Below are 72,089 nucleotides of genomic sequence, written 5' to 3'. Positions count from 1 at the left end.
TAAATAAATTGTGTTTCCACATATCAGTGATAAATCAACTGAAAGATAAATTAGGAAACTATTTCATTCATAATAGCCTCAAAAATATCTGAGAATCAATCTAACAAAAGAGATGAAAGACCTCTACAATGAAAACTACAGAACTCTAAAGAAAAAAATTGAAGAAGATCTTAGAAGATGGAAAGACCTCCCACACTCTTGGATAGGAAGAATTAATATTGTCAAAATGGCCATACTACCAAAAAAGGTCTACAGATATAATACAATTCCTATTAAAATCCCAATGACATTCCTCATAGAAATAGAAAAAGCAGGTATAAAATTAATTTGGAAAAATGAGAGACCCAGAATAGCCAAAGCAATCCTCAATAAGAAAAGTTAAACAGTAGGTATCACGATACCTTAAATTATGCTACAGAGCTATAGTAACAAAAACAGCATGGTATTGGCAAGAAACCAGACATGTAAACCAATGGAACAGAACAGAAGACACAGAGACAAACCCACATAAATACAATTATCTCATATTAGATGAAGGTGCCAAAACATACATTGGAGAAAAGATAGCCTCATCAATAAATAGTACTGGGAAAAATGGAAATCCATATGTAATGAAATGAAATTAGACCCCTATCCCTCACCCTGCACAAAACTCAACTCAAAGTAGATCAAGGACATAGGCATTAGACCAGAGACTTTGTGGCTACTAGAAGAAAAATAGGCCCAACTCTCCATCATGTCAGCTTAAGAACTGAATTCCTCCACAAAACTCCTAAAGAAGTCTTGAAGTAAGAAGTAAAATTAAGAAACAATAAATTTGGATGGTATCAAACTAAAAAGCTTCTTCCCAGCAAAGGAAACAATCAAGAACGTGAAGAGAGAACCTACAAAACAGGAGAAAATCTTTGTCACCTACACCTCAGATAGAGCATTAATATCAGGATATATAAAGAATTCAAACAATTTAGCACTAAGAAAACAAATAATCCAATCAATAAATGGGCAAAGAAACTGAGCAGACACTTTACATAAGAAGAAATATGATTGGCCAACAAATATATGAAAAAATGTTCAACACCTCTAGCAATTACAGAAATGCAAATTAAAACTACACTGAGATTTCATCTCATTCCAGTCAGAATGGCCATTATTAAGAATAAAAGCAACAATAAATGTTGGCAAGGATGTGGTGAATGAGGTACACTCAGACATTGCTGGTGGGAATGCAAATTGGCACAAACACTATGGAAAGCAGTATGGAGATTCCTCAAAAAATTTGAAATGGAAACACCATTTGACCCAGTTATCCCACTCCTCAGCATGTACCCGAAGGACTTAAAATGAGCATATAATAGTGACACAGCCACAACAGTGTTTATAACACCTCAATTTACAATAGCTAAGCTATGGAACCAACCTAGGTGCCCTTCCAGAGATGAATGGACAAAGAAAATGTGGTACATATACACAATGGAATATTACTCATCCATAAAGAAAATGAAATGATGGCATTTGCTGGCAAAAGGATGGAAGTGGAGACTATCGTGCTAAGTAAAATAAGCCAATCCCCCAAAACTAAAGACTGCACGTTCTCTTTGATATGTGGATGCTGACTCACAATGGTGGGGGGAAGGAGATGTTCACTGACTTGGACCAGGGGTGGTAGGTAACAGTGGTTGGGGGAAAAGGAGGGAGAATGGGAATGGGAAATACATTAGAATGAATCAGACATAACTTTTCTCTGTTCATATATTAATACGTGACCAGTGTAAGTCCACACCATGTACAACCACAAAAATGGGAGGTTATACTCTATGTATATATGATATGTTAAAATAGATTCTACTGTTATGTATGACTAACAAGAATAAATTAAAAAATTTTTTAAAAATAGTATGTGGGAAATAATTACAGAAACAGAAGAATAAAAGACCCACATGTAAATAAATTTGAAATAAGATTGAAATCTTCCAAATTCATTATAGGATTTGAACATAACAGTGATTAAAACTCAACAGTATAAACACAAATATAATCATCTCTTACGTTTTTTGTTCTTTTTGGATATACATGACAGTAGAGTGTATTTTGACACATTCCATCTATTACATTAGATACAAAAGTCCCAAATGAAATATTAGCAAGAATAAGAAATTAATGGTACATTAAAGGATAATATATCATGACCAAGAAGAATTTATTCCAGGAAGTTAAACTTTTACAGGGTAGCTTAATATTAGGAAATGTATTAATAAAATTTATAATCCTAGATTCAAAGAAAAAAATTCAATGATCATCTCAGATGTTGCAAAGTTAGTTATCATTACTCAAATTATTGAACTGATAAAAGGCATTAAACAAGATTGAAATAGAAAAGGACATATTCTATACACATGCCTATGTGTCAGGAAAAAAAGTGAGTGTGTGTGGGTGTGTGTGCGTGTGTGTGTAAAATAAGCCCAATAGCCAAGGTCATGATTAATAGAAAACACTATAATTATTCTAATACAGGAATAAAAAAGATAAAATTTCACCACTATCATTTAGCATTGTAATAAAATACTAGACAATGAAAGTACACAATAGACAGGTATTTAAAAAATGGAAAGATGAAAGTAAAATTTGTAAATGTAACCATACACCTAGAAAATTCAAGAGAAGCAACTGAAAAAGCAGTATATACATGAGAGAATGCAGTGTGGTTACAGAGGACAAGATTAATGTGTGGAAATTGGTGGCTTTTACATATACAAGCACCAACAAATTAGAGGAAATAATGGGAGATCCTATTTTACTAGCAATAAAAACAATAATATTTCTCAGAATAAACATGATAAGAAATGTACAGAAGCAATGTGTAAAGAACCTTAAAAATTCCCAAAGGTGGAAGTGAAGACAAAATGAAGTGAACATTTAGCCATGCTTTTAAAGAAAATTTACCATCAAAAATATATATCTTCCTAATTCAAATGAAAGTTATAATGTACTTGTCCCTGTGTGGATGAGGCTATGAGGAGTAGCCACTATTATTTCTCCCATTCTATGTTGGCAGGGGTCTAAACTAGAATAATCTTATGAAAGTCAATTTGATTAATGGTATCTATCAAAATAAAGAGAAAAGTAACCACTGAATAAGAACACTTAATCAATTTGTCTGACAGATATACTCATGCAATACAATATATGTGCAAAGTCATTCATTTTATCTCTATTTGTTATAGAACAAAATTGGAAATAGCCTACTTGTCCATCAGGAGAGCACTGGTTCAATTATAGGCTCTTCATTCAATGGCACACAAAGCAGTTGTAAAATTAAATAAATAAAAGGAAAATATGAGAACAATCAACATATATGGATATGGAAATAACTTTACAATTAATATTAAGAAAGAAAATGTAGACACAGAATGATGTAAAAGTTTGTGGATCAGAGGCACAAATACTCATATTTCCCTGTGTATGCAAAGACAAATAATAGAATGAGACAAACATCATTACCCTATGTACACGTATGAGTTTGCAAATGGTGTGACTCTACTTTGTGTACAATCAGAGAAATGAAAGTTGTACCACATTTGTGTAAAATGAATCAAAATTTAAAAAGAATGTCAAAATCAAAATTTTCATAGAGAAAGCAGTTCAATGCTATAAGAGATAAGAGATGAAATAAAAAGATAATAAAATAAATATTGACACTAAAAATAAAGACATTTGAGTGGGAGAAAAACTTAAGAAAACAGTGAAATACCCTAAGTTACTAAGTGTTTACTATATGACATATCCTGTTTGAGGCATTTTACATGTGTGTATGCTTTAGGTATTATTATTTCAAAGATGAGGAAACTGAGGCACAGAAATGAGGAAACTGAGGCAGAGAGGTTAATTACATACCCAAAGCCACAAAGAGGCAGTCTGAAGACACTAGCAATTTTAGCAATGCCACCTCCTCATCCTGATGTTGTATGATGCAGGTGATCATGTGCATGCGTGTGTGTGCGCACGCATACACACACACACACACACACACACAAAACCGTGTCCACAACCATGACCACAGCCAAACCAAAAGAGCTAAAGTGCAATGCCCAACTTTGCTTATTGGAGTTATAACTTTGAAAAGTTATTCAACACTTACAGACTCAATTGCCTCACATGTGAAATGTTTATGATTATCTCTGTCCTGTCTCAAACTTGCCAAGAGATCATCTGTGTTTGTGTGTGATGATAAATCAGGTAGAGATACCCAGAATGTGAATATGAGCCACAAGACAGAGATTAGAAAAGATACAAGAACCCATCTCTGTGAGACAAGGCAGAGAAGAACAGTGGAGAAGCAAATCTCCCCCCCGCCCCATTGATTTCCTTTGAGCTCTCAGAGAAAGGTTCTTCTGGGAGAAGTTCTGAACCCTGACTGATACTTATTTAAGGAAAGAAATTGTATAAACAGGCAAGAAGAATGGTTACTTTCTAAGAAAATATCAACAGTCACATCCAAAATGGTAACCACTTTAAAAACAGTGCATAGGAGGACCAAAGAACTCCAACTCACAAGGACAGCAGTAGAACAGGGTGCAGGGAGCCAGCCAAGCTTTTGAAATCGGAGGAGACCATTTCCAGGAGCAAGTTGGTGATCATTCATAAATCAATCACCTTGGGTTCTGTTAAATGAATTTCTGTGAAGCAGGAGCTCTGTGGCTCTTTAAGAGGCTGGTGGTCCAGTAAGGAGATAAACTATCCTTGGGGGAATCTTGTAGAGGGACTTGACATAGTTTACTTTTAAATAATAACTAAGTGCCTCTAATACTCTGCGAACACAGCAATATGGTGAAAGTTTGGGACAAGGTGGACATGGATGGAGATGTCCAGATTAGCTCGCCCTCCTGCCCCTCACATTCACCATTCCCATCTCCCCTCAAGAACCCAGGATATCCACTGGGAATATGAAGCCTGTGGCTTCCATCCACTACACTCCCCATCTCTCCCTCATTCTGAACCATTTAGTAATGCTAATGATGCAAGTTCACTTTAATGTTCTTACTATTTCAGATGAAAGTGTTTATCACTTGCAAATCTAGTTCCATCATTAAAGCCAAAAAATATATTAATTTAAGTACATTTGCTGCTCATTGATTTTACTTGTGATGAGTAAATATTGATAATCTAATACAATCTTATTGGTTTTCCCTCCTGATCATTTTTTATTTGCCCCAAATTCCACCTTTGAACTCTTCTCTGAATTGTCACTACTTTTATTTAGCAAAGACTAATTCAAAAGTCTGATTTCGAGCCATGGTTACCTGACCCTGTATCAACTCTTCAACTGACCAATGAGATCAAGTTACAAAAGGACAAACTTATAGCAGAAAAGATTAGGCATGTGACCCCGAAATGGCATGCCAGTCACTGAGGGACCCTGTTCCTTGGAGACACATGGTTCTTTACGTAAAGACCCTCATACATACACGTGCATATACACATCCCCACACCCAGCTCCCAGGGCAATCTGGATCCACTTATTCAACAAATATTTGTAGAGGATCTTCTTGGTGCCAAGCACTATTCCAGGTGTTAAAAGTACAGCAAGTAACAACACAAACAAACCCCCTGCTTTCTTGGCACTTCTAATGGGGAGATTCAAATAACAAACACTTAAAGTTAAAATATTTAAACAGACTGATCCATGGGAATTCCCCAAGCACACCTTCTAGTGCCTTGGGCTCTAGTTTCTAGGGCTGCATTTCTGCCTGGGTCTTGGTTTCTAAGTGTCCCATTCACCTGTGAATGCTGAACCTGCCTTGCTGGGTAACCAACATCCTCATGCACACAGGAGAACTGGAACTCTACTCCAAATCTCACTGCATGAAATTGTCCTCACATGCACCCAGTGAGACATCCTGCAACTTGTGCTCTAATGCCCCTGTTATGGTTTGGATGTGAGGTGTCCCTCAAAAGCTCACATGTGAGACAATGCAGGGAGGTTCAGAGGAGAAAAGATTGGGTTGGAAGAGTCTAAACCCAATCAGTGAATTAATCCCTGATGGGATTAATGGAAGTGGTAGGGTGTGACTGGAGGAGGTGGGAATTGGGGCATGGCTATGGGGTATATATATATATATATATTGTATCTGGAGAGTGGAGTCTCTCTGCTTCCTGGTGATGCCAGTTGCTTCCCTCTGCCACGCTCTTCTGTCATGATGTTCTGCCTCACCTTGACCCCTGAGGAATAAAGCTGGCCTTCTATGGACTAAGACCTCTGAAACTGTGAGCCCTTAAATAAACCTTTCCTCCTCTGTAATTGTGCTGGTCAGATCGTTTAGTCACAGGAGTGAAATAACCAACTAACACAGCTCCTAACCCACCATTGTGTCCTGACCTGTGCATGGCAATGGCGCCACGATGTCCCGAATGCCTCCCTGACTCTCATCACAGCTTACCACTTCGCTCCATCTTGGGTGTGGTGCTAGACCTTGTCTATCTTTGTGATAGAAGCATCTCCAACACAAGAGCTCTTGTAAGAAAACTGATCTCCAGAGCAAAAAACAGACAATTGCATTCAGGAGCTTGATTCCATTTTGAAATTTGCTGCACACATCAGGCAGTGTTCTTCATCACTTAGCACCACTTAGCTTCAGTCTCTTTTCAAGTCGGAGTCGCTCTTGGTTCTTCTCTTCTCCTAAGTCTCTCCTGAACACCACCCTTTGTGATCACTGATGAGCCACCTCTGACACCCCAAGCTCCTATCTTTCCTGCACAACCCACTCCATAGTTGCTCTTTCTCTCCAGACCAGTTCTTCCCTGTTTCTGCCCAGCACATCCTTGTATCACAAAAAAGGAGCATTCTCTATCTACCTCACTACAGGGAAGAAAATAGAGAGCTAAAGAGGTGATACTGGAGAGGTGGATCGGAGATACTGAAGACAAAATTTCTTGGACTTTGGCATGAAGTCTTTCTACTCGTTCACATTGCCTATGACTCACTGGAACTTTCTAGTGATGTAACTCCCTTTTTTCAGAGCACTCAAAAACAAAAGTCTCTTTGTTCCTCAATTTTTCATTGTGATCAGGACCAGCTTGCTGTCTCAATCTCTCTCTCTCTCTCTCTCTCTCTCTCTCTCTCTCACACACACAGTACACAGGCACATACACACACACCCTTGACTTGACATGAGATCGAAAAGTCTAGGGGTATGGAAGTTGAGGATCCATAGGCTTCCAGATCTCGTGGAGGCTGCTAAAGAGAGGAGCAGGTTCACTTTTGCTGGCTAGGGAGGTATTTGACATTTTGTGTACCTTTCCAAAGCCAAGATGTGAGCATTAATTCAGATAATGTCTACAAGGATGCTGAACTATTAAAGTCAGCATTACATTGTACTGCATTACTTTAACAAGGAGACTAGGAATGGCTTACACCTTTCTGGCCAAAGAATTTCTAGTCTTGGCTAACAGTCAAAAAAGGAGGAGGCTGGAAATCAAAAATCACCCTGATGTCCACCTCATTCTAAGGATCCATACCAATGTCAAACGAGCAGGCTCAGTTTCAACAGCAGTGTATGCATTAAATTCGTGAAAGCTACTGCATCCAAAGAGATTCAAAAGCATCAAAGAGCAGGCTGCAGTGAGCTGTCCTGAACCCAACTGAATTATTGATGCTGAATTTTCAAGAACAATTCACCTTTGGAGCATAAAGTAATTACACAAAACTCCTATGCAACAGCTGGAGGAAATAACTGAAAGAAATGAACAGGGCCTATCTAGAAAGGAAGAATGCCCTACAAAAGGATAGCTTAATAAAATGCATGTGTTCAATTGATCATGGGGAGAAATTATTTTGCTCTGGCAAATTACATGTGTATCTAAACAATCCTATTTTCAAATAGGATTTTGTTCACAGCCCAGCATCACTGGGGAAAGCAGAATGTCTTGAATGTTCAACAATATACTGTACGGATTCCTTTTATTAAAATCTCATTTCACTGGGATAGCTCCTTTGAGAGAGATGTGCAGCATAATGCTAGGAAATCGGTGAACCAACACCACATAATTATATCACGCATATTAAATATTCCTGCTTACGCATTCACTACGCACCATGCTGCACTTAATGTGCTGGGAGAGCAGGGGTGTCAGACTCTCAGGAGCCTGGGAGAATTAGTTTATATTTTTTTCTGCTTTTTCCTTCTCTGCTTTTTAAATCAAATAAGAGAAGGAGAAAATCAAAGTTCTTCTGTCCTCAACCCTCTGCAATGCTCCCAGTTCAAAAGTGCTTTATTTGGTTCCTTTCATCAACACAGTACTGAATGATCAATGGGAAATAACCGCTGAGTCACGTGACACAGAGTTTGATCATCGTCATGTTCCTCTCCAGCCCAGCCCCAGCCTGAAAGCCTCTACATCATGTAATGCTCCTTTGGGATCCACTTGATGACCTGAAAACATCAAGATCATTTCAGCCCCCAAATCAGATGATGTTAGAAATTTGTTTTCATTTTTCATTATAAGATTAAAGGGAAAAATGGTTACCCCTTATGGTTGAACAACCACACCGAGTTTATCTCAAAGATGGGAGGTTGACTGTGAAGAAGCTAGGCACAGCTAACCACATGATTTTTATTCAAATATGGTGAGATTTAGATTAAATCAAAAACATCTGCCCTGAATTCTTGTAGCTGGTTAGACTTTTGTGTTACTTAGCTTTCCGTTACTTTAACAAGGACCTGAGATAATTAACTCATCAGATCAAAGGTTTAGTTTGATTCAGTTTTGGAGGTTCCAGTCTGTGATCGACTGGTTTCACTGTTTGGGGGTCTATGATGAGATATTGCATCATGGCAGAAATGCATGGTGGAGCAAAACCATTCACCTCAAAGCCAGTGACAAGAGAAAGGAAAAGGCAAGGGTCCCACAATCCCTTCCAAGGGCAATGACCTCAAGACTTCCCACCTCCTCAAGTTTCCACAACCTCTCAATAGCACCTGCCCAGGGACCAAGCCTTTAACACATGGACCTTTTGTGGACATTCAAGATCCAAACTACAGTAACCTCCACTCTTTCATTCATTTACATATATTCAATGAATGGCTACTTTGCACTGTGTTCTATGCCAGGAGCTATTGGAGATTCAACAGAGAATCAAAAAGAGACCCTGCCCGCTCTGTTAATTGTAGGTAACAGAGATGAGGAAAATGCATGAATAGCTCTAAAACCAGGTTGAACATGGCATCAATGGTAGCAGAGGTGAACAGAGTGTGATGAGAACTCAAGGGAGGGAAAGTTTCCCATGGCTTGATGATCCAAGGAGGACTTTTTGAGACAATGTTCCCTGACCTGGAACTTGGAACATTGGTAAAATTGAACACATGCAAGTAGCTAAGAGAAAGCAAAGCAAGTTTCAGGCAGAAGGAATAACAAATGCAGATGTCACGTTTGGGAGCATGTGAACTGCACCAAGAGCAGCATGCATAGAATGGGGAAGAAAGTGAGGCTGAAGTAAAGTAGTAGATGAACTGGGTCTCAGGAGCTTCAGAGTGCCTGGCTAGTTCATCAGTTCTCTTTGATGGTCAACAAAACAAAACAAAATCTTAGGGGCAGTTCCTTATCCAGAGTTGTTCTGCTTTATATCATGTGACCCTGTTACTCTTCCCTGATGGTGACCTCTTTGATTCAACACAGTCTCCCATCAGTGTAACCTGCTTCAGTGCTTCTGGTTTGCTCATGTCTTCAGCCTGCAGGCAGCATTGTCTGACCTGGCCTGACTGCAGTCCTGAGACTTAACGCTCCACTGGGCTTGCCCCTCCTCACCGCTCTTTCTAAGTAACTTGAGTCCCAAATCTTAGTTCTCAAAATGAAAACCCACTGGCCTGGAGTAAATCAGATGTGCATTCCTAACTCTGCCATCTGTGGCTGGGGAAGAAGGGGTCCTATGTGCAAATATGGCAACCCAGGTCCACTCCTTAAGTTACTGCTGTAGGTAAAAGTAGGTCCTACAGAAAAGTGGTATCAATGGTATTTACCCCAGACAAGAATTAATTATCTGTTCCTAAAATTTTACAAGTGCTCATAGACATTTGTAAAGGTAAGGAGTTATGAAATGCACTTTGGAAATTATCCCAGAGAAGGAAAAAAGTTTAAAAGTGTTAGTGCTCTTAGAGGCAAACCTCTGTTATTCAGACAGTTCCAATAGAGAGAGAGCTTCTTACTCAGTAAATGAGAATAAATGAAATGTTTCACATCTTTGATTTAACCTGACCTAAGATCCATAGGTGTAATAATTTGCTTTATTTCTCTCCATTCTAGTATCCCAACAATATGTTAACTAGGAAAACAAAGTCTGTCTTTGCCTTATTCTATACACATTCAAGTCATTTATAGTATGCTGAACATATTTTATGCATCCACTTACAAATGTCAGAATTACAGAAGATATTCTCACTCAGTAAGGGCAGTATTTTATTCTCATAGTGTAATGAAGTTTCAGGGAAAAAAAGGAATTTTACAGGTAAATCTTAGTAAGGGTGGGGAGAGACTTCAGATAGATACCTTAGTGTTTGTTGCCTTTTTTTAATGAGACTATACTAAGTTCCTGATTCATACGGTGTCTGATTATTTTAATGGACCAATATTGGCTATAAATTCCTTTCCCTGGATAAGAACACAGATCCAAGTTGCTGCTCCTGTTGTTTTCAGCCAGCCTTTTAATTTTATCCACTTGCTCCAGTAGGTAATTGATTAAGACATACTGACTGTGTGGGTGTGCATATACTGCATCTTATAATGCAAATGCACACATGCCACATCAGAAATTCAAAAGTATTATCCCCATGAAATTATGTGCCCAATTGATAAAGCCATAAATCCACCACTGTAATCGACTCCTCTAAGAGTCCCCAAATTAAATAGGATTCATGTTTGCCTATTAATAATTTGATGTGTTAACTCGGCCTTTGTGATTCTTGAGGTATTTTAGACAAGTTCCTTCCTGTTTTGTTTATAATCCTTAATGTATCAACTTTCTTTAAAATGCCCTACTTATATCCTGTAAGTGTCTCGGGCTCAGCTATCAATTCCTGCTTCTAGTCAAAGAGAAAAATGTGAACATTTAAGGAAAATATTAGTGCTGTCAAGTGAATGCCAGAAGCCAAAATTTCCTACTAGTACAAAAGATAAGAATTCTTTTGCTACTTGAACCTGATCTATTTCCACAGACCTTGGAATGTCTGCAGTGTATGTAAATCAAGGATGTCAGTAATAAGTCAGACCTGAAACTAAAAGGACACAGGGGAAGCAGCTACAGCTGAGAGGGGCTGATTTCTGCAAATAGTTCCTGAACTTGATTCTGAATTTGCTGATGGCTAAGGCCAAAGGGCATTGTGCTTTGGTACTAAGATAGTATGTTTTAAAGTCACAGACCAATAGTTCTTAGAACATGTCCATCCAAAAGTATATTGTTTGGGGCTAAAGGCCAAGGGAATATCTCCCCTATTTAAAGTATTTGGACTTACTGTGAATCCACAAATGGTCTTGAAATTGATAATAAGTTAAGCAAATTGTTGCATTTTTTTTCTTGGAAAATGTTCTATAGATTCCTAGGTATAGACAATTCTATGCTCAAAATTGATCACACAAATAGCTGGGTTGAACATAAAATAAGTGAACCTAGAAAAAGGTATAATACGTGTATGTATTAACTTACCCCAAATCCTCAAACTGACATGGGGGCATCTTTTCAGAGTTGCACAGGTCATACTAAAAGGCCCCCATGGTCCTCAGGGTGCTTCTGTGCCAGACTCATCGTCAAGGTCAAGCCACTATACTGCCCATTCATCCGTCAGGTCCCTCATGGGACTGCCACTCATTTGGCCACCACCTCTGCTCCCAGAGGCTGTCCTCTCCTTGCGAGTCCATTTCAGTCATCAAGCAAGTGTTTCCCTTATTGCTCTCCACATTGGAGCTGAGACAAGGTTTAATTCTTAAAAAGGGTTTTGTTGAATGTCAATGATAAACAAATGAAAATAGACTGGTAAACTGAGGCTTCAAATTGTAACTTCTTTCTTTCCCTTAAGTTCACAGGCCTAGGTCCTGAGGAGTCTTAACCTTCCCTTGCTCTCATCTACCACCCTATGGACTCCCTCAAATGCCCTGAGCTATGTGTTGTCTTAAGACCCTGATTCACTTCTGAAGATACCTAATAGACTCTCCTGCTCCCTTCCCTGGTGAACTCTAAGTCAATCTTTGTCTGCTCTTGAGTGTCCTTTCCTCCAGGAGCCTGCCCCAGTGAGATTCTCACTGCCCGATCTGGTGATATCTTGTATTAATTTCACGGCTTAGTGTCCTCTCAGTTCATAGTTACATTTTTGAGAAATATTTTAAAAATCTGTTTGTCACCCAAAAGAATTGAAAACAGAAACTCAACAGACATGTGTACATCCATGTTCCTAGCAGCATTATTGACATTAGTCAAAAGATAGAAGCAACCCTAATGTCCATGGGTGGATGAATGGATAAACAAAATGTGCTACATCCATTCAACAGATTACTATTCAGTTTCAAAGAGAAAGGGAATCCTGACACATGCTTCAACATGGGTGCACCTTGAGGACGTTAGGCTAAGTGAAATAAATCAGTTGCAAAGGGACAAATACTTGCAATTCTACTTATGAGATATGTAGAGTACTCAAGTTTGCAGAGACAGAAGGTAGAATGGTTATTGCCAGATACTGCAGGGAGGAAGAAATGGGGAGTTAGGATTAATCAGTGCCAAGTTCCACTTTTGCAAGATGAAATGAATGGTGGGGATGGTTGCACACAATGTGAGCTTATTTAATATCCTAAATTGTATACACAAAAATGATAAAGAGAGGAAGTTTTCTTGCATGTATTTTATCATAATTAAAATAGAGAGAATTTTTGTTTTGGTACCAGGGATTGAACACAGAGGCACTTAACCATTGAGCCACACTCCCAGCCCTTAGTTTTTATTTTAAAACAGGGTCTCACTAAGTTAAGTTAGGACTTGCTAAATTGCTGAGGCTGGCTTTAAACTTGTGATCCTCCTGCCTCAGTCTCCCAAGCCCAGCAAGAGAGAATTATTTTTAAAAAGCTATTTGTTTAAATCTTATTTTTCCTCTCTACACTATAAGATCTCTGAGAATAGGGATTGTGTCTATTTACTGTTACATTCTTGGACAAAGTTCATGGCAATCACTCCTTATACAACTCTTGAAAATAAGATGAATGAGTGAATGTTAGACCCAGATCATTTCCTCTTTGCGTCAGCATCAGATACATATGTGCTCAAAATTCACAGCTACTACCAAGACCCTCAAACCCCGATGGGTAAATGTCCTCCTCACTATATAGACTCCATCTTTCAAGTTTTCATTTCTTCGATATCTGCCTTCACCAAAGATAAGTGACAATGAACGTACCCTCAACTCCCCACACTCTTTCTAGATAAGCCCCCAGGAAGTTGGCCTTCTTTTTCCCCAGGACAATCTTGTCAGACAATGATATCACCATATTAGTATATTCATTAAAAGCTTGGTCATTCTGTCAGAAATAACCCTACAGCAAGGACGAAAGCAGTTCTCCAGAAAAATTGCGATGAACCTGGCACCAGAGAGCATGTTGGTGAGTTCCCTCCAAAATCTTAAGTGTCAGTGCTCAGCTCCTGGAAGTAACTGCTTGAGCCAGAATATCCACAGCCCCATAAGACATAAGACCATGGCAGTTTTCAGAACAGGCTACCTGAACTCACACAGAGCCAAAAAATATTTATGCTCCCCATTTTCTTGCCTCTTAAAAATCCTGAAACATAAAAAAGAATGAATATAGCTCTGGACCAGTCATACACCATAATTTTCATTACCTATATGACCAAGCAGGACATTTATTTTCTAGTCTTAAAAATTTTTACTCAGGTTAATGATATTTCTGAACTTTGCCTCAAAATTTGCTGAACAATTGATAACGAAATGGCATATTTTAACTGGCTCTAGTAGCACACGGAGAAAAGGGACAGTCTTCCCTAAATAAACACTGAAGTTTCCAATTTTAATTAGATGTAAAATAGACTGCAAGTTCGCATGGTAGGTTTTATAGTCTCACAAAAAATTTTTGGGTTTGAGTTTTAACCAGAACACTCACTATTTATGCCCAGCAAAGGGCAGCTTCTCACCTTTTAAAATATCTGTTCAATTCTTGTGGAAAGCATCAACAGAGTATCATTTTCTTTATTAAAATTATTGTATTTGTATTAAAGATATTTCTTTAATATCTTCCTTGATATTTAGTAATACCTTTTTCCCCACTGAATTTCTATAATAGAAGGAGTTAGCAAAAGAGAACAGGAAATTGTCAACCTTATGCCAAAGATTTTGGTGAATTTTTGAATCCTCATAGCTTAAATCTGGAAATCTTCCTCCCCAAAAGAAAGTACATTCATTGTCTCATTGTAGAAATAAAAATCAGAGGAGATAAATTCATCTCCAATATCCTTCCCAAACTCCAATTTACCTCTGAATCATACTCCAAGGTATGATTCATACTTCAAGGTCCTACATGGGTGACCAAAACCCTCCTTTCCCCCTACTATTTACCAGCATCACACATTGCACATGAAAACCAGGACTTCGGGAATTTAATTTTATGCAAACAAGGGCACTTTATGTTGGAAGTCACTGAAATATAATACGAACTATTCTGCTGCTTTTGAAAACAATTTTAGATAGATGGTGTTGCCTATCCTGTGGTCTGATGATGTCTCCAACATTTTTCCCACAATGAGAGCATTATGGTTTGGATTTTAAATGTCCCCCAAAAGTTCAGGCATTGCAGGTTTGGTCCTCAGCTCATGGCAGTGTTGGAAAATGGTGAAACCTTTAGGAAGTGGGGTCCAGGGGAAGGAAGTCAGGTTACTGAGGGTGTGCCTTGAAGGGAGTATTGGAACCCATGCCCCTTCTGTCTTTGCTTCCCAGCCACCATGAGATGAGTAGCTTCCCTCGCAATGTGTTCCCCTCCATGATGATCTGCCTTGCCACAAATCCAAGGTACCAGGGCCAAGTGACCATAGACTGAAACCTCAGAAACAATGAGTCAAAATAAATCTTTCCTCCTTTTCATTTGTTTTTTCTTAGATATTTTGCCACAGCAACAGAAAGCTGACTAACATAGAAAATTAGAAAGTAGAAAGTCCCATGAACTGTCTCTCAGAGGAGGAAGGCCATTTTCCAACTAGTTTGTTTTTTTCAGGGTAAAAATAAATGCACCTGAAACAATGACTCTAGAAAATTAAGGGAAAAATACTCAATATTTCAGGGTTTTATTTTACTTAGTAAGGACCAAGGGTTTAAGCCTGTGCTTCTTTTCAAAGCAGGTAAATCATTCATATGTGTGTGTGATCACAGGCTCACTATTGTCTAGTAAATTCATGTAGCAAGATATTACTCAGAGTTCCCTTTCAATGAGTAAAATGCTCTGGGTTGTTTCTTTCTACCTAATGTAAGTCTATTGTACTCAGGTTTTAGGGAATTCCTGGTATTGGGCACACAAAGAAAGCAGAAATGGGATCTTCATAACTCACCTTTTTGTCATTTAACTACTGAGGTATTGAAAGGTGAATATATCCATCAGCCTTGCAAAATTAAAGGCTATTCTAAAATCATCATCAGTATTATGAATATCCATGAAGCTCCATATAGTCAAGACAGAATGCAGACTGAAAATAAATCTTACAAGAGAAAATTCCATTTCACTTTGCCATTCTTCTCTAAAAGAAATCATTAGGAATGGGACATAGGTTGAGAAGTAGCTGTGAAGATGCATGAGTCACTTGTGATTTTCCCATAGTGGACACCAAGCCTGAGCAGATGGGAACAGAGAGCCCAGCTGTAGCCATTTGACCTCATGAATCATGTTTTGACAACTTGCTCCAGTCCTCCATGTTAGCACATACTCCCATAAGTAACTGTTCAGATTTGATGTGTGGTGGGAAAGGGAGAATGTTTACATGGTAAGTTGTTCTACCGTGAAGACATCTCCTTCCACTGGTCCCAGCAGCTTGTGACTTGAGTTTAGGATGTCATTAGCTACTACCCATCCTTCTCTGCTCAAGACCAAGAACATGTAAGTGGTCTAGATCTAAGGTGGAGTTAGGGGTGTTGGAGAGCGTTGAGCATATTACATTTGGGTTTTCTGTGGGCTGGAGTATGGCTCCATGGTAGAACACATGCCTATCATGTGCTAGGTCCTGGGTTCAATCCCCAGTACTGAAAAAAGCTTGAATTTTTTGTCATTCTGAGAGCCTTTGTGAGAAGGGGATGGCTAGAGGCTTGCAGTAACAGACTGACATAGAGGGACACATGGAACAGGTAGCATGTGGCATATGTCTCACTACTCCAGAAGCATCTAGCAGGGTACATTTATGAATAGCATTCTTTTCCTTTAGGTCTCTGCTCAAAAGTCATCTTTCTATTTTATAGAAAATAGCTTTCATTTACTTCCTCATCAGCACTCTTCACCCACTCGACTTTAATTGTTGGGCTCTGTCATTCTTGTCACCACCCAACAACCACATACTCATTTATGTACCTGCCTCCTCTAGGCAGAGCATAAATCTCATGAGAATTAAGTCTGATTTGCTCACCCCTTTACCTACACCTAAGACAGTACCTGGAACACAATAGGTATTCAATAAGTAATTGCTAAACGAATGAGTAAAGTTATGGTATCCACTGAATAATTTGGAAACCAGACCTCTGGAGACAGAAAAAGGATGCCACCCATCAATTTAAAAATGGCAAATATTCTCATTTCACAGATATGAAAACTGAGATTCAAAGAGGTCATGGCTTCTGCCAAGTCTTACTGTACCAGAAGATTAGTCTGAGGTTCCGTAGAGCACTGATCAGCCTGCCTTCCATGAGTTAGACAAACATCTGGTGTTTGACAGAGTGTTGGTGAGGAGCTGAAAGGGAATTTGCTGGTACTCCTGTGACAATCCCTCAATTCAAAGGGAAGCAATTCAAAGTGGCATATTTCACTGGACATAGACTGTACTCAATAAACCTGATTAAACACACACATACCAAGTGAACCCCACATGGTTCTCCTGTGTTCTCAACCCTCTACCCGAATTCACTCTTTACCACCTGACCACCCTGTAAGGCACCTGCTGTTATTATCTCCATTTTTGCAAATGCAGAAACTGAGACACAGAGAGGTTGAGTTATCTGCCACTGGTCACCCAGGTACCAAGTGATGTGCCTGGGACTCGAACCCCAGAAGAGTGGACCCAGAACCCACACTCTGAAACCACTGCACCACATGTTTGAGATCAGGGGACACAGATGACACATCCTTTGCTACATTCAGCCCTGGGGTCAGACGGATGAAAGGATGCAAAGGATGCAAAGAGGAGTTTAGAGAAGCCTTGTTCTAGCCTCCAGCGGCCGAATGCCCCAACAGCTGCTGCTCCGATTCTTCGAGCTAATTCTTCAATGCCAACCAGCTCCCTCGGGGCCCCTGACCAAGAAGCCCGCGAGATTCCGCGGGAGAAAATGACTGTTTCCTAAAAGCACTCGGCGGATTTCCCGACACGTCCTGTCGGCACTCAAAATGCCCAGGACAGCTTCTCCTGAAATATTTTCCAGGTGAGCTCCCTGGCCGCCTCCCACCAGCCAGGCCTCCACTGCCCCTGTTCCCACGCGGCCAGAGCCGCCTGTTGACAAGCCCTCTCGCTCTTGGAGAGCGAGAACAAATGAAGAACAGGAGGCTTGGCACTCCCGTCCAACAGTGTGCACGCCTGCGATGGCAATGGGGTAAACTGAAATGTAGCAGCAGGCTGGGACAGTACCAAGTGAGCACCCCTGGCGAAAACCATCACTGTAAGTAGAGTGCTGCACGACATTGAGAAGGTGCAGGGACACAGAGTACACTCACAGCCATTTAAAATTTTAGTTTATTCTTTCAATTTGCTCCTACTAGAAGGTAGGCTCCGTGAACATAGGGCCTTTTCTCATATTTAATAATTATATGTTGAAAACTTGAAAAGATGAATTAATCAATTATAAAACTATCTCCCATTTGATAACCATAATGCTAAGTACAGAAGATCATTCCTGCCCTAGTAGGAAGGAAAAGGGGAAATAAATATGCCCCAAACTACTCCATGGTGTCCTTCAGTGTTAGAAAGCTGAATGGTTTCCAGAGGAAGTAGGCTTTTGCGAGGGTCTCAAGAAATGCATTGGGTAGGAATTATGATTAATTCAAATGTCATAAGAGAAGTCTAAATGAATTAGGAATAGAAGATGGGGACCTGAGGGAATAGCACACAGTAAACCCAACAAATTAATAGTACAGAGTGGAAGGAACTCCACGCAGACCCACATCATTTGGAAATAACATAGCCTTTTGACTTAGAAAGATCCAGGTTCCTTACTAATTCTTACTAATTCTTAAATGAATTATTTAATTTAATCTTTGGTTTTAAGGAAAATATAGATATAATAGATATAATTTCAAGTTCTTGCAAGGATTACATGAGACTGGACTTTCTGTAGAATTGTGCTTTCTGGTCCTTGGTAGAACACAGGAGTTTCTGGCTTATTATACTATAATACTATATAGTATACTATAGTAGTATAGAGGTTGGAAGAGAGATGACTTGAATTGGCAGGCATAAACCCTACCTGGTGTGAGGTTGTCATGAAAATTTTGCAATTTGACCAGAGGAATATGGAAGAGTTACAGGATTTTAAGAGGGAGTGATGTCACCATGGATCTTTCATGTGGATCACTTTGAAAGTATTTCAAACATGGATGGGATGGAGGATGTAAGGGTACAAGCAAGGTCTTACTCATATTTTCATTGCTGTGACAAAATTTCAGAGAAAAACAACTTAAAGAAGTAAAAGTTTATTTGTATCTCATGGTTTCAGAGGTTTCAGTCCATGATTGGCTATCTCCATGTTTCTGGGTCTGCAGTGAAGCATAACATCATGGAGGAAGGACATGATAGAGCAAAGTTGCTAATTCCATAGTGGCCAGGAAGCAGAGATATGGAGAGAGAGAGAAGAAAAAAAAAAAGAAAAAGAAAAAGAAAAAAAAAAAGAAACAAGAGAGAAAGATCAGGAACAAAATATGCCCTTCCAGGGCATGCTCCCAATGACCTACTTCCTCCAACTAGGCCACACCTCCTACTGTTTTACCACCTCCAAATAATCCGTTCAGCTATGAATTCCTCAATGAATTAATCTATTGGTGATGTCAGAGTCCTCATCATTCAGTCATTTCCCAAAATCCCCACCTCAAACATTGCTGCATTGGGGGTCAAGCCTTTTAACACATGAGCTTTTGGGGGACATTCCAGATCCAAGCCATAACATGCAATGAGACTATTTAGTAGTCACGTTCAAGAATCCAAGTAGGAAATAAAGGTCTGATTGAAGGAAGGAGAAAGGGAAATAGAGAGGAAGGAATGCATACAAGATATTCAGGAGAAACAGTTGATGGGACTTTACTACTTAAGACACAAAAATTCAGAATGTGCTTCCAGTCTGATCTTCAGACTAGGTCAGACCTAAGTGGTTCATTACCAGTTGGCAATGAAACAAATTCAAGATACAAAGTAAGGGTTAAAGAATCTTTACAAGATGCTTTAATGAATTTTACAAAAATATCAATTTGCAATGGATTCTGTATCTTAGATAATTGGAAACCATTGATTTATAGCAGTGCTTTACAATGGAAATGTAATGCAAACTGTATATGTAACAGGTAGAATTCATCTTAATAATATATTTTATTAATATATATTTAATAATATATAACATATATTTTATAATAATATATATTAATATATTCTTAATAATATATTTTATTTTATCAGGTTTATTTAACCTGATATATCTCAATTATTTTCACTCTAACATGCAATCAATATAAAATGTCAATAAGGTGACAATAATCTTCTTTACAAAACCCAGTGTGTACTTTATAATTATATCCAAATTTGGATTAGCCAAAATTCATGAACTTGTAACCACATGTACCTAGTGACCATTGTACTGAATGAACAAATCTAAATACCCACCAGTTGCTGGGTTAGATGATTGAGTAGATGGTCTTGCTTTAATCATCTTTTAAGATAGTGTTGGAGGAAAATTCTTGTTCCCCACTCCTCTAATTTTACAACAGAGAAATTTCTAAATATGCCCAGCCTCTTTTATAACCTCTTATTCTTTTCCTGAAAAAGCAGAGTGAGTAACTTGTGGACACATTTGGGGAAATTAACCTGGCATGTTCAGCCCAGCAACTCCATTTTTTATTTTAGGAACCAAACTGAGCCGTGAAGCCAGGGAGCTGAACTTTTTCTTTTGGGAACCCCCTCCATAAGATACCTCCCGTTCCCTAGCACTGCTCTGATAGAGGTGGCAAATCCTCCTAGTTGTGGTTGTGTCTGCAGCCTCCTTTGACATGCTAAGAGCCTTCAAATTAGCCTTTATAATTGATATAGGTTATTACTCAGCCTTCAACTCTACCTGCAGGTCCTCAGGTGGGTATAAGTGGAAAGGGTCTCTGCCAAACCACAGGCTCTCAGAGGGTTTTAAGGATGCTTATGACTAAAGTTCAGCCTTGAATTAGCAAGTATTCTAAGTGCATGTGTGTGCCCCAAGCAGGACTCAGACCATGCTATCAGACCACAAAGTCCTTAGTAAGCAAGTCCAGATTTGGCAAGGATTCAAACGCTATAGTGAAAAGAGAGTTTTTCCTTATGTAATTGTTTCAGACTTCAAGCATAAAATATTTCTGTTATTTATTTATTTATTCATTCATTTGTTGTATTTTGTGGTACTGGAGATTTAACTCAGGGGTACTCAATCACTGAGCAACACTCCAATCCTTTTTAAATTTTTATTATGAGACAAGTTCTTACTAAGTTTACCAGGCTGTCCTTGAACTTTAATCCTCCTGCCTCAGTCTCCCAAGTCACTAGGATTATAGGCATATACCACCATACTCAGCAATATTTTCTATTTATAAATTTCAAAAGAGTTGAGTTCTATGTGTACCTAAAATAAGTAGGAAGGTTCTAAATTCATTGTAATGGCAAACTTAGCAAAATTGTACTAGTTTTCCCAAACCCCAGTCTGCATCTGAGAAGGCAACAATAGAGTAACTAATCTTGGATTTAGGTATTTTGCCCCAAACTCAAGAATGACCCACTACCAAATGGTTTCATGTTGGTTCATGATTACAGGACATGTGACGAAGACAGTTCCTAAAACTTTACCAACCCCATATTCATCTCACCACAGAAGTATGTAACATCTATGAAGAGAATGTGATTCTTTTTTAACTACACATGTCCCATGCTCAACTTATTCAGTTCAGAACCAAATAGGTAGGTCTATAACTAGGGTTCATTTTTCATCACTTACACAAAATAGCACCCTCCAAATTAGTATTTACAATAAATAATAGTGATATTTTGACTTCCAACTAATTATTTTTTATCTCACATTTTCAAAATAGAGGTCTGACAAAACTATGATGTTTCATTTTGTATGCATTTTTAGATTCCAGGGAAATATCAAGGCACTGAATAGGTGATTGATTAAATTGTCTAAACATATTAAAATTAGTTTGAGTGGAGCTGCAGATATAATATATTACTTCCACATCTGCAGAAGTAATCAATATATATATATTGATTACTTCCACATATATATATTGATTACTTCCACATCTCTCTATATATAGATGGTGTGTGATGACTAATATGCATAAGAGAGGCCCATCCTGGAAACATTTAAAAGAAAATAACAAGAATCAAACTGTGGAAAACATCAATATTTGATGGATGTAAAAAGAAAAGGAAGAAATAAATTTCCAGAAGAAAACAAGAGTGCAATGTTTCTATGGATGAAGATAGAATGTTTTTGTACATGAGAATGATCAACAGTATAAGTGGTATTTACCAATTTATTAATTCAACCAATGTTTATTGAGTATCTACTATGTTCAGAGACTGTTCTAAATACCAGAAGTTCAAAATAAGTAAGACAAAGTCATTCCTGGTGTGGAACTTGTGATCTAAAATAAATTCATACAGTCGAAGTAAGACAATGGATTTGGGCGTCATACGGTGTTATGGTCTAGATCTAGAATGTTTTCCCCAAAAGCTCTTGTGTTAGAAGTATGATACCCAATGCAGCAAGGTACAGAAATGAAGCTTTTAGGCAATGATTGGGTCACAGGGGTTCTGATCTCATCAGCAGATTAATCCATTGATGGTTCAATGTGCTACTGAGAGGAGCGAGTTAGAGGAAATATGTCACTGGGACTATATCCTAGAAGAGTATCTTTTCCCTGAACTCTATGTCTGCTTCCTGGCTGCCCTAAGCAAAGCAGTGTCCTCTGCCATGCCCTTCTGCTTCACCTCAGCAATGGAGTCAACCAACCATGTACTGACACCTGTAAAACCATGAGTCAAAATAAGTCTTTCCTCCTATGAGTTTTTCTTGTGAGGGATTTTGATCACAGCAACCAAAGGTTGACTAATACACGTGGTCATTAGTGATTTCTGTGAAAGTAGATTCAATGACATGAAAGAGGAAAACAGACAAAAGTGGATCTAGGAGCACATGGGAGCTGAACAGTAAAAAGACAGAATAGTAAACTGAAGAACGTGAAGTCCATGCAGGTAAAAATTATGGAAAATTTCCAGGGGAATGTGGAAGAACCAGTAGAGACAAAAACTAAAGACCATGAACACATCATGGGTAAAAAAATTTAGTCTAAAAGTTTACAAATTCTACTCTGATATGGTAATAAGGGGATTCAATTTGATGAACACTCCTCAAGTAACTTATCACATGCCAGGCACTCTGCAAGATGTAGGAGGACACTCATAGTCCTTAAGAACTTAAGAATCCTCTGGGTCAGTACAAAGACCTAACCTAAATGAGTGGCATCATATGTTAAGTGAAATGCTTTTCTAAGCCTAAACTGAAAATATACTTTTTTTTTTTTTTTTTTTTTTGCGGTACTGGGGATGGAACCCAGGGCCTCGGGCCTCGTGCTTGCAAGGCCAGCACTCTACTGACTGAGCTATCTCCCCAGCCCTGAAAATATACATTTAATCTTCCCAAGAAACCATGCAGGAGGGATGATTATTGTCCCCCTTACACAGATGAAGCCACTAGATGACAGAAAGGAAGGTGAAAGACCTGTCTAAAAAGACAAGTTGGTAAGTGATGGAGCCAGGAACCAAAACAAAAGTCCTTAAATCCACAACCTGACCTCTTACTCACAGAGGTTAATTTTATTTGCCTTTGTTTATGCCCATCTGAAAATGTTTTAAATTGATTATTATAACCTGACATTTTATTGAAAGAAATTAAAAGTGATCCAAATAAATAAAGAAATATACCATGTTAATGGATTGGGAGACTCAATGTTGTTAATACCAGGTGGAATAGCCCAAACTCAAAATGATCTAAATAGTCATCAGTATGTGGAAATAATGTATTTTCAGTGAGGTGTCAACCTTACAGGTAATTCTTAGAATCAAGTCTTTGGTACATCTGAAATGTGAATTCAAAATGAATGTTTGCATTACATTAGCAAACTAGATAAACACATGACTTTTTGTGCATTATTGCTTGACCTGAGGTCTGGGATGTGGTGAATTTATCACTGCTTTCTAAAGCCTTGACATGGCAAGTCTTTCAAACAGGAAGTCTTTCATCACAATCTGAACAATATATTTGACTCTCACTCACCCGACTTGCACCCCTCCCCCAAATGGGTGAAATTCAGAGGGACAAATAAAAGAAGATCATAGGAAAAATATGGGTATTTGCCAAACATAGTAGAATTGAAATGATCATTTCAGTTGATGCAGAGAAAGTGTTTGACAAAATACAACACCCCTTCATGCTCAAAACACTAGAAAAAATAGGGAGAGTAGGAATATACCTCAACATTTTAAAGGCTATTTATGCTAAGGCCACGGCCAACATCATTCTTAATGGAGAAAAACTGAAAGCATTCCCTTTAATAAAAACTGGAACAAGGCAAGGATGCCCTCTTTCACCACTTCTATTCAACATTGTCCTTGAAATACCAGCCAGAGCAATTAGACAGACTGAAGAAAATAAAGGATGAAATTGGAGAATATCATGCTAAGTGAGATAAACCAATCTCAAAAAACCAAAGGACAAATGATCTCGCTGATAAGCAGATGATGACACATAAGGGGGGGTGGGAGGGGGGCAAGAATGGAGGAAGGAGGGACTGTATAGAGGGAAAAGAGGGGTGGGAGGGGTGGAAAAAATAACGGATTGAATAAAAAACTATTACACTATTTAAATGTATTACACAAAGTATGCCTCTACTTCATGCACGGAGAAACAAGATGTATCCCATTTGTTTACAATAAAAATAAATTTTAAAAAAAGAAATTAAAGGGATACAAATAGGAAAGGAGGAACTCAAACTGTCACTATTTGCTGGTGACATAATTCTATATTTAGAGGATCCAAAAACTGCACTAGAAAACTTCTAGACCTCATAAATGAATTCAGTAAAATAGCAGGATATAAAATCAACACGCATAAATCTAAAGCATTTTTATTCATAAGTGATGAAACATCTGAAAGGGAAATGAGGAAAACAACTCCATTCACAATAGCCTTGAAACAAAAATAAAATACTTGGGAATCAATCTAACCAAAGAGGTGAAAGATATCTACAATTGAAGAAGACCTTAGAAGATGGAAGGATCTCCCATGTTCTTGGCTAGGTAGAATTAATATTATCAAAATGGTCATACTTCCAAAGGTGCTATACAGATTTAACACAATTCCAATTAAAATCCCAATGACATTTCTTATAGAAATAGAAAAAGCAATTATGAAATTCATCTGGAAGAACAAAAGACCCAGAATAGCCAAAGCAATCCTGGGTAGGAAGAGTGATGCAAGAGGTATCATAATACCAGACCTTAAACTCCACTACAGAGCAAAAGTAACAAAAACGGCATGGTATTGGCACCAAAATACACAGGTAGAACAATGGTACAGGATAGAAGACACGGAGACATACCCACATAAGTACAATTATCTCATACTAGACAAAGGTGCCAAAAACTTACAAAGGAGAAAATATAGCCTCTTTGACAAATGATGCTGGCAATACTGGAAATCCATATGCAGTAAAATGAAATTAAACCCCTATCTCTCACCCTGTACAAAACTCAATTCAAAATGGATCAAGGATCTGCCCAAGATCCTTCACCAAAAAGAAGAAAAAGGAGGCCCGAATCTCCATCATGTTGGCTTAGGACCAGACTTCCTTAACAAGACCCCCATAGCACAAGAAATAAATGCAAGAATCAATAAATGGGATAGATTTAAACTAAAAAGTTTTTTCTCAGCAAAGGAAACAATCAATAATGTGAAAAGAGAGCCTACAGAGTGGGAGAAAATCTTTTCCACACATACTTCAGAGAGAGCACTAATCTCCAAAGTTTATAAAAAACTCAAAAAATTTTACACCCAAAATACCAAGAACCCAATCAATAAATGGGCTAAGGAACTGGTAAGACACTTTACAGAAGAAGATATACAGGCAATCAACAAATATATGAAAAAGTGCTCATCATCCCTAGTACTTAGAGAAATGCAAATTAAAACCACCCCATCTCATCTAACTCCAATTAGAATGGCTATTATTAAGAACACAAGCAATAATAAGTGTTGGCGTGGATGTGGGGAAAAAGGCACACTCATACATTGCTGGTGGAGTTGCAAATTGGTGCAGCCACTCTGGAAAGCAGTATGGAGATTCCTCAGAAAACTTGGAATGGACCCACCATTTGACCCAGCTATCACACTCCTCGGTTTATACCCAAAGGACTTAAAATCAGCATACAATAGTGATACAGCCACATCAATGTTCATAGCAGCTCAATTCACAATAGCTAGGTTGTGGAAATAACTGAGATGCCCTTCAATTGATGAATGGATAAAGAAACTGTGGTATATATACACAATGGAATATTACTCATCCATAAAGAAGAATAAAATTATGGCATTTTCTGGTAAATGGATGAAGTTGGAAAATATCATGCTAAGTGAAAGAGGCCAAGCCCAGAAAACCAAAAGTCAAATGTTTTCTCTAATAAATGGTTAACGGTATATAATGAGGGGGCGGATGTCAGAGGGAAGAGAAAAATGAAGGAACTTTGGATGGTGTAGAGAAAATGAGGTGGAAGGGGGTGGAAGACAGAAAGATAGTAGAATGAAACAGACAGTATTACCCTATGTATATTTATGATTTCATGAATGGTGTGACCCTACATTGTGAACAACCATAGAAATAAAAAGTTGTACCCCATTTGTATGCAATGAATAAAAATGCAGTCTGTAAAAATAAAAAAAATTTTTAAAAAATTTCATGTGGCAGTCTAATTTGATTATTTAAGACATAAAGAGGAGCCAGTCAGCTATTTTAATGTGACTGCTTGCAGGAAAGTGCAAGTAGTAGGTATCTTAATAGCTATAGAGTCAAGGTAATTTTGTTGTTGATATTATGCCTTTGTCAGTTCCAAGGATTGAATTTGTAAACTAATAAAACTTCAGTACAAGCTTGGAGTCACATTCACAACAAAATTACATTCAATCATTGTGTTTTTAATTCAGACATAATAAAAATTTCAGGATCAATATTAAATAAATCAATGTTTCTTTAAAATAAATAATCAAAAGAATAATTGTCTTAGGGAAAACAGAAATATATACACACACACATATATTTCAAAATATAGAAATAATTGCATTACAATTTCAGATCAATAATGATTAATGATGGTAATTTATAAAAATGGAAAATGGCAATAAGTTTAAATATTAAAAACTACTAGAGAATTATTATTGTCTAAGGAACACAAATGGTACAGGTGATATAGATCATCTTCTAATTAAAAGGTTTGGTTTTAACCTAAGAATAACATGTTTGTCAAGATGTGTACTTAAAGTGTATTTTCACTGATAAAAATTAAAGTTTGATTTTTAATTTAAAAAAAGAAAATAGTATACTAAGAATGCAAAAGATTTGAATGAATCAAAAAAATTCAAAATTCTTAGAATGCAAACCTAAAAATTATAATATCTAATAATTCATTCATTAGAAAATTCATTAAGAACACAGTTTTTTTTTTAGTGCTGGGCATTGAACTCAGGGCCTTGTGCTTGACAGGCAAGCACTCTACAAACTGAGATATATCCCTAGCCCCAAGAGTCCTAATTTTTTTAACTGACAAAATAATTGTAAAGTTGATCTGAGGTGGAAAAATGTATAAAAACAAAATAATGATTTGGAGTGAAGAATACCTGTCCTACCACATAAGAAGCTTGGGTATAATAAAGCTGAAATAATTGAAATATTGTGGTTCTGGGTAGAATTAGACCAAAAAATCATTGGAACAGGGAACAATCCTGAGAAAGAGAAGTGCACATAGAGGAATTTAGAGGAATTTAACCCATGATTAAATTAGTAGGGAACTGCTCATTTTTTAAATAAATGGAGCAGGGACAACTTGCTAGCTTTTGAATGAAATTTAACTTGGACTCTTACCTTGAATCTTGTTCCAAGATCAATTAAAGTTGAATTAATTACTTAAATGTAAATGAAACACACAAGAACACAAGAAGAAAATGCAGGTGAAAATTTTTACAATTTCAATATGGAAAGGTTTTCTAAACATGTCATAGAAGTAAAAATCCATGAAACATAAACTTGAACATACAAGAATTCAAACCATTTAGATGACAAAACCCACTATAACCAACATTAAAGAGGAAAAATTATTAAAACATGGTGCAGCTTCTTTGACAGTATGCTGAGAAAAATAAGACTTTTTGTTTCTATGGAGTAAAGTGTGGTTTCAATAATTCATGCAACAAACATTTACTGAGCCTGCTGTAGGTGCTAAGGACACAGATAAGCAAGGAAAAGCTCTTGTTGAGCTTATGAAATAGTGATGAGTGAGAGGAAGAAAGGAAAAAAATTAAGGTCATGTAGAGATGAATACTATAATGAAGAAGAGGAAGAGTGTGGCTTGGGAGGGTGTAGGGAGGTTGATGAGGAACAGGAGGTTATTAAGAAAAGGTCATATTCAAATAGGGGGGACAGGAAGGTGCATCTCAGCAGGGATCTGGGGCAAGAACTTTCCAAGTGCAGAAACCAGCCAGCACAAGATCATGAAGTAGGAGAACACTGGCCTGTTTGAGGAATGGAAAGAGCGAGGAGGTCAGAGAACACAAGGAAGAATGGAGTGTGGTGGAAGGGGTAACATGGTTGGGGCAGGCTTTGGATCATGCCCACATTTATAAGTCAGGTTTACTTTACTCTGAATGTGAGAATATCCACTGGACCTTCTAAATATATGGCTGGTGTGTTAGTCAGATTTGTATCACTGTGATTAAAATAATTGACAAGAATATCTTAGAGGAGGAAAGATTTATTTTGACTCATGGGTTCAGAGGTCTCAGTTCATGGTTGGCTGACTCCATTGCTCTGGTCCTGAGGTGAAACAGAACATCATGGCAGAAGAGCATGGTGGAAGACAGCTACTCAGCTCATGCCAGACGGGAAGCAGAAGTGAGTGAGGAAAGGATCAGTTATAAGATATAGTCCCCAAGTACTTTCTTCCAGTGACCTGTTTCCTCCATTGCCTATCTTTTTCACCACCTCTCAGTAAATTCATTCAAATTATTAATCCATCAAATGGATTAATCCACTGATAAGTTCAGAGTCAATCGTGATCCAATCTTTTTATCTCCAAACATTGCGGCATTGCCTAATACCTGAGCTTTTAGGGAAACATTCTGGATGTAAACCATAATAACTGGGTTCTGTCTCCCTGAAAGAAGAGGTTGCTACTTCTAGTTGCTTTCTAACAGAGCCTACCTTAACTACTTGCATGTGGTAAGGTTCTAGGTATGTTCTACCCAAGTCAATTCACATGAGGCAAATCCATTCAGGATGGATATTGGAAATACCAATATCCAGAGATATTATATATAAAGAACCTCAGGGCTCCTACACTGAACCTTATATACATTTACTATTCTCAGCCCAATTAGCTCTTGTTACCACATTTTTTTTTTCATTTATGCTGTTGGTGGCCTCACCAGTTGAAAAACAAGTTAACCTATGCTTTCTATTTCTGAATCAGAGCGCTTCCTGAAAACTGAATGTTTTATAAGAAGATAAATGGATTTTCTTTTTTTAAAAAGTTTAAATTGTCACAAACATGTAAAGAGTAATCAGAAACTGAGCTTTTTTATTTCCTGGATTCACATGACTCTTGGAAAGGACTCATAAGTGAATAGAAAGGGGAACTGACACAGAAGTGAATATGAGTCTAGGTGTTTGTGTGTACACACTGTGTGGTGGGATGTACAGAGGACCACAGCACATGCCACAGACAACAGACAACTATATGGGGTACACACCAAGGACAATTCTCCATAAACTCTGTTCCTCCACCTTTCTCTCTCTCTCACTGAAGAAAACATTTCTGTGAATTAAGAGAAATTATAAAGAGATTTGAGTATGTTGAATATGCAACAGAAGAAATAAACACACTCTACCATTCATAAAACCTTTGATCATGTTGTAATTCAAAATTCAAAAGGTATAAGACATTATTCTCGGCATACCTAAGGCCAAAGAGCAGAGGAACCTGAAATATTCTGTATGATGTGAAGACAATAATGACTATGAATTCAAAACAACTAATAGAAGCAACAGTTTATTAATCAGTGACTCGATGAACAATAATCCGATAAATTGATCATCAAAATGAAAGGATTTTAGGCAAATGCTGCATTCATGGGCTCATGTTATTATTTCAACTCTCATTTGCTGAAGCCCTTTCTCTAGCACTGAGCATTGATGGTAGCGTAAGATGAGGTGAAACCCAGTCTTTATAACCAACATAGAGGACACATCTCTTTCTGCATTTCCAGAGCTCACAGAGGAAGCATCCTCACCAGTGCAGGGACACAGTGTAGCCCCTCCACCCCCACAACAGCACAGATGTTTGCTTTGCTTTGCTTTTAAAGCTTTTGTTTAAAAAAATGCTATTTCACTCCATCATGCTTTTATTTATACAAAATGATGTCACTGTGAAACTATTTTATTGTTATAGAAGCTTGGAGTATATAAAGAAATCGTTTTATAAAAAATAACAAAAACCATATTTGACTTTTAACATGTTCATTTTTGTTAAATGAAATATTGGTTCTGGGAACCTCTTTTTTTCCATATTATTTATAAGACTTCCTTTCAAAGAGTCCTCTGTCTTCCACTCTACCCATTCGTTCAGCCAATATTTAGCAAGTGCCCACATGTGCCAGCTATGCTTGGCCCAGACAATGGTAGAGAGATCTGTCTCCTTAGGTTTATCAGCAACTATTCAAATAAGTACAACATGGATTTTGTCTCTACCAGGAGGAAACTTGTCCCTGGCATAGGCAGGGTGCAGAGGAGGGTCAGCTTCTCTCTCAGGGGATCTTTACCTTTCTTTTCCTCTTAAAGTATAAAGTGAGAGGAATGTTTAGTTAAACTTGACTGTTGTCATTATGTCTCTGCTCATTTCATTGAAGTAAGTTAAAAACACAGGACTGGTACTGTGGTGAACATGCAAAGGAATCTGAATCCACAGGGCTAAATCATAATCCAATAAATACAAAAGAATCAAAACAAAATCAACTAATTTGTTTAATAGCCCATTGTGTTTAAAACAAGTAAGTGAAAGAGGAAGGATCACATGCTTTTATAGAAAGCCTGAAGCTTAGACTAAACACACACACACACACACACACACACACACACAGATGCACACAGCTAATCACATACATATTAGATAATACTCACACACCAGGCGTATACACACACAAACACACACACACACCCTTACATATCCATACTGGACAAAGGAAACACAAAACTGTCTAGATGTGATGAAGGAGATTCTCAATGTAGAACTGTGAGTCCTGGGAGTCCTTTTATTCATCTTGCTAATCATCTAATGATTCACCGAAGCTCAGGAACCTGTGAGTGGGTGGGGATCAGGGGTGCACTGGCTATTTCCAGGGCGATCATTTCCTCCTCCTGCACAACTAAACCTCACCCTGATTGAGATACTGATGTCATCTTTGCTTTCTGCAACACTTGTCACTGGGAAAAAAAGAAAGTTCACACTGACCTTGGGTTGGTCCAATACAATACAGTGTTAGTGCTTGACTTTTATAAGTAGAGAAACTAAGACATAAAATACTAAGATGGTCATGTGTGGATTTTGGAGAAGAGACGTGGCCTCTGGCCTCCCACGTGATAGTGCTCTTCCTGCCAGATGATTCTGTGACAGTCAAGGGTTATGCAACACAGAGAGAGAATGGAGGAGGGGCAGAGGATAGAATGATGACCTAAACAAATGTCTCTGCCATGATGAGATGATGTTGAGTCTTTTTCTGGATGAAACCCTGGTAGAATATCTGTTATCCCAATGATTCATCCTGATCTCAACAATTCTCCAAGTATGAAGACTTCTGTGGTGTCAAACCTAACCATTTTCTTTAATATTTAAGAGCAACAACTGGACCCATATACCTCAACTTTAAGGGAATAAGCAGATAGAGACACTGTCGGGGATTGAAAAAGCTCAAGGGATGTCAACTAGAAGAACCAGTGTTACAATGGAACCCAGCAATGAATTCAAACATATCCACAGTATTACCATTATTCTCAACCACACTACACATTCTCTCTCTCTAAATTCTACAACCCTACTTTACCCATACTCCATAGGTAGACATTTGGGAAGACCTTACCAAAAAGCTCTGCCTTGATATAAATTACTTCGGAAATATTTAGCGAATACTTACTATGTGTCTGTCCCTCGCTGTAAGGGAACATGTTAAAGAAAAATGAAATAGACACAATCCCATGGAAAACCAAAGGTTATCAAAAAAGCGACATAGCTAATATTCTAAAACACATGAATCAAATCTGAATCATGCATTCAGAAAGAGTAGGGGGAAATTCAGAAGTTTCATAGCAGTAATTGCATTCTCTTTGGAGAAATGAGACTGAATTGGACCACAATACCTCATTCCTGCTTCCAGAACCATGAAGTGGACCCTGAAGGGGCAGTAAAATATGGTGCAGTAGATGGTTAGAGGTTCACCCTATTATTCCTGACAGACCTGTGTGCAATTCTGTGTTTTCAGATTATTGTCTGCATATACAGGAAACTTAATCACCCTGAGTCCTAGCTAATTCATCCACAAAAATTACACTAAAAGGTTGATGTGTTCCAAATCTTACATTAGAGCCTAGCATATAACAGGTGCTCAATTCATGGTAATTATCATTATCCAAAGTTATTTCAGTATACTGATGAAGCTTTTCCTATAATATTTTAAAGTTCAATTATATACCTAAAATCATCAGAAGTTATCTACAACCTCCAAAACTTATTCAAAGGCAATTGTTCCCAACTTCTCTGAACATTGAAATCACCTATAAACCTTTAAAATATCCTGATGCTAAGAGCCCACCCCCAAAGGCCTAAGGACCTCCCATAAAGTTCCACCTTTTAAAGACCACAGCAATCCCCAATGACACCACTCTGGGGACCAAACATTTAACATATGAACCTTTGGGTAACATTCAACATCCAAACTAGCGCCACTGCAGACTTTCTGATTTCATTGGTCAAGAGTACAATCTGTATACAGAAATTTTTGAAAGTCTCCAGGTCATGCTAATGTGCAACAAAGTTTGGGAACCACTATTTTAAGGAAAAATTCTATCTCCTAACCCAGAGATTACCAGAGCAACAGGTCATGAATTGAGTGGGACATACTTCTTATTCAATTTATCAGTTAAGGCTCTCTAGAGAAACAGAGCCAATAGGATGTCTATCTCTCTATCATCTAGAGAGGTGATTTATTATAAGGAATTGGTTCACATAATTATGAAGATTAGCAAGTCCCAAGATCTGCAGTTGTCAAGCTGGAGGAGAGCCAATAGTGTAATAGTTCCAGGCTGAAGGCAGACAGGCAGAAGAGTTCTGCCTCAAAGGGGTCCGTTTTCTTGTTCTGGTCAGGCCTTCAAGGGATTTGATGAAGCCCACCCACATTTACTCAGTCTGTGGATTCAAATGTCAATCTGATTCTGGAGATTTCTCACAGACACACTGAGAATAAAGTTCGATTAAACATCTGGGCACTCATGGCCTGGTCAAGTTGACACATATTGGCCATTGCATTCTTATTATTTCAGGCATCAAGCACTTATCCCAGGCAGATAAATTGTGTAGGGTACTTTTTTTCTTGCATGAAAGACTTTGAAACAAGTTCACATGTTGTCAGGTCTCAGGTCTTATGCATGATCCAAAAACAGGAAGCAAACAGGGAAAGGAGAAAGAACTAAGGGTTTGAAGGTGAACTACGAACAAACGAGGGACTGAGAATCAATGGTCATTAGTTCTGATTCCTCAAACGGAGCAGACACACACCCCAAACATAATCACCTACCGAAACAAACTAAAGAAAAATACTCCTAGGTTGATCCCTTCATTTTAAAGGTAAGATTAAGACTGAGAACCAGACAGCCTCAGTGACTTGCATTTCAAAGTCTTGCATCAAATTAATGACTGCCTTGGTCTAACTCCCAGGACCCTGGAGAGTCCAACACCAATATGATGTTGTTTGCCATTTGTAGCACCCTGCCCGAGGTTCTGTGTGCATTCAGACATTTCAAACTGCTTTCTGGCTTTTGCTGAGCCCTGAGTAATTAGGAGTTGATGGCACGGTGGTCTGACTGTTGATGTCCTTCCAAATAGCAGAACCAGCACTTCAGGGAGCAGTGGTTCACTATAGCCCCGAATATACATGTTTTGAGAAGAAAGGCAAAATGTGTAGGAGGTGGATCCATGAGCTAAATTGCTTTGGGATCATTATAATCAATATCAGCTGCCCCAAGCCAAGACTGTCTTTGCCTTGTCAGGCTGTTGACATTTTGTGCTAGGTCAGCCAGCTCCTCGCTCCAAACTGATAATATTATTGATTTCATCCTGTCCCATAAGTCCCCCTTTCACCTCCCAGGGATGAATGATGCCTGTGTTTATGCTTTGCACATTCCCAGACTCAGTAGTAGAGAGGGACATCAGATAAGAAGGTTACCTTTGTGATTTTAAACCCTCAGACTCTGTCCACAACCTAACGGGGAGAAAATGTGCTTCTAACACTAACCATATTGCCTAATTTTCTTAAATGCCCTTTTCATCTTTATCCATATGTTCAAATGTTTTAAACCCAAAGGAGTCTATCCTGCCTTCTCTTTGGGCTCCAACTGATACTGGCATTCAAACACATCTAAGGTAGTTGTTTATCTTACTCTGTCCCCAGAGCAGGGGGATGCCTGGAAGATCACAGGCTTTGAGGGCAGACAACCTGGGCTCAAACCATGGTTCACCATTGCCAAAGACACAACCTTGGTCAATTTATCTCACCACTACCCTTTGATCCTTCATCACCTCTTCTTTGAGAAGGGAAATAATACTTGCCACATCATTTTCCTGAGATATTTAAATGAGTTCATGTGGATGAAGCAGAGTCCATTGCCTGGTACCTGTAAATGCCTCATCCTTTCCTTTTCCTCTGCTCTTTCTTGACTGTGGCATCTCCAAGGAGGCCACTCATTGCTCATCCTTGTGTGCCCCTGGCACTATGTTTGGCACAAAGAAGTCAGAATAAATAATAAATAATTGGGGACAGTAAGGATAAACTCTCCTAGATTATGAAACTTCTTCAAGTGACCGCCTATACCAAGGCTGACGGTAGAAATGAGTCCACTACATTCCAGCATTTTGACACTTCGTCTAATCTTTCTTTGACTAAATTTTGGCCCTTTGTGTTCACTGCAAAACTAGTCTGACTTCAAATATCATGCAGATGAAGTGCGGTAGCAACTTCATAACTTTTCTTCAGAGTTAACTCGTTTCAGCTTCCAGTTAATGGTTAACAGAGATTTCCACCATAGCCCCAGCCAGTCCCACCTCATCTTCCTTGCAGCTGCCTTCCTCAATCTTCCAACAGCAGAGCCCTTCCATTAACCAAGGAAGCACTGCTTTGAAGCAGGAAGTGCTGAAACCAGCTGAGCCCACATCGAGGCTCTGCAGACCTGGGGCTCAGGGCCTCAGGGCTTTCATGCCAAGTTCTCAGCTACAGTTTAGCTTCTTTACAAACAGCATTTATGGAGCCAAAGTACTCCCATATGCTCCAGTTTTAAGGATTAATTATTTCTTCTAAATTCTTGTTCTAAACTTCAACCCAGGGACCAGGTCCTGCTATCCAAGGGAAGGCCTACATGCTGCCAGTCTGTGAGTCTGAATTTCTAGGTGGCTTCTTACTGCTCTACTTACTTGCTGGAGTCCTTTGTGCTATGCCATCTAGCAGGCCCTGCTGGAGGTGATTTGTGGCAAAACCACTCCAAAAACTCTTTTGTCCCCCGAGATTCTTCCCTTCTGTTGTGAACAGGACCGGTCCTTACCACTTGCCCGGGCTCTAGGCCCTTCCACAGCTACACAATCTGCCTGACAACATACTGCTATGACATTCTTTTCCTACTATTTCCTTTATTTATGAGGAAATATTTTATTTACCAAATAACCGGCTACAAAATGCACACTTTCCCCTTCATTTTAGTTGAATAGCAATGACTTTTCTTCATAGCATTTTCTTTTTTACTATTATTATTATTTTTATTTGTTCTAATTAGTTGTACATGACAGTAGAATGCATTTATACATTTTGATAGATCATACATAAATACAACATACATAAATGGAGTGTAATCTCTCATTTTTATGATTATACATATTGTAGGATCACATCAGTTTTGCAGTCATATATGTACATGATGTAAAAATGTCGGTTTCACTCTACTATCTTTCCTATCCCCATATACCTTATATTTCTAATATAAAGTAATGCTGTTCTTCCTATCCCCCACTTATTTTGAATTAGCATCTGCATATCAGAGAAAACATTTCTGATTGTATTTATTTAATAAATAAGGATTGCATTGTAATATAAAAACACAAAAATTTTAAAAATAACAAAATCTTCCTCCACCCTCTAAAAATATCCCATGTGTCCTCTTAAAATAATTGATGTCAGTAATACCCCGTTTATATAACAATTGAATAATATTTTGTCTTTCTTCAGAGTTTTGGAATTGCTCCCCATTTACCTTTAACTGATTGGGTATATGAACACATGTTTAAAGGACAAGATAAGTGTATTATTCAGCTTCCATCACCATAATGAAATGCCCAAGATAATCAATTTATAAGAGAAAATGTAATTTTAACTCATAGTTTGGAGGTTTGGGTTCATACTCAATTGGTCCTATGCTTTTGAGCCTAACATGAGGCAGCACATCATGTTGGAAGTGCATGATGGAGCAAAACCATTTAAATCATAAGCCAGGTAGCAAAAGGGAGAAAAGGAAGGGCCAGGGTCCCACAGTGTCTTTCAAGGGCACCTCTCAGTGATCTACTGACCTCCCTTTAGCCCCACCTCCTGAAATTTCCACTATTTCCCAAGGTGGGGACCAAGCCCTTCACAAAGGGGCCTTCAGGGAGACACTGAACACAGAAACTGAAGCATGAAGGAAGTGTTTGTCAGTCTTCCTACTTCTGGTTTCTTTGGTTTATTTCTCAACAGTTCTCCACATGGTAACATTTAGTTAAAAATCAAAATATTCCCTCAGTGTTTCTGAAGTTGACATTTCTACAGTTAGAAGAATGGTATAAAAAAATGATGTAGGCGTCTTGAGAACAGGGCCACACCCTGGGTTAAATAGTATTCTTGAGCACAGGACCTAAAGCTCAGCCTCAAATGAATTTTAGGACATGGCTCAATTCTGAGTGACATGCCTAGTGCCTATGTTAAACTCCTTTACAAAACAGGAGAACATGGGACCTTTGGTCTTTCCAACCAGGGGTAATAAAACAGCACCCAAAAGCAAGCCATGGCCTTGGGAGAAGAGCCAGCCAAATTCAACCCCCTGAGCTCTTACCTATCTACCCTGAGTCAAGGCACCACCAATTAATGAGCAAGCTTATATGAGAACCCATGGAGCCTAACTTTCCATAGTTACGCAGGTGAAAGAGAGTGCTAGAGAAATGCCTCCCCTGGGACTTTCCTTGTTCCCTGTTTAGTTCCCTTAATTCCAGAATAACATTATTAAAAATTGTGCCTACCAATTATTTAATTATAGCTACGTGTACCCGGCACTGTGTATGTGCAATTTCACAGAATTCCCACAATTACAATGTGAATTACTATTTTAATTATTAATCCCATTTTACACATAACAAAATTTATAAATGAGAAAATTTGTAAAATGAGAAAAGGCTTAGGATGGGAGAATCAGGGCTGTGTGCCTCCATTAAATCTATGTGTCAAAAGAAAAATGTACTTTCTTCATTGAAAGATAAAATGATGGAAGGCACAAAATGACAGGGATCAGGGAGTTAGAAAAGATTATGCCTCCCCCATCACTGAGGAGGCCAGGAAACACAGTTGAGGGAGAGGTGGGGAGGAGAGCAGGTTTTGCAGTGGTAGAGCAAAAGAGGAGCTCTCAGCCAGGCACCATGGCCCAAGCCAGTAGCCACAGCAGCTCCAGAGGCTGAGGCCTGAGGACTGCAAGTTCAAAGCCAATTTAAGGATGTCTTAAGCAACTCAGTGAGATCCCGTCTCTAAATAAAATATTTAAGAGGGCTGGGGATGTGGCTCAGTGGTTAATCGCCTCTTGCTTCAATTCCTGGTACCAAAAATAAAATAAGTAAATAAATAAGGTGGTGTTCTCTCCTTGAGTACAAAACATACTGTTCGTTTTTTCTTTTCTTCTTTTTTTAAGTCCATCTGTGCAAACCTATGAGAAATCTATGTTAAGCACTTTGATTCTTTTGGAATGCAGTGAAGTTTTATGGAGTCATATTGTATTGATTTTAAATACAAATATGTTATGTTTCAACATTTAAAAAAATTTTTTTTTATTTTACAGACTCCATTTCAATTCATTGTACACAAATGGGGTACATCATTTCATTTCCATGGTTGTTCACGAGATGTAGATTCACACCATTCGTGTAATCATACATGCACATAGGGTAATGATGACTATCTCATTCCACCATTTTTCATACACCCCTCCCTCTACTGCATTTCTTAGTGGCACCTATAATAATGATGACATTTTAGATTCAATGATCTGCTGTATGGAGATTGAAATCTTTAAGCTGAAAGCCAAGAGTCTGGAGGTATGAAATACACCTGGGGTAAATCTGCTTTTCCTAGGATGATGCATGAGTGACAACGATGATGAATATTTTCAGTGGCATCAACAACAGAATAAAGAAATAAGAAATAGCACAGAGTTTCTAAAACGGGACTTCATAATAGAAGCAGAATTAAAGCAAATAGTCTCATTTTACTTTCTTTGCTTAAGAAAATTGGAGTAATTAAACACAACAGCAGTATGATAGGAAATCACATCAAGATAGGTGGACACACATATGGACCATTTATTGTCTCCCAGAATTCTCTCTCAGACTCCCACAACACTGTTCTTTCTTGCTTTTTTCCTGAATCTTTTTGGAATTTTTTTTTTTTCTTATTTCCCCTACCTTCCTATACCTATTTGTGGCTCCTCCTGAGTTCAAGCTCAGCTTTCTTCTCCCTTGGAGAGCAATGACTGGGCATCCTGATACACCATGACTTGGAGAGCTTAAAACCTGGCATTACCACTGATCAACTGTGAGTGCTGGCCAAGCTATTTTGTCTCTCTGAGGTTCACTTATTTCATTATTTAAAATGGGTGAAATAATAGCTACCTTACAAGTTTTGATGAAGTGTAAAGACACTGTTTCTAAAATCCTGCCATGATGGAGCCAGTGGGTACCAATCAATGTTCTTAACTTCATCTGAAAGCCTCTGATAACTCTTAATATTCTGTTCTGTTCACCTTGCTAAATTAAAATACTTTTAAAATTTTTAATAATTGTGGCAAAATGCATATATATAAAGTTTACTACTGTGACCATTTTCAATGTATAGTTTAGTAACATCAAGCTATATCCATGTTGTTTTGCAAACAATCTCAAGAACTTTATCATACAAAACTGAAGCTCCATACCCAGTAAACAGCAACTTACATATGCATTTGTCTTTTTGTGACTTGTTCATTTCACTTAGCATAATTGTTATGGTTTGGATGTGAGGTTTCCTCCAAAAGCTCACATGTGAGACAATGCAGGAAGATTCAGAGGAAAAATGATTGGATTGTAACAGTCTTAATCCAATCAGTGAATTAATCCCTTATGGGATTAATAAAAGTGACTAGGTATGGCTAGAGGAGATTGGAATTGGGGTGTGGCTTCATATATTTTATATATGGAGATCGAAGTCTCTTTCTCTGCTTCCTGATGATGCCAGCTGCTTCCCTCTGCCATGCTCCTCCTCCATGATGTTCTGCCTCACCTCCAGTCCCAAGGAATGGAGCCAGTCTTCTATGGACTAAGACCTCTGAAACTGTGAGCCCTCAAATAAACCTTTCCTTCTCTATAATTGTGCTGGTCAGATCATTTAGTCACAGCAGTGAAAAAGTTGACTAAAACAATAACATCCTAAGGTTCATCCATGTTATAGCATGTGTCAGAATTTCCTTTCTTTAAAAAGCTGAATGATATTTCATTTGTATGAGTGTATCACATTTTGTTTAGCCATTCACCCCTAATGGACATTTGAGTTGCTTCTACCTTGTTTTCTTCAGCTTTGCATTGCTGTGCCCAAAAGACCTGACAAGAACAACTTAGAGGAGGAAAAGTCTCTTTATGGTCACAGTTTCAGAGGTTCAATCCATACTCGGCCAACTCCATAACTCTGGGCCCAAAGTGAGGCAGAACATCATGGCAGAAAGGCATGGTGGAGGAAACCAACTCAGGACATGGCAACCAGGAAGCAAAGAGAGAAAACTCTGCTCACCAGATACAAAATATAAGTCCCAAAGACATTTACCCAGTGATCTACTTTTTCCAACCACACCTTTCATGCCTATAGTTACCACCCAGTTAATCCATATCAGTGATTAATCCAATGAATAGGTTACATCTCACATAATTTAATCATTTCATCTCTAAACATTCATGCATTAACTTACATGAGCTTTTGAGGGGTACCTCATATCTAAACCATAATATACCTCTTGACTATTGTGAATAATGCTGCTATGAGCATTGGTGTACATACATCCCTGTAAAATTAACTTTCAATTACTTTGAGTATATACCCAGAGTGGGATTGTTGGATTATATGGTAAATTTTTGAAGAAGTCATATATTTTCATAGAAATTGTACCATTTTACATTCTACCAACAATGCACAAGTGTTCCAACTTTTCTACATCCTCACCAGCATGTGTTATCTTCTGATTTTTTATTTAATTTTTCATTTGTTTTTGACAGAAGTCATCCTAATGGCTATAGAGACATGCTTTATCATGGTTTTGATTTGTGCTTTTCCAACCATTAGTGATGCTGAGCATTTCTTTTATATTTTTTGGTCTTTACCATATTTTTATCTATTAAGTTTTATACTTAATACAAGTACTTAATACATAATACATACTTAATACATAACTTCAAATAAAGTGCAGTTTAAAATATATTCACTTTAATTCCTCAAACATCACCTCTAAAGTTTCCTGTTTGTAGTTAATTTTTCATTTCACCCAGACTAGAAACTTGGCCATCAGCTTCCATACTGACCCTTGTATTTCCTTCTTCCTTAACGACTCTGACCCTCACACATTCCCTTCTTCCTGGGCCATCACTTTCTCATCCAGAACCAGTCACCCCACACTTATACACGTCAGTGGCTTCCTGCATGCCCTAACTTATTTTTATCAAATCAACTCCTACCCCTTATGAGCACTGTTGCAAAATAAATCTGCTTTTGAGACACCACATTTATTGTGGAATTACTTTGATCTAGAACTTGTGATAACCACCAACCACTCCAAAGGTTTTCAGTTTTATTTCCCATGGAATGTTTATCTTCCTTATCTTGGCAGACGTATTCTGATGATACAATTAAATAACAGCAGCCTTTCTCCAAATTATAAGAAAATTAAGTTGATAGCTAAGATGTTTTTTCCATTGTAGGCTTTTTTCCTATTTTTATTTCTTTGGCCTTTTACACTTGCCACTTCCTGACTAGTGTCAGGCCCTGGGAGATGACAGAATAAGAAAAAAAAAAAATGCATAATTAAAACTGATTTAAAAAGATCAGAAATTAGAAATTATGTATCTGTTTGGATGACTTGGGTTTCTTATCATTGTCATTATAACTATATTTTATTGCTAAGCTTACTATGTGTAGGTTTTAGCAGGTAAATACAATAAAGTCATCATTATAGTTTACATGTGAGGTGTTCCCCAAAAGCTCATATGCAATATAAACCAATGAAGTTTAGAAGTGAAATGATTGGGTAACGAGAGCCTTAACCTACCCAATGCATTAATCTGCTTGAATGGATTAACTGGGTGGTAACTGAAGGCAGGTAGAGTGTGACTGGGCAGGGTGGGTGTGCCTTGGGGTTTATATTTTGTTCCTGGTGAACACAGCTCTCTCTCTCTCTGTCTCTCTCTGTCTCTCTCTTTCTTTCTCCTTTCTGATTGGCATGATCTAAGCTGCTTTCTTCCTCCTTGCTTTCCACCATAATGTCCTGCCGCACATCCGGCCCAGAGGAATACAGCTGACTCTCTGCGGACTAAGACCTCTGGAACCTTGAACACCAAATAAACATTTTCTCCTCTAAAATTGTTCTTTTCCGGTGTTTTGGTCACAGTGGTGAAAAAGCTGACTAAAACAGTTATGTTATCAGCTGAGAAAATTCTTTTCATAATGAAATTAGACATATCTACATTAGTAATCCCTTGCGCTAACATATCTTTCAGATTCTTTGTCATGTGACAAATTTGAAAATCGATGAACCAATCATTAATTCTGGACACTGCATCTTGTAAAGAGAGTCAGTCTCACAAAAAGATTATCTAAAGATGGTTATAATGATCTTACTTTGGAGTGATAAAGAAAAGGAAAATCAGATGTAACCCAAGTTGAGAGAGGATTTTCTATTGAATTCTCTTATGAAGATCTCCTCTTAGAAAGGAAAGAATAGTCACAGGCATTATTATGTTCAGGATTACATATGGAATATGATTCTTCAAAAGATGTGCAAAGAATTGGAAAGAATCATGCTCTGACCAAGATCTAACCAAGATTCTGGAAGGTGTCTGTTTTGATTTAGTGAGTTTGCATCACATAACAGATAAGGCAGTTTAGTTGATGTCATTACATTCCATCCCTCATTTATTTGCTGACCACACAGGGAAATTAGCCAACTGGTGACCCTGCCTTCATGATATCCCAGCCTGGGAGAAGGTGCACCAGTCTTAACCTGCTCTGAGGGAAACCATCTGTGCGGGAAAAGATGTGGTGGGCCCTATGAAATGAGTAAGCCTGGTCATTGCTTTGGATGGCCTTAAAATTGTATTATTAGTATGAAACTTCAACCAATCTACTCCTTCAACCTTTTCCCTGATTAAAATAAACAACTCTGCAAGAGAGTCCAGGGCATTAGTATCCAAGGTCAGCAGGAGTTACAGACACACCATTTGCCTTTGACCACATGACCACATCCATCTGAAAGATAGTCTGTGCCATGAGATTTGTCTACCCTGGAGTAGGAATGGAAGAAGAGTAGGTAGAGTATGGTTGCTCCTTCTTTTCCTTTCCTTTCCTTGTGTGCGTGTGTAATATAAAGAATGCACAATTCAGATAAAATATATGAGTAGAAAGGGAAGGTTTGTTTGATTCAGTTCATAAAATATTTGCCACCATGACATAAAGTAGAAAACGAACATACATAAAAGATCCATAGATGAAATGTTGTGGCCATTCAGAAAAGAAAGCAACCAAATAAGGTCCACACTTGCCCCATATCTGAGTTAATTTTCACTCTCTTCAACAAAAGTCCTTCACTCCAGCCAAGTCAGTCTTCTCCATTGAACACATGATAAGGACATACCACACTACCTCTGTCCCTTGCTCATGCCAAGAAGTGCATCACAGCCCTTGTCCCTCCCTTCTGCTATTGAAGTTCCCATGTTTCCTTTCAGAATCAGTTTTTATTTCTCCCATGAAGACTTCTGGGTTATTCCCATCCATGTACATCTTACTATTTCACAAAATCCCCCTGTACTCAGGACTACTCCTTCATTGTGTCAACACAACATTATTCCATATCAATTCACTCATCAGCCAATAGTCAGTGGCATCTGTTTATTTTTAAATCATTCTGCTAAGCCCTCAGCTTTTATTGTTCTCAGACAGATAAGTACACAGCATGACATAAAGTAGAAAACGAACATACATAAAAGATCCATAGATGAAATGTTGTGGCCATTCAGAAAAGAAAGCAACCAGTTCTGACTGGAAGGATCCAGAAAGATTGTGGAGGAAACTTTTGTATTGGGTTAAAGGATTTGGATTTATAGAGGCAAAGAGTGCTCCAAACTCAGGAAGTCCTTTGTAAGAAGTTATCTCACTGGTGGTACTTTGCTGCAAAATAAAGTTGCCTGAGGAAGTGCCAAGCAAAGCTGCTGGCTGCTAGGTGTTTCTAGCCGACATGTACAATGGAATCTGGGTGCAAGAAAATCTAACCATGTTGCATGATCCAAGTGCTAGAGAAGCTCTTGGACTGCAGAAGCTGGGTGCTGGAGAAACTATGCTGAGGGAGGTTGATGAGACACACTGGCAACAGAAAGAAAAACCCTTCCTCCTGACATCCCTCCAACACCTTCTGACAAAGCTTCACCTGTGTCAACTGACATAGGAGGAATATTTACAGGGCCTAATTTAATTGTTACAGAGAAGGGAATGAAGGGTGGATTTGGACTTGACTTTGCCATCTCCACACACTCTTTTCTATATGCATCTGGACTTCTGTGTACCAACAAAACTGCATGCAACACCTAATAAGAATCAGCTATCTTAAAATGGAAATAAGCTCTCAATTACATCCCATAACGAGATGTGTGCTACAAATTGTCATTGTATTCATTATTGGTTATATGGAATATTTCTCAATTTTCGTCACAGTCTCTGTTAGCTAAAGATAAAATTATAAAATTAACCTCACTATCTTATGTATAAAATTAAAATGAGAATAAGAAAATGGGATATACATATACGTATATGTGTATGTGTGTGGGGGTCAAAGTTACACAGTCTTCATTTCTACAACTGCTCAAAACACCATCTGTCATTGATATCTATGATTTCCTTCTACAATCCATTGCTTGCATTCACCATCTTCATACAGAAACTTTAAATAGTTGGGGTTCTTTACCTGATAGAGTGGTCCAAACCTTCATTCTCCAACATACTGAAGAAAATACTGTTCTTCATTTTTAAAGATGCCATGACTTTCTATTAATCTGTATTATTGAATATAATGTTACTGAAAAGTGCCCAGGAGATGTCTCTGAATTTCAAATCTAACTCCCCTTATCACCAATGAGAGCAGTGGCCCAATTTCCCTTCCGTATTCAGGCTCAGTCCCTCCAGCCTGTAGAGCAACCTCTTTTTCTGCCCATTTGTTCAGTGGCAGAAGGAGTCCAAAGAGGCCAGGTGGCAGCCCCATCTTCCAATTTAGTGAAGACACTGTTCTATCCCCTGGTGGAAACATTTCCTTTCTGGGTAGTAAGACTTCCAAACAAGCAGAGCTCGAGATTGCCAGGACAAAAAGCAAAATTTATTCTGCAAGTGGGTTCTTAGGTATAGTAATGGACACAAAAAGTACTACTTGAAAGAGAAAGAGAGAATTGGATGAACACAGGCTCACCATAATTCCAAAATTCTGCTTTGTTTAAGACATTTATTAAAATAATGAAAAGACAAGTCACTATGGGAAAGTATTTGCATTTTTCTGATTTTTAATTACTAATAATGTAGAACACTTTCCACATACATCTTGACTATTTATGGTTTTTCTTTTGTGTCTGCTAGCCTCTTAATAGGTTTTTAATCCCTTTTTAGTATTGAGCTATAGTTATTTATGTATTCTGAATGTGTGTCCTTTGTCAGATATGTGTGTTATTAATTTATTTCTTGATCTGAGGTTTTTCTATTTATTTTTAAAGATGTATTTTGACAAGCAGAAGTCTTCAATTTTGATAAAAACCAATTTATAATCATCTTGTTGCAGCTAGTGCCTTTTGTATTCCCTCCAAACAATCTTTACTTCCACTGAATTTATAAATATATTTCTCTGTTTCTTCTTGAAACAATATAGTTGTGGTTTGACTGTTTAGGTTTAGGATTTCCCCTTCAGAGAGTTTTAGGTTGGAAGCGATATGATTGGGTCAATATTTTCAAAGGACCACACGGAAAGGTTTTTGTGTTGACACTGTAAGGGGTGAGGATAAAAAGAAGGTGACCTGTTAGGAGGCTACTAACACAATCTAGAAATCTTGTTGGATTTGACAAACAAATTTGGGGTTAGTAGGAGATATGGTGAGTTCAGGTTGAATTTTGAATTTTTTTTAATAATAAATTTTCAGACAGATAAAAGGGGTTACAGTAGAGAGACAGGAGCAAGATGACTTTTTTGTTGTTACTGTTCAACTGGAAGGATGAGATTGCTATTTTACTATGTGTAGAGGATTTGGGGAGGAGCAGGTTGACCAGGTGGAAGAGGAATCAGTTGTGAACATATTGTTAGAGATATTTATTAAACATATAATTAGAGATGTGTACTAGGGAGATGAACATTAGAATCTTGAGTTCAGGACTGAAATTCAGGCTAGAGCTATACATGAAGAGTTCCTAGCGTTATGTCTGCTTTTTATGGCCATTGTATTGGATGCTCTCACCCACAGAGAGTGAAAACGCAAAACAGAGATAAACCAGCTCTGAGCCCTAGTACACTCCAATGTTAAGAAGTTGGAAGAAGAAAATATTGCAAAGAAAACTGATTGCATTTAATAAGTGATGAGTAAATAGGAGAGTCAAGAAATTATCATCTCTTAGAAGTGAAATAAAGAAAGTCTTTCCAAAAGGAAATGTGGTCAGTGGTAACAAATGTTAGTGAAAGGTCAAACAAGGTCATGATGAGAACTGACCATCAGGTTTGGCCACATGGACATCATAGATGGCCTTGATAAGAGCAGTTTTGGTGGACCAGTATCTAATATGAAGGAAGAAACCAGAAAAGCAGTGCATATCGTGAGAAAAGGGAAGTCCCAATAGGATTAAAGAATAGTTGTTGGAAATAGGAGAGTATGAGGGCTATATGGATAAAATATTGTCAGAAACTTTAAGTTTTCAGAAGTAAACTAATTCTAGGACTCAATGACTTTTAGAGTGGGCCATGGATTTGGTTATCTGACTTAAGCAGAGCTGAAGGACTTTGGAGCTGAGGAAGTTAAGTGGCCATAAAGCCCAGCTTGGATGAGTTATGCACACAGACATGGATATTGCCCCAACAAAGTCAAGAATCCAGAAGAACCAAGCTCTAAAACTAGCAAAGCAAGACATGTTCTCAGTGTGAACTGAAGGTTAAATAGGAGTACCACTTTCTACTAAGAATGGGACTATGATACACTATTTAACTGCTAGCCAAAATATACCTCATCACTTTTTTTTTCCCTTCCCATTATCAGGATGGAACATATAAGGAATAAAGGAATAAAACAGCTGCTCAGAATTTTAGGGATTTACCAAAAAGAACAAATGTGTCCTGTAGTGTGGGCTCCGTCATGCCATTCCTCAATGAGTTGAGCTGAGTGATTCATGGTATGAATCACCCATGACATCTGTCACACTGGGTCTCTAAAGCTGGTGTGGGTTTGCATCTAGACTGACCTTGCCTTTTGAGTACCTGGGTGTAGGCGTGTGTATGTGTGTGTGTGCGTGTGTGTGTGTGGTCAATTACAGCATCATAAATTAAGGAGTTTTGAACTTTTTAATATTTGGGAGAAGAGGACAAGCCAGAAGAGGCAGAGTGCTTGAATTTGACTTTTTTTTTTCTTTTGTGGAAAATAGATTTTAATACAACCCAACTCCTGAGCCATCTCTGGACTTTTACTGAGACCCACAGCAGTGCTTCAAGTGGTTAAATGTTCACAGTTCAAAACAAACATAAAATACACTTCATTTACTTTGCTTGGAAATATACTTCAGTTCCCTAAGCTCAGGAATCTAAATCCTTGAGAATCCCAAAGAAATATCCAGAGTTATCTGGAACCACAGCATGTCACATCAAACCATAGATGATAAATGTCAGGTGCTTAAATGAAAATAATTAACACTACTGAAATGCAAGCCACTGTCTTTTGGAGTGAGATAGATCAGGATTTGAGTATGGACTCTGCCACAGATCTTCCCTGAAAACTTGGGCTAACATATGTCTCCCCTGTGATTCCATATCATCTTTTGTAAAAGTAGAGATAATACTGTTAATTTGAGATAATCAAGATAATTATATGAATGAACATAAGTGATCTCCTCTGATCTAGGCTCAGTAAGTATTAGGTTCTTTCCTTTTTCCCATCTTCACTTGACCTGCAGGAGCTTATTTGAGAAGGAGAAACTGCCACAAAACCCAAAAATATAATATGTTATAAAAGATTCTGAAAATTATAAACTGCATCATTTTACGAGCCTGATTAATAAAGCTAAGCCATTATTTGGGTTCAGACCTACCTTTCACAGTTTACTGAATGTGTGACTTTTGGCAATTAATGTCCACAGCTTCTGTTTTCTTCTTTGTATAATGGAATAATCACCCCAATCTCAGATGGTGGCCAATGAAAGGTTTAATACAAGAAGGCATAGAGGATAAGAAGTCATATAAGATGCTCAACTCAGTCCCTATCATGTGATAGCAGGTACTCAAAAGCTGTTGGCTGAAATGGTTGCCTTTTAATAATCATAGCTATGAGCTATTTCTATCCTTTCTACCAGAAGTACCAGGGAAAGTTTGAGGGTGGGAGGAATCTGTAGAGTCGTGCTGGTCTTATTTTGTCTTGGTAACAGAAGAGCCATTCAAAGTCCTTAGTCCCATTCTAAGCACCCACTACCTGCCCTTCACCTCCCCTGGAGAGATTTCATACTCAGTATGCAGTATTATTCCAGAGAGCACAAACATCACCATCACTGGGGCAGTGATAGTGGACATCACTAATAGTGTAGGGAGGAGGTCTCTGAGAGATGTAAACACACACACACACACACACACACACACACACTCATCAGCTCACAAACCCAGGGCAGAGCACCCATCAACCCCTTCAAAGATAAAAACCTTTGTTTTCTAAATTTGGCATAGCTAATTCTGATTAAATTTCTGAGTTCCAGAACAATGGCACAGAGAAGTCTCAGTAGCTATAAAGCAGTAAAAGTACCTCCAGATGAAGGGGGAAAGTCCTGTGTATACCCTAGAGGATCAGGGATTGAGATGTTCAGAATCAGGGTGCCTGGACATAGCTGTGCTTCCCTCTTGGCCCCACAGATCTGAGATTCTACAGATGTAGAAATCAAAGGGCAACAGTCTTCTTGGATTTTGGCAAGGAGCTTCTGGTTGTGGTTTGTTTAGTTTTTAAGATAAAATGGTACTTGTATACACATTTATGTGCATGTATTTGTGTGTGGTACTAATGACAGGTGGTTTCAGAATCACCTTGAAAGTTTTGATAAAATAAATGGAGTTAACCTTTCCTTTACCAGTTCCTAATGTGCCAAGCCTGTTCAATAGTTTTGTTGTAAGTTTTGAACACAAGTCTTTATCAAAATAAAGAATCCCAGGTAATTCTAAGACTCCCTTCCAGTTGGAAGAAGCAGTAACAGAATATTAGCAAATCCATACCTATCTACCCCACACACTGTTTAGAAGTAGGAAGTTTAATGCAGAACTTTGATGCAAGGCAGAGGCATTCAATCCACAAGGAGTATCTATTGCTACCCATTAATATTTTTCTACTGAATCCTACTCAATAGGCTTTCCTTTTCTTTCTTTCCCTGCTTTATTTTAATCTTCCTTTGGTTTTTATTCATTTCATTTCTCCCTTCTCTCCTTCCCTGTGGACACTTGCAAGGTCAACCAGCCTAACACTAAGGAGGTTTCTCTTTGCCATACCTAATTTAATGCCCTCCCACCACAGACCTTCTGGAACCCTTCATTGCCCCTTCCTCATGATTCATTGGCTGCCCAGGTTTCCCACAGTAGGGCAGGGAAAGGGCTCCTCTAAGTCTTCCCTCTCTTGGTTAATGGACAGAGTGTCCTGCCTGGGCTATTCTGCCTATCTTCTTGCTTTCCTCATGCACTGATCTCTACCATCTTGGATGCTCCTGATTTCCGAGGAGCCACTGTGGAGAGCAGCAGTTCTCAGACTTAAGCTGGCCTGAGAATCCTTTGGAGGGCTTGTTAGAACAAACTGCTAAGCTCCCCCCACCCCCACCTTGGGGTATGTGATTTGTAAAACTGAGAATCCAGGAATGTGTTTTTCTAACAAGTTTCCAGGTTACTAAAAGGATGCTGGCCCAAAGACCATATTTTGAGAACCACTGATGAGGGAGGAAACGAGTTTAGGGAGCAAACTCTCTTGGCTTCCATTTCTAGTTGAGTCATAGCTAGGGGGCCCTCTGAGGGCTCAGTTTTCTCATCTGTAAAGTTTTGTTAATAACAACACAGAACAAATGTTTTAAGGGTTAAACGAGATTCATTTCTGGCCTTTTCTATTGAAAGTAGAATTTTACTCAGTAGGGTCAGAAACCTTGAGCTCACCCTGCTATCTATTACTAACTTTTCAGGTGCCACTGGTCACCTATAACCATGGGTCACATGGTGATTGTGGGTGTGTGGTATTGGCTCAGGTGGGTAACCATTTAAATGTTCAGAATTCCTTCACAGTTCCTCACACTTAGATTCCCCAGAACATGTAGTATAAGTGGAGAAGGGAGTTCTCACTTCCCTGCCTTACTCATGCCTCTCAATCTGAAATCCTGTAGCTAATTCCAGGAGCTTATTTTGTCCTCATGGTATGTGCAGGGTCTGCATTCCAATGCCCAAATATGAGTGCCGTCTGAAGGGTAGGAAGTGGATGTGGAAGAGATGAGTTCTGGTGAAAGCTTTCCCACTGACTCACTGAGGCCTCTCAGGGAAATGCTTAACTTCTCTGGGCCTTGGGCCTCAGCCTATTAAAAAGACAGACAGCCACTTCTCAACAGGGTGCTTCTGAGGATAGAGAAGTGGAAATTCATGTTGTCATACCAACTATGATATCTAGAGAGGTATATATTTTTTTTCTCCGCCTAGCTATAAGTATTGTAAAATGCTTCTGTCCCGTCAGGGAGATCAGTACCTCAAGACCCCAACCTGATCTCAGAGAAGGCATGCAGTTCATAAACAGTGGAGTAAACCAGAATTTTTAAGTACTTCTGCTGGATCGGCATTCCCCTCCTCCCTGAGATATGGGCAAGCAGAAAGGGCATGCAGGATGGCCGTGGTCCAAGAGCCTGAGACTTTGGTGCAGAGCCTGCTCTACCCCAGGATGAAAGCCCTGGTGATAACTGACACCCCATCCAGGTCTTCGACACTCCAAGATCTATTATTCTGAGTGGAGCAGTCTCTTTCAGTGTGTCAGAGAATTCAAGACCATAAATAGAGAATAGCCCTTGGTTCCCACTAAGAGAGCCCAAGTACAGCTGCACTGTGTCTTCTACCTTCCCCTGAACTGACTACTGTGCATCAGCTATTCACCAGTTTGGGCTAAGGCTGAGCTAGAATTGGAAATATAAAAAATAAGACAAAATCTCCACCTTTAAAGCACTTACCTTTGGGCAAAAGAAATAGACCCTTGAAAAAGGGTAGCACAAGAACAGAGTTAACTCCCTTGAGAGTTTTGAAGACTTCAAAATAAAGGGAAAAAAACTTTAGGAAAAAAATAAATAAATAGAAATGCCATACTTACCATCTTGCCAGGTACCCAGTTGGTTGCTTTACACAAAAATGTATTTATCCTGTTAAAATAATTAATTGATAAATGTCATGCTTGTGATGACTTCAATACCTTGGGTTCCTACTTGAGCAAATGAAAACTAACTCAATGCAAACAGAAAACAAAACTTAAACTTAACCAATTGGAAACCACCAAGTAACCTCAAAGTAGAGACAAGCAATGAGAAATCACTAACTTCTAACTAGGGACTTTCCACCTTAATCAATCCCTTTTTTTTTTTTTTTTGTACCAAGGATTGAACCCAGAGGCACTTAAATCATTAAGCCACATCCCCAACCCTTTTTATTTTGAGACAAGGCCTTGCTAAGTTGCTTAGGGCCTCACTAAGTTGCCAAGGCTGACTTCGAACTTGCAATCTTCCTACCTCAGTCTCTGGAGTCACTGGGATCACAGGTGTGCCCCACTGCTCCTGGCTCTAATTTTTTTTTTATTTTCCTTCTGTGAACACCTTAGAAAAGTTTCCCCTCCTGCCTCTTCAGTGGAGCATTAAGCCATTTGTGGTCTAGTTCTGCCTGAATCAAGAATGGCTGAGTGCTCCAAATAAACTTCTTAAAATTTAAAATGTGTTTATCTTTTAACAATCCTTACATTAATCTTATGAGATGAATGTTGTTTTTCACAATTTAAAGCTACAAAAAGTCATGGATGAAGAAGCAACAAGTTTCCACTTATTTACATCCTTAAGCCCAGGTGTTTGGACCCTGCCAACCTCCCTCTCCAAGGTGTGAAACCTGACCTTGACTTTAAAGGATCACTAAGATTTCCTCCATCAGAGAAAGAGCAGTTCCTTCACGAGGAGAGAACTAAAAGAACAAAATCAGGAGGCTGTGACTGGACTCCTGGTCACCACATAAGGACCGATGCAGGCAGTGTGAGATGAGTGGGTCAGGCAGGTGATCCCAAGTGTCATGTGTGTTCTTCCAGACAATTGTGCTTTAGGCAGGAAGGAGCCATGGAAACAACAATCTGATTGGATTTTTGCACTTTAAAGCTGCTCTTTGATAACCTGGGAAAGGCTTGTATAAGAATGAGATTGTATTGATTCATTTACTCATTTTCAGACTGCTTAAATAATATTGGGGAGAGGAGACAGTGAGAGATGATGTTATAGCCCAAAAGGGAGACTCTCCTGGCTTGAGCTGAATTCTTGCCCCACTGTCTACCACATTTCAGTAGATGGTGGAGATCCAGGAGAGCCCATGGAATATATACTTGGAATTCTAAGAGCTATCAGAAGACCTGAACTGATTCCTATGCGTCACACCTTTGGAATCACAGTATATGCATTAATTTACACTATATCAAGCTCAGAAGGTTTGGAAAATCCAAGAAGGATGTTTTAGAAACAGACCTGGTCATCAAAGCTTCCAGGCCACTGATCTTTTGAGAAATAAGGAAATGTGATTCAAGGGTCTCTGAACATTCTCAAATATATATCCTTGAAATAAAAGAAAGAGCTGTTCCAGTCCAGTCAGGTGTTTAATGCTAGTTTTTTCAAGGAAAAAGAGCTGGGTTCACAGATATCAACTGTGCTTGCCTGAAAGGGGAAGAGAATCAGATGCCTCAAATTCTGGTATTTTTAGACTGCGTGATCTGAGTCATGGTGCTCAAGACTGTTTTGACTACAGAAGCCCTCAGAGAGGATGGGGCTTAAGTCCAGCAGCCCACAGTGGATAGAGGAAAGCTAGAGGGATGACAACTGGAAGGTGATGGCAGAGGAGTGACTTCATTGTGCCATAGATAATCTAGGGACCACCTTACAGCCCCCAGGAAGCCAGATGGAATCTGAGAGGATGTGGAACAAGTGAGATGGGCACACCCAGTCATTAGTAGCTACACTGACTCTAAAAGTGAGCAGAAAATAGAAACAATTAACATTTCCTTTTCATTTTGAAAACCAAGTGCCTAGCTCCATCTTCACTTCCATCAAAGAATTTTCTCTCTATTTTAACTCTTATCCAATACTTATTTTTTCCTTCCATTACTTAGAAGGGCAACATGAATACCGTACTGCTCACTAGAGGTGGAAGACCTAGAAGAGTTACACTGTTCTGGTCTTACCTCTGCCACTTAGTAGCTCTCTAGGCACTATTTGCTCTGTGTCTTTATTCTGAAGATGAGGAAGCCATGAAACAATGGTTTTGGAAGAGCAGGCTCCCTTTAAGAACTCTTTCAGTTATAACAATGTCTCCTTTGTGTCTGTCTCCAGCCTCCCTCTTCTCACTTCACTTCTTTTAATCTTTTCCCCCTTTCTCTGTTTTTTCTTGCTTATAAAATCTTGCTCGTGTGAGTAATGTTCATATGCCTATGAATACAGTTGGTTCTTTGTCATCTGTGATAATGAAAGATGGATCATGTGGATAACCCCAAACTGCAAGCACTGTTCATATACATGACTGAGGAACATTCCAGTCTGACTAACAGTCTAATATTTGGTTTGGTTTGAACTCACCAACTATCCATTAACTGGTTAGCGGGATGAAAATAGAAGGACTAACTGGGAAGTCCTGTGGAAGGAACAGACTTTAGGATTTGCATATTGTTCAAGTCTCCTCTACCAAGAAATGACTTGTTTGTAGATGAGATTTGGTTAGTTTGTATGATTAACACTACTATGAATGATATATGGAACATGCCCAGGGTTGGCATGTAGGCTGTAGTAAGGAAAGGTGACCACTTGCTGGATAATTTAAGAAACTAAGTCTTAGGACCAAGTAGGGTCATATGTATTGCTTGTAAAGTGGGTCAGCCAACCAGTGCAAGGGGAAGACCTTCTCTCTAGGTTCTGCTGTCACTTTGATTTACCCTGTCTTAGTCAACTTTTTTGCAGTTGTGACTAAATCATCTGACCAGCACAATTGTAGAGGAGAAAAGGTTTATTTGAAGGCTCACAGTTTCAGAGGTTTTAGTTCATAGAAGGCCAGCTCCATTCCTGGGGGCTCAAGGTGAGGCTGAACATCATGGCAGGAGAGGGTGGCAGAGGGAAGCAGCTCACATCACGGTGATCAGGAAGCAGAGAGAAAGAGACTCCACTCTCCAGATACAAAATATATACCCCATAGCTACCTCCTCCAGCCACACCCTACCACTTCAATTAATCCCACCAGGAATCATTTCACTGATTGGGTTAAGACTCTTAAAATCTAATCATTTCTCCTCTGAACCTTCCTGTACTGTCCCACATGTGAGCTTTTGGGGGACACCTTGCATCCAAACCATAACACGCCCTATGGGTGGCATTACACTAAGGAACGTTGTACTCCTTGAACATTTACCAAACAAGATTAGGCCCCACAGAATGGTAACCCCATGGCTCTAATGCTTCTCTAATTCTGTAGCTTCACAGAAATTCTGGAAAGAAAAGGGAAGTAAGAATGTTTCAGGGTTATTTATGACCATTGTCCAAGGACTCTTATCCCACTATGTTTATGCTCCTACCTACTCCTCTAGTGATCTGGTCTTCAACAGGCTCCTCATCTTCAATTTCCACATATTAGTTACTAGAAGCATGTAACATGGATGTCCCAGGAGACCTTAAATATGAATTCAAACCAAGTCAAGATATTATATAAAAAGGGACACAGAAAGATTATTGGTCTGTGGTAAGAACAACAATTGAGGTCATTTGGAAATTTATATAGCAATTTGACATTGCTGTATTATTCTGGCATATGATCAGCAAACTCAACTTGAACTTGCTTGGTGAGTTAACTTGACCAAGTTGTACACTAGTTATGCAAAACAGGACCCCACGTTACCACCAAAAGTACCTTTAAAGTTAACTTTTCAGTTCTTACCAAAATCGTATAAAAATCTATAAGATTTTAATTTTGCAATCATTGAATTTTTTTTAAATCAAACATGTTTTAAATGTGTTTTAATATTATGAACTAAATTAGGGAAGTAAATTTCCTATTTATTGTGAATTTTGTTCCACTGGATTTTTGTTAAGACAAGGCATACCTTTTCTGAAAATAAATGGTGAAAGAAGTGAAAAAAGAAGGTATTATACAAAGGTCTTCTATCCATAAAAAGTAGGAAATTCCTATGTAAGACTATAGGTCACAGGTCACAAAGTTCTGCATATTATTTTAGTTTAGATAGAATTTGATTTCTCTTTTATTAGAAAGATAACCAGCTCCTTATATATTTGGAAAACACAATAAAAGTATGAAGAATAAAATGTAAACTATTAGCACCCAGTGATAATAATTATTAATTTTTTAGTTTATTGTTTTTTATTCCCTTTTCTAAGTATACAGATAAACAAGAGATAGAATACATGTTATACATAATTTTACATCTTATGTTGTCTTTGTAATAATCTGGTATACATTTTCATGTCATTTCATTTTCTTCTGTTTTATATTCATGTCTCTATAACACCAAATTTTACCCATGCCCAACAATGAAGTATTTCTCAATAATTAAAATATTATTTCCAATCCTGTCCTTATTTTATACAGGGCAATGAAAACTTTTACATGAATATTTCTCTCAATTAAGTATTTCCTTAGCAGAGATTCCTTAAAATAATGAAATCCATGGTGTTTTAGTCAGTTTTTCCATGGCTATGACCAAAAGACCTGACAAGAACAGTTTTAGAGAAGAAAAAGTTTATTGTGCTCACAGTTTTAGAGGACTCAATCCATAGGAAGCTGACTACATTGCTCTAGACCCAATGTGAGGCAAAACATCATGGCAGAAGGGCATGGTGGAGGAAAGCAGCTCAGAACATGACACAAGGAAGCGGAGAAAGTTCCACTCACCAGGGACAAAATATAAACCCCAAAGTTATACCCCCAGGCACCTATCTCCTGCAGTCACACCTTATCTGCCTACATTACCACCTATAATCCATAAATGAACAGACACTTCACAGAAGAAGATGTACAAGCAATCAACAGATATATGAAAAAATGTTCAACATCCCTAGTAATAAGGGAAATGCAAATCAAAACTACCCTAAGATTTCATCTCACCCCAATTAGAATGGCGATTATCAAGAATACAAGCAACAATAGGTGTTGGCGAGGATGTGGTGAAAAAGGAACACTCATACATTGCTGGTGGGGTTGCAAATTAGTGCAGCCACTCTGGAAAGCAGTATGGAGATTTCTCAGAAAGCTTGGAATGGAAACACCATTTGACCCAGCTATCCCACTCCTTGGCCTATACCCAAAGGACTTAAAATCAGCATATTACAGAGATACAGCCACATCAATGTTCATTGCTGCTCAATTCACCATAGCCAGATTGTGGAACCAACCTAGATGCCCTTCAGTTGATGAATGGATAAAGAAACTGTGGCATATTTATACAATGGAATATTACTCCGCAATGAAAAATGATAAAATTATGGCATTTGTAGGCAAATGGTCGAAATTGGAGAATATCATGCTAAGTGAGATAAGCCAATCTCAAAAAACTAAAGGACGAATGATCTCGCTGATAAGCGGATGAGGACATATAATGGGGGGTGGGAGGGGCTAGCATTAGCTTTAGGGTTAGGTTTAGAGTTAGGCTAAGGAGAGCGGCAAGAATGAAGGAAAGAAGGACTGTGCAGAGGGAAAAGAGGGGTGGGAGGGGTGGGGGGAGGGGAAAAATAAAATAAACATCATTACCCTATGTAAATGTAAAAAAAAAAAAAAAATACTCATGGAAAGCAAATGCAATCCAGAATTAGACAAGAAAAAATAAAAAATAAAAAATAAATAAAACTCAAAAAAAAAATAGAAATAGATTAATTCTCTGATTAGGTCATACTTATAATCTAATCATTACATATCTGAAAATTCTTGCATTATCTTATCCAGGACCTTCCAGGGACACCACATGTTCAAATCATAACAGTAGGTAAAAGAGTACACAAACTTTTCATGCTCTTGAATAAATTCTCAAAAAAATTTTTTAGATAGATGGCAACAATTACACTTCTACTGAATGTTTAGGTAGCATATTCTTGACAACATTAAAGGCTATCATGTTTTCTGTATGGAACTTTCAGAGAAAAAAAAGAAAAGTTACACCTGGATATTTTAATTAAGATTTCCTTTAATTTATTTTGTGTAGTTGAACATTTTTATATGCTTCTAGAATACTCTGTTTATGATCTTTGTTCATTTTTCTCTTCTATTGAGGTAATCTTATTTATTCCTTTTGAGTTATTCACGCATATATGTATACACACACATACACATATTAATACTTTGCTATCTCTTGCAAATGTTTTTCTCCGTTTGATTTTTGTTTTTTAATTGTTGATTATCCCAATACTCAAAACTCTACTTGTTTTCAAATCTTTGTTTTACTTTGTGATTTCTTCTATGCTTTATAATTCCTTCTCTACTTTGAAGACTGGAGAACTTTATTCATACTTGTAGTTTCTTTTATATTTAATCTTATAAAGTCATCTTTTGTTTAATTTCACATGTAAACAAAATATTTACATGTAAATTATTTAAGTGGAGAATATTTCACTTATTTAGCAAATATTTAAAGGGACAGCATCCTCCAAACTATTTGTTGGCTAATCCATTTGTTTATGATGTTCACCTTTGCCTATATTAAATTCCTGTACACATTATGCTTTGGCACATAATGTAGACTTCCCTTGGGGAATGAAGAACTGAATCCTTCAACTGCCTGAAGATAGCTCTTGGGTCCCAGCTTTTTCATAGTTGCCTCAACACACACACACACACACACACACACACAGACATACACACACACACACACACAACTGGCTTGTTCAGAGTCACATTTCCTTCTGAAGGCAGCTCCCATCCAGTCAGTGGTCCCTGTAGGAATATAAAGGCCAGCTAGGACCTGCCATCTCAGCCCCATTTGTCTGTGTGGCTAAATTCTTTGCTGGCACTGAACCACATCTCATCTTCTTCCTATGCCCAATTTCACTCCTGTCCTCTCCTTCCATGCTGACTCAATAACACGGCCTAAAGAATGTCTTGCAATCCAATCTTCAGCTCAGAGCTGGGAACACAGCCTGACCTATATACATACAGGTCCACAATCTGCAGTCTTCAATTCTAAAATTAGTAAAGTACTGAAAACTGAAAGTTTTTTTTTTTTTCCCATAAGTTTGGTGACAACATTCATTGGGAACAAAATATGACCCAAATCAGTAGGAGGATGACTTTGATTCTACTCAATTTCAATATAGAAATATCAATGATAGAATACTGATCCAGATCCTATATATCTATGGCATATCATGTTCATATTTGGGATATGATCAAATTACCTTTATAAATTCCAAATTTTAAATTCCAAATCACATCTAGCCCCAAGAATTTAAGACAAAGAACTGTGGGGCTATGTGGGTTGTATTCTGAAGTTCATCTTTATGCATTTTCTATTTAATGGCAATATCACTATTAAGCATTTTGAAATCTCATAATTTAGTCTCTCCATAACACTGACGTTCTTTGGCAAAATACTTTGTGTTGTTGCTTCAGAATCATTTCATCAAGTTATCCTCTCAAATTGAGATTTTCATTGAAATAAGAGTAAGCATAAATATTAATGTGGGAAACATTAATATCTTTAAAGTATTTAACTATCCCATCTAAGAACATAAGTCTATTCCTTTGATCATGTTTACTTTTATATCTCTAGGCAAATTTTGAAATTCCTTCAGATAAGCTCCACATATATTTTATCAGGGTTATTGCAATGACCTATCTTTTGATTGTTATTCTGAAAGAAACTAAGAAAGATTTTTTCCATTAATTTTCCTAATTGGTTATTACTTACTACTAGAAAAAAAAATAGTACTTTTACAACTTTACTTTTTACTGCCTCCCTTTCTGAAATCACATTAATTCTAAGAGTTTTTCAGTTGTGTTTTCTTGAATTTTCCCAGTATTTAATTATGTCATTTGCAAATAACTTTGTTCTCTCTTAAAATATTCCAATCTTCCTTTTTCCATTTTATACTACATTGTGTTGAACAGTATGTTCATAAGAAAGTGAAATAATGATGGCAGCAGCAGGATTCCTGGTCAAGTTCCCAATTTTAATTGGGATTGTCCCTGGTGCTTCACCATTAAGCATAATGCTGGCTGGTATTCTATGACACTTATTCATCTACAGAAATATTCTCTTCTTAGTTTTCTAACAGTTTCTTTTCATCTGGAAGAAATATGTTGTCTTGCATCCTATGTTTTTGACATCTGTTGAAATTACCATGTATTTGTCTCTTTTGAAATTTTGCTGTGGTGTAATATATTAATAGATATCCTAAGATGAAGACATTCTTGAATTTTAGGATAGACTGTATTTCCTTGTCATGCATGAGTTTCGATGATGCTTACAGAAATACAGATTTTCACATACAGATTTATAATTGAGAACAGATGCATCAACAGGGAGCAATTTACAAATGAAGATGGCACTGTCCAGAAGCTATGACAGAAGAAAGGGGGACATAAATTTGGTTATCAAATAATTTTAATTTTCTAATAAGAAATGTTCCATAGTGAAAAACAAATAGAAATGGGTTAGAAATAGCCAAAAGATCAATTCCATATTCTACAAAGTGCTCAAGCAATCAATTATGAAAAGAGATGCAATCCAATAATGATATGAACTGGGTTATAAACAGGCAGTTCAAACAAAAATACTACAAATGAACAATATAACTTGAAACAATGCCCAACCTCTGTGATAATTTAAGAAATACAATTCAAAACTATAATAAATATTACTTATATCTATCAAAATAGCAAAATTTCAGACATCTGAAGATGATACCCTGTGCTGGCACGCATGTAGAGAATGAGCATTCAGGCTACTTTTTTGTTTCCAGAGAAGCTTCTGGCAATCTTTATCAATTAAGAATCCATATCTATTAGATCCAGCAATTCTGCTGCTAAGAATTTATCTTACAGATTCATTCACAAAATATATACAGAAAATACACAACTAAGCCAAGGCAACAAATATTTGCACCAAGAAAAGAATGAATTACTTACAACATATGCATTTGATGGAAAAGTTGGGCAGCTTTTATTTTAGATATATTTTGTTTCTCAGTTCTGTTTTAAGGGCTTTTTGTTGTGGGGAGGCCAGTATTGGGGATTGAATTCAGGGGCACTCGACCACTGAGCCACATCCTCAGTCTTATTTTGTATTTTACTTAGAGACAGGTTCTCACTGAGTTGCTTAGCACCTTTCTTTTGCTAAGACTGGTTTTGAACTGTAGATCCTCCTGCCTCAGCCTCCCAGGACGCTGGGATTACAGGCATGTGCCACTGAGCCCAGTGGTTTTAAAGGCTTTAATTTGTGAAATATATGCTTGAACTTCCTTGGGCTGCCTCGTTTTAATCATGTAATTATTTCGCAATTTCAGTCTGTAATATGTAGGCAGAAGTCTGTCGTAGTGACCAATTCTCTCATTTTTCTTTCTCTTGAGTAAATGTCATCAGTTGGCTGTCGCTAGAACAATTGCCTAGGAAGCATGAGGTAAGGACCAAGACTTTTAGATTATCTGCCAACATTATTTACTTGCTGCAACACCATCAGCAAACATCTACTTCTGATATTATTGTTATAGAAGAAAAGTATATCCCATTTGTTTAAGCTATTGTGAGTTAGCTATTGTCTGCTTGGTATCATTTTTGTCAAGTAAGAATAATTTTGCTATCGACATTTTGTGTCAATTTAAGTTCATAGAATGTTTCCAGTTGGTTACAAAGATTAAAATGGACTGTCATCTGGAGGGAAGAAAATGGAAAACCAGAGCCCTGAGGGTGCCAAGGAAAAGGCAAGAAAGCACCACATCCTCTTACCAGACCAGACCACAACACAAAGCTGACCCAAGCTACAACCAATGTTTGAAAGTTTTCTTTTCATGGAAAAATTAAGAATACCCTTAATGACTGCCTGCTTTGTAATTAAACCAATTCCTTTAAAACTTTCTTAGTTTTTATATTGAAAATCTCCATAGATGTGTTTCCCATGGTCGCTGAGTTGAGTTGTAGCTGGACAGGACCAAAGGGCACAGGAAGGTTCCAGTATCAGTTGCAGAGGTATTGAACCAAAAAGGTTTCACTTCTGCTCAAGGGAGCCACCTACTGTGTCACTTTTACATTGGCCGAATCCAATTCAGGTAAAAACAGACTTAGGGCAGTGAGGGGAGGGGGTGTTTCAGGGGGCTACATTTTTAATAATCCAAAATTGTTTTAATGGACTTTTTTTTTAATTCTTAGAAAATAAAATGTGTCCATGACTTTAAGAAAGGACACAGTGTCACAATTCTCAAAGGAAAGTATTTGACTAGATACATAAAATGCCAGAAGGCACTAGTAATTAAAAATCTAGCCAAGAGATTGCCAGTATCTCTGCAATAGTGGTACAAATTAATACACAGGGGAGCAGGAGATGAAGGCCATCTAAAGCGGCCACTTGATTTTATTTCACATTCAGAATCAACTCTACCTGTGAGGCCCTGCTATACATCATTTATCCTGATACTTGGAAGATGGCATAGTGTATTTGAAGACCACCCTCCAGACAGTCTGAAACTCCAAATTGGAGGCTCAGCCCAAATCAACCATTACAAACTACCTGATTTTCAATTTATCTCTCTGAATCTCAGCTTAAGCATTTTAAATGTGAGTGTAATAGATTAAATCAGAAGCCTTAGAACCATTCATTTAAATAGACATGACCAGAATTCAAGAATATAGTCAGTCCTTTATATCCAGGGGATCCATATCTGCAATCAATCAACCACAGATCAAAAATATTAAAAATTATTTCATCTGTACTGAACATGGGCAGATTTTATCTTATTGTCATTTTTCCCTAAACAATACAGAAAAACATTGGTTTACTTGGCATTTACATAATACTTAGTATTATAAGTAATCTAGAGGTGATTTAAAATATATGGAGATGATTTAATATATATGAGAGAACCCCTAAGGCTCTGTGAGACTCAGTTTGCAGACCACAAAAACAAATAATCCTTAGATATTCTCCAGCTCTAACATTCTATAATTCAAAATAGAATGTGTTAAAAATAGTAAGAACAAAAACTAGAACTCTATGTCTCTGTCTATATAATGTAAATGAGGTTCAGCACTGTGGAGATTGGTTTGTTGTGTCATTGGAAGAAGGTGGGAGAAAGAAAAATAACAAAACAAACAAACAAAAAGTATTGGCTTTGCTCCAAGGAACTCAGAGTCAAACAGGAGGTGGTTAATGTTTTTGGACCTTTGGCTGAGTTCCAGTCATTCCTCTGAAGAAGTGCATATGGTAGACATGGACCCCCCTTCTAATGAAAGAGATGGAGTGCTCAAGAGAACTTTACAAAAGAAAGGATCTTCCCCTTGAACTCTGCAGGACTAATTTGCTCTATGAGACATTTCTGACAAGAAAAAAATACTTAGCGGGAGCCCTTTGTCCTCGTAAAACGTTTCTTGTGTTTGTTGCTTTGTGAACTAATGTAAATTGAACTGAGTAAGCGCTCAATCCACACTGGACCTGATAATACAAAGGAGGAACAGATGGGGACACAGTGTGCAACTTCATTTCTGTTTCATGAAGGCAGCAGATCCCAAAATCCACGTGGCAGGAGGGACCACAGTCACTTCTCATACTCCCTCCTCTAATTGTGGACTCTGAACTTACTTTCTTCTCATCACACATTCAGTTTTAGGAAATGGAGAAAATTGTGTAAGGGTTAACATCAGAAAGGGCCACTGATAAAGCACATAGTGGTCATTTTTTAGGCATGGCTTATGATCATTAAATGGTTAGGGACCTTTTTTCTTAAAGCCTTATCTTCAACCACTAAGGTTCCATTGCTCTTGCTTTATCTAGACTTGATATACAGCTATCTCCATATTTATAACTGAAATGCTCAGTTTCCCAAAATATTCAGGAACACTATCAAACATGAATGGATACTTCTTTGATAATGACAGGAATAATTTCTGTATTACTTCTCTATAATTTCACAACAAATTACCCCCAAAACTTAGTGACTTAAACAATAAGCAAGAGTTTCTGTGGGTCAGAAACTTGGAAGCTGGATAATTTTGCTTAAGGTCTTTCTTGGTGTTGTTGTCAAAATGTCAACCAGGGCTGTTGTCATCTGAAGGCTCATCTGGGGTGTGGGAAAATCTGCTTCCAACATGGCTCATGTATGGCTCACTCATGTAACTTTTGGTAATAGGTCTTCAACCCACACTGTGGTTGATGGGAGCCTCACTTACTGGCTATGTGAAGCTTCAATAGGGCTGCTTGAGCCTCTTTACAACATGGCAGCTGGCATCTCCTAAAAAGGGGATCTGAGAGAAAGAGAGAGCAAGGAGATCATATGCCCTTACTACCTGGTCTCATAACTCAACACCATCACTTCTACCATAGTCTGTAGATTGGAAGTGAGTCATAAAACTTGAACTGGAGCTCAAAGGGAGCAGAATCAAGCCCCATGTATTTTAAGAAGGTATATCAAAAAACTCATAGACATATTTTAAAATCACCAAATCCCTATTTAGAATAGCCCAAAATATGAAAATGGAAATTTTGAAAGAAATATCTACAAGGGTAGTAATTGCAATGTCCAAAGGACTTTCTGCAGGTCTTATTAGTTGACAGTGACACACTACCCATAAGTATTGGTTTACAGATCATTAATTACTTGACAGTGAGATTGAAACCAGAGGATCTTTAAGTGTTACGAAGTAGAAGTAATTACAGATATCTCTGTAATGATCTTGTAAACTAATTGGGGGAATGATTCAATTCATAGAGCTTTTCAGGAGCACACCTGAGTTACTCAAGAAATTGGCCTTAGAAATTCTTTTCTGTGACGATGCAGGGAAGTTGAAGATTAAAGACCAAAGCAAAAATATGACTGATGACTGTGGATGCTAATGAAGATGCTAATACATGTAGCAGAGTTGGTGAGGAAGACAATAAAGAAATTGAAGTGAATACTGGGATAACCACTGTCCTTTTTCTACTGAATTATTTTTATGATTTTACCAAATTTTATAATAAATTCTAGAAGAAAAGAAATGGCAAAGATTGATCTATTTTTGTTGGGTGCATTGGGGCAAGGAGGGAGAGGATGAAGTTTAATATTACTACATCAAAACCAAAAATTAATTCTTGCCAAAGGTACATTTTTAAAAAACAGTCAAATTAGGTTGTTTGATATGAAGCAAATAATCAATTTGTTTGTATATGTTTGTTTTCTCCATTTTCCATCTGGTTATTTCAGATCACACAAATACAGCACCTCTTCCTATTCCCTCAAAAATGTAAAAGTTATTTTGGCAGAGCAGAAGATATTCACACTTATGAAATAAACTATTTTTAAATTCCACTGATAAAGAGAGGCCTATGTACAAACTTCTCTAAATAATTATTACCCATTTTTAACAAGTGACTGGGTGTGATGGATTAAATAATCAAGAAAAGGCAAGGAATCCTGGCAGATATCTTGTTGCATCTAGCATTTATTTATCAATAGGAACCATTCATCTTCCACCCTCAAGCTGTCTAGTTAGAGAATTCAGTATTCCAGCAGTGAGTGACAGTTCTCTCTTCCATAGTATTTGCCTCCTATTCAAATACACAAGTCATATTTCAGACACTGTTTTATCTTTTGTTATTGTCAGATTTTCCACCTCAAAGTTATAACCTCATTTAGCACCAAGAAGAATAGTCAGCCAAGAGGAAGGTTGCAGCGTTTGGGTTTGTGTGGTTGTAGAGACCTTTGTGAATAGGAAGAGACTCTTTTCAAAAGCTAATTCTCTCTTGATATCTACCTAACCTTGCTTTTCCCAGTGTGGTCCATGAGCTAGACTCATGGAGACTGCTAGGAATGCACATCTATGGAATCAGAATCGATGCTTCTTATTAAGATCTCCAGGTGATCCCTCTGTATATTTAGGTTTGGGAAGTGCTGCCCTGTAAAACTACAACCAAAAATTTACATTTGGGATAAAGGAGAAAGCTTTACAAAGAATCTAGGCCTCTTTGTTGTATTTGGAATCTCACACTGAACTTAGATGGCCCAATGTTCACTCCTTGTGGTTCACCTCTATGTGTAATGGGAAGTTGAATCGTCTGACCAGGCCATCTGGATCAGATGGGCCAGTGTTTCAGTTAAGGACTCCTACCAAGGGCTTGAAAATAAAACCATTCAGACAGACTAATCCTGGTTAGAGGAAAAGGTAAAGGTCTAAATATAAGCCGAGGTATGGAAAAGAGAACCCAATTTATACATATTTAACTCTGTTAGCATTCTTCAGCTTACCCCAGCTTCCTCTCTCCCCACTGATTTATACAGGAACAAGATAACAACTTACGAACAGGCATAAAATGCCTATGCTTCAATACTGAAAAGGAGAAAATCATAAGCCTACTACACCAAAGCCGAAAAGCTCCATTTGGAACTGAGTCACTTCCAAAGTTGTATGTCCACCTCTGAAAATAGCAAACACTCATAAATGTAATGCTCACATATTTGAAAAACCACCATAATTACTTGCTCACAAGAAAACAATAATACAGACTCCAAGTAGTTCTCAGTAGACCTGTAGTCTCTTACTTCTTTATACAAAATTCCATGACTCCCACAAGGTCTGGGAGTCTGGGAGGTGTGTGGGAGATCATCACCTCTCCATTTTATAGTTTAGCAAAGAGGCCCTGAACTGCTACAGCAAACTTCCCAACATTACAGCTATCAAGGGGCAGAACTGTAACTACATCCAGGTTCTGCAATTCCAACATAATGTTTTCTTCTACATTCTACACACGGTTTGGCTCTAAAATATTCTCACTTTGCATGTTGAAATATTGTTGAAGGCTTATACTAACCAATCATGTAACTATTCCTCCCTACGGTAAAATTATGCAGTGATTTGGAAACTGCAATAAATATAGCCCCCAGTCACTGCTTAGAGGTCACTTCCATTCTCTTATTTCTTTTTTCTTTTCCTTTTTGGTGGTAAGAATACTTAACATAAGCTGGGCACAATAGCACACACCTGTAACCCCAGCAGCTCAGGAGACTGAGGCAAGAGGATCACAAGGTCAAAGCCAGCCTCAGCAATATAGTGAGACCCTATCTCAAAATAAAATATAAAAAGGGCTGGGGATGTGGCTCAGTGGCTAAGTGCTGCTGGGTTCAATCCCTGATACCCTCTCGCCCACCCCACCAAAAAAAAAAAGAACACTTAACATGAGATCCACACTCTTCACAAAATTTTAAGTACACATTGAATTATTGACTCTTTGTATTATATATTGTATATAGAGATTTCTAGAGCTTATTTATCTTTCTTGACTGAAACTTTATGCCTGTCAATTAAATTCCCATTTCCTCTTCCCCAAACCAGTGCAGCAATATTTCACTTTTTGATTCTGTGAATTTGAGTGTTTTAGATACCCAAGAAAATTGGAACCGTGCAACATTTCTTTCTGTGACTGGTTCATTTCATTAACATGATGTCCTCAAGTTCACCCATGTTGTTACACATTACACAATCATCATTTTAAGACTTAATAAGTTTCCATTTTATGTCTCTATGAATTTTTTCATCCATTCATCTGTCCATGGACATCTAGATTATTTCCACATCTTGGGTATGTATTACAAATAATGCAGCAATGAACATGCAGCAATATCACTGTGAGATTTTTATTTCAATTCTTTTGAATAAATACCTAAAGGCAGGATTGTTGGTTCATATGGTCGTTCTGTTTTCAAATTTTAAAGAAAACTCCTTACTGTTTCATACAGAGGCTGCACCATTTTGCAATTCTATCAACATTATACAAGAATTCTAATGTTTCCACACACTTGCCTATAGTCATTGTCATTTGGTTTTTGAATAATAGCTACCCTGACAGGTATGAGTGATATATCATTTTGGTTTTTTATTTACATTTCTCTAATGATTAATGACATTGAGTATTTTCTCATATACCTGTTGGCCATTTGTATGACTTTATAGAAATATCTATTTCAGTCCTTAGCTCACTTTAAAATTGTGTAATTAGGTGGTGTTTTTTGTTTTTCTTTTTTTCCACTTGAGATGTCAGAGTTCCTTATGTTTTGGAGATTAACCCTTTTTTAGATGTGTGGTTTGCAGATATTTCAGAGTTGCCTTTTCACTCTATTGATTGATTTCTTAAGCAAAATAAAAGTAGGAATGTTGAGATGGTAGGAGTTTAGCCATTGCCCTCCCAAAAAGCAACAATGAAAGTAAAGGCCTAATATTTTGCTTTCTATTTAAACTTCAATTCCTTCAGGTCCTGGAAGCTAAGTTTAACTATTCTGTTCTCATTTTTTAGTCAATTTTGCAAGTGTGGCTCACAGTCTTGTGTGTATCTCTTCAACTTAATAAGTAGACCCCACTCCAACTCGAGTTTTCTTGAGATTCTCCCCAGGAGAATCTACTTTGTTGCAGGAAAAATTGGAATTAATGTTCATGAACCTGATAGAACTAACTCCAAAAAAACACCATCAAATGGAATTATTCAAAGGTTATGGAAGCAGTTCCAATTAAATGTTATGAAAAACCTGTATTGTGTTTTCCATTTTGCAATCAAGGTGATAGCCACTGGGGATACCAAATTGAATTAAGAATATAAACAGAGGGAGTTGATTAGTGTAATAGGTATGAAGTCCCAGGTATTAAGAGGAAAAGGTATGAATGATGATGCTCAATAACAGTTACATGGAGGTGGATGGGGTATGTAAACAATTAAGTTAAGCTAAAAGTTAGTAGACATGTATACCAGGACAAGATGAGGAAGGGCATTCTACAATCTGTTTCAGGACAAGTATGAACACACCTGATTTTATTCCTATTGCAGTGCTCAGAACAACCTTATTCAACCAGGTTACAGCCTCAGAATCCTTATCAATAGAGTTTTGAAGAGCATCTAAAAGAGTGAAGTCTTTGCCACCTGTTTTAGTCAGCTTTTTGGCTGCTGTGACTAAAAAATCTGACAAGAACAGTTATAGAGGAGGAAAAGTTTATTTGAGGGCTCACAGTTTCAGAGGTCTTAGTCCATAGAAGACCATCTCCATTCCTCCAGACTGGAGATGAGGTAGAATATCATGGTGCAAGAGTGTGGCAGAGGGAAGTGACTCACATGATAATCAGAAAGCAGAGAGAGATTACACTCACCAGATACAAACATATACCCTAAAGCCACGCACCCGATGTTCCACCTTCTCCAGTTACCACTCAGTTAAGCCCAATTCACTGAGTAGGTTAAGGCTCTCACAACCCAATCATTTCTTCTCTGAACTTTCTTGCATTGTCTCACATGTGAGCTTTTGGGGGATACCTCACATCCAAACAATAACACCATCTGATCTGATCCTGCACCTGGAGAAGTTCAGGTATCCTTATTCTGAGCAAGTCAAACATACTGACTTAATTCAGTAATATTCCAAGATGGTTTGGTGAATGGGTCTAAGTTTGGAAGAACACAATTCCCTTTTTAATGTTTTGTTTTGTTTTTTTCCCAAGTGAAGAGAGCTCCATTTTTGTGAAATTTCTGTTCTCTTTATGCCAGTTTTATTTATTTTGCCCCAATAAAAGAGGACTAAATTAACTGGGTACTATAGCACATGCCTGCAATCCCAGCAACTCTGGATGCTCAGGCAGGAAGATCATAAGTTCAAGACCAGACTCAGCAACTTGGCAAGACACTTGGTAACTTAACAAGACCCTGTCCTAAAATTTAAAAATAAAAAATAACAAAATAAAGGATTGAGGGTGTAGTTCACTGGTAAATCACCCCTGGCTTCAATTCTCAATAACAAAAATTGGACTGAATAATAAAAAAATAGGACTGAAGTCTTTAATTACTAAATTTTCAAAGAAGAAAATGGCCATGCACACATGGCTCATTCCCTCCCATATTCCCTTTGGAAAGAGGAATTCCCAGTATCTCCATCCTATAGGTCTTTTCTGAATGACTTTTTACAATCTGCCCTATCCCGAATGCCAACCAAAGGGACTATTTGGGCTTTAAACTATATCCTTCAGGAAAATAAAGTTATATCTTACAAAGTTATATACAATAAAGAAATAAAATAGATGTCACTGGGAGAGCAGGGAGGCAGGACTCCTTTCTGCATTCTAATGTTATGTATGGTCAAGCCAAAAATCATCACTCAATTTATTTACTTCAGGGAATCATGGATAGAACTAGAGGTAAATCTGAAGGAACTGTGGATCATAAGGAAGAGCTAATCACTCAACACTGTGCTTTGATGTTTGGCAGAAGTGATGGGGATACTGCACTTCAAAAGATCTGCTACTGCCCAAGGCCAAGTCTGACCTTCTTGGCTGGAGACAGTTGGCTAACATTTTCTATTGTGGGAATGCCCTACTAAGCACACAATTTCCCACAGATTTACACACAACTTGTCTTAATAATTCCCCCCAAATAAATTATGTCCCACTGGTTCCACACCTCTTTGTTATGATCTTGTCTCTCTGTCAAGAGATGAAGTTGATTTTCTCACCCTTTGGGTCTAGGTAGACCTTGTGACTTGCTTGGATAAATAGAATGCTGCGGAAGTGATGTTCTACAACATTCTAGGGTAAGACTTGAGGGCTTGACATTCCCACCGTCACCCTCTTAGAAATACTCTCAGGAGAAGGATGCCCAAGAGAGACTACTGAATGATGAAAACCATGTAAACTGGTATCAAGGCTCCAGGCATGTGAGCAAGTCCATCTTAAACCCTCCAGGCCCAGTCAAGCTGTCAGGTGACTATGACCAGCCAGGTGATCCCAAACAGGACCAGCAGAAGAACCACCAAGCTGACCCCAGCAACCCAAAGGATCAAGAGAAATAATTAATCATTGTGTTAAGTCATTATATTTTTTGGTATTTTATTTCACTTCAAGGACTAGCTGGTATAAGAAGTATGTTTCTCTATGCATACAAAGACTTTCCCTAGAACCTACCCACAATTTAACATGAAAATTCAATGTTTTTAAGCTCTTAAAATAATCACAGTCTTCCTTTTTACAAGACAATGTCTTTTCTCCTCCTCACTCTCTTAACTCCTTTAGTGGGACTCTACTTAATTTTGCATCAAGAAGTTTTAGTAGAAGCTACAGTTGACTAAGCTCATTTCCCTTTTTTTATCGTCTTCTTAACTAAAGGCATATCCTTCTTTCAGATTCATATTCCACCACCAAAAATATCATCTTTTCCTCCCATATTCTCCAAAGTAATTGAACTGTAATGGGGAAGGACATACATTTTACAAGAGAAAATGCATTTTTCACCCAAACAAATCCTTATCTTACCAATGACTGTGCCTAGCTAGGCACAGGGGCTAACTAGCTGCTAATTGGAGATAGGTAAGTCTCAAAGGGATTTGATTCAGATTCCAATTTTGCAAATGGAGCTCGTGTGTTTGGATTTGGATTTGGATTTAGATTGGACTAAAACTTTCCTTTGCTCATTAACTTAAAGCTCTTGTTCTTAACCTAGCCAAAATGTTGCACTCCACTTATGCATGGGAACATACACAGCAAAAATGACAGACTCCTTTAAGTACACATGGAGGGTCTGTATTTATATAACCCAGCTGAAGGGAAACTGGAGAGTCCTATTTGGAATTGTTTCCACTTCCTAGAGTTTCATTAGCACCAAAATTTCCTGTCATTTTAGGACTTTTTAGGCTGTCCTTATTGTTTTGGGGGGTCAGGTGATACATTTGTTTTCCATTTTTCATTTTTTAATTCTCAGGGGATTTTTGGTGAGCAACACTGGATGGAAAGTCAAAGAGCTATTCACAAAATTTGATTTTAATCTATATGATGGTTAATAGTTCAACTATATTTTTCAGAAATCTTAAAAATGACATCAGTTGATAACTGATTGTGTGTATTTGTTCATTTAATCTTTACAACAATCATAAGATATGGTACTATTAATAAACATTTCACAGATAATACATAGGAGGAGAGAAATATAATAAAATTAACCATGCCATGCTAGCACCTGTGCTTGGTCTTAATCCATTAAATTGTAAACAGTAAGACAAGAATAATCTATGAGAAGCTATTCTGTCTTAAATATTTAGATATTAATTGTATCATTCTGAAATACACTATAAACAATTAGCTGTATGTTACATAAATAAAAACGGAGACATGAATGCTAGAATGTTAAGGTTTAGAGATCACATAATCCAAGTCCTTTGATTTTTTCATGTAATGAGACTAAAACTCAGAGAGAAAAAAAAATGTGACAAGTTAAGGGTCACAGAGGAGGCTGTCGGTATACCTGGTTCAGAGCCAATTACAGTTTTTACATTAAGGGACATGGTACTCCATAGTGAACTAAAAGAGAAAAGACCCTCGGGGATGGTTGACTGGATTATCTGAAAGGTTCACTCAGCATTTGTTTCTGGATTCATAGTCATCCAGGGTATTTTATAGACTCTGGAATTTGTATTTATTTTTAATCATAGGTAAGGGAGATCCATCTCTAAGGGGTGCAATCATACATTAACCGAACTCAGTCTGATTGATTCCTTTTTTTTTTTTTTTTGAGACAGGCTTTCACTAAGTTGCTTAGGGCCTCCCTAAATTGCTGAGGCTGGCCTTGAATTTGTGATCCTCTTGCCTCAACCTCCTGAGTTGCTGGGATTACAGGTGTGTACCATCACACTGGCTAGGTTCAAATTTTAAATAATATAAACCAGAGTGTAGGTGTTCTTTTCTTTTTACAACTAGAAATATCTTCATTTTTCTCCTGCAGAACACACAGTATAATAACTAAAATGTTGATATATATTTCTGAAAGACATAGCCATGCTCAAAAGCAACAC

This window comes from Sciurus carolinensis, chromosome 12, assembly GCF_902686445.1.
Source record: "Sciurus carolinensis chromosome 12, mSciCar1.2, whole genome shotgun sequence".
NCBI classification, from domain to species: domain Eukaryota; kingdom Metazoa; phylum Chordata; class Mammalia; order Rodentia; family Sciuridae; genus Sciurus; species Sciurus carolinensis.
Note: the sequence above shows the minus strand (reverse complement) of the source record.